Here is a 71482-nt window from a genome sequence, read left to right on the forward strand (position 1 = left end):
CCTTGAAGCCGTTATGCTATTTGATATAAGCCAGACCCAAAAGGGCAAGTGTAATTCCACTTATATGAGTAGGTTAGGTTAGGTTACCGGGGGCTGAAGGAAAGGAGAGATGGGGAGTAATTGTCTAATGGTTATAGAGCTTCTGTTCCGGGTAATAAAAGGTTCTGCAATTTCATTGTGTGTTTTCGGTAGGGGGTGGGTGTCTGAACAAAGAAGGGGTTTTCCAACACCAGCTTGGTGTCCTATAATTCACCTCCATCCTGACACCATTTACCTGGTGGTAGCATCCGTTGCTACAGGTTAAATGTTTAGTCTCACAGGCTGCTTCCCCCCTGCCCACCACCACTTTTTCGGATACCAGTCACAAATGCAGGTTGTCATCAGGGCCACTGACCCCCAGGCTACAGATGGAAGGTTCCAGCAACCATCTCCTCAGGTTCAATTAATCTGCTAGAGCATCCCCCAGAATTCAAGGAAACTCTTCACTTACCAGATTACCAGTTTATTATGAAAGGGTATAACCCAGGAATACCCCAAGCACACACAGGGCACGGGCTGGAGAAAGGGTGAGGAGCTTCCATGCGCTCTGCGAGGTCACCATTCTCCCAAATCTCCACGTGTCCACCAACCCAGAAGCTCTCCCAACCCACCCCCTCCGTCTGGGTTTTCATGGAGATTTTGTTACCTAGGCATGATTGATGAACTCATTGACCACCGGTAACTGATTCAACCTCCAGCCCCCTCTCCTCCCGGGAGGTCAGGAAGTGGAACTAAAATTTTCAACCCTCTAACGATGTGGCCGGTTCCCCTGGCAACCAGCCCTCATCTTTTAAGGTGCAGTCCAAAAGCCACCTCATTAACATAAATCCAGTTGTGGTAAGAAAGATTTTTTATCCACGTGACGCCCGTTTCACTTTTAAGGCTCTGAAGAGACTTTAGGAACTGAAGCTGAGAGATCTTTAGAGCTTGAGAACTTGATCTTTAGACGCCAAATATTATAACAAAAGATACCTCCATTGCTCTACTCACTCAGAAAATTCCGAGGGTGTTGGGAGCTGTGAGCCAGGAACCATGAACAAAGACCAAATATATACAAGAAATGAATGACCCAATACGTATTTCTCACAAATCACAGTATCACAGGTCATGGAAACATTCTGGACCTCAATACAAGCACACCTCAGAGATATTGCAGGAACATCTCCAGAACACCGCAGTGAAGTGAATCTCACAATAAAGCAAACCAAGTGAATTTTTTTGGTTTCCCTGTGCATATAAAAGTTATGTTTACACTATATGGTAGTCTATTAGGTGTGCAATGGCATTTACATCTAGAAACAATACATACCTTCATTTAATAATACTTTATAGCAGGGGGTGGTGGGTGCCTGGGTGGCTCAGTCGGTTAAACGTCCGACTTCAGCTCGGAAGTCATGGCTTGTGGGTTCGTGCCCCGCGTCGGGCTCTGTGCTGGCAGCTCAGGGCCTGGAGCCTGCTTCAGATTCTGTGTCTCCCTCTCTTCTGCCCCTTCCCCTTCTTGAGCTCTGTCTCTCAAAAATAAATAAACATTTAAAAAAATTTTTTAAATAAAAATACTTTATAGCAGGGGAGCCAGCCTGGCTCAGTCAGTAGAGCACTTGACTCTTAAACTCAGGGTCATGAGTTCAAGCCCCACGTTGGGCATGGAGCCTACTTAAAATAAATAAATAAATAAAATATAACAAAATAAAGGACACTTCCAACTTGATACCAAAACCCCCCAATCAACGCAGTTAAAAATTGGGCAGAGAACCCAAATAGACATTTTTCCAAAGAAGACAGACAGATGGGCAATAGACACATGGAAAGATGCTCAACATCACTAATCAACAGAGAAAAGCAAATCGAAACCACAGTAAGATGCCACCTCACACTGGCCTGAGTGGCTAGTGTTAAAAAGATAAGAAATCACAAGCGTTGGCGAGGATGCGAGGAAAAGGGAACCTTCACGCACTGTTGGTGGGAATGCAAACTGGTGCAGCCACTCTGGAGAACAGTATGGGGGTTCCTCAAAAAATTAAGAATAGAACTACCCTATGAGCCAACTATTTCACTTCTGGATATTTACCCAAAGGAAGTATAAACACTAATTTGAAAAAAATATATGTATTTCCATGCTTATTAAGAATTATTCAGGGGCGCCTGGGTGGCTCAGTCGGTTGAGCGTCCGACTTCGGCTCAGGTCATGATCTCATGGTCCGTGAGTTCCAGCCCCGCGTCGGGCTCTGTGCTGATGGCTCAGAGCCTGGAGCCTGTTTCAGATTCTGTGTCTCCCTCTCTCTCTCTGACCCTCCCCCGTTCATGCTCTGTCTCTCTCTGTCTCAAAAATGAATAAACTTTAAAAAACAAAAAAGAATTATTCACAATAGCCAAGATAAAGAATTGAATGCCCACTGATAGACAAATGGATAACGAAGATGTGGCGTGTATACACAAGGAAATATTACTCAGCCATAAAAACGAGTGAAATCTCGCCCTTCGCGACAACAGGGGTGGACCAAGGGGGTATGAGGCTCAGTGAAATAAGTCAGACAGAGAAAGATCAATACCATATGCTTTCACTTGCATGTGAATATAAGCGATTCCACCATATGTGGAATCCAAAAAAACACCGCCAACAAAAACAGACTTATAAATACAGGGAAAAAACTGGTGATGGTCAGTTTGGGAAGGGGCTAGGGACCTGAGTGAAGTAGGTAAAGGGGATCAGGAAGTACAAACTTCCAGTTATAAAATAAACAAGTCACGGGCATGAAAAGTACAGCATAAGGAATACAGTCAAGAAATTGCGATAACCTTGTATGTTGACAGGCAATAACTATACTTATAGTACACCTGAAACGAATGATACTAGCTTTATAGTCAACTGTAGTCGATATCGTCAACTATGCTTCAATTTTTTTTTAAAAAGGGGGGGAAAAAAGAAAGAAAATATCTTGTAGTCCTTACGTCGGGTTACATTGCATTGCATGTATTCATTAACTTCATAAATATTTACTAAGTGCCTGTTGTGTTCCTAGGTGCTGTGTTAGGCTGTGGGTAAGGGTGGTTATCAACACATTCCGTGTCCTCAATTAGATTATAAAGAAATAAAGGAGACAGGCCAGTGGAAACATGCTGAACCATGCAAGAAATGCCAGGATGTGAATAGTAAGAAGTCACTTCACCTGGTTTTCAGGATGCTGGGGGAAGTTTTTCAAGGTAGATGATATCTTCTCTGTGAAATTGTGCTACATGTGCACATGTAGACATGTTTGGTTGTAGACACAACCAAACATACCTCAGTTTCAAGGTGATCATGGTTGGGGTGCGTGGGTGGCTCAGCCGGTCAAGCATCCGACTTCGGCTCAGGTCATGATCTCACAGTTTGTGAGTTCGAGCCTCGCCACAGGCTGTGTGCTGACAGCTCGGAGCCTGGAGCCTGCTTCGGATTCTGGGTCTCCCTCTCTCTGCCCCTGCCCCACTCACACTCTGTCTCTCTCCAATAATAAATAAACATTAAAAAAACATTTTTTTTTTTTTAAAAAAAGGTGATCATGGTTTCGAACAGAAGATAAAAGGCAGGTCAACGAGGTGTTGGATAAAAAGTAGAAATATCCACTAGCATTCAAAGGACAAAGGGAAGCATTTCCGAAAGGAAAGATTTTTTAATTCAAAATTTCCAGAGCTGCAGAGGGCCAACAGCGTCACTTACCAAGTTCTAGGTAAGGGAGGAACAGGGCTACCACGGCTTACTTATATGGGGACTTCAAGAGTCTCTTCCGAATATCAGATACGTGTATACCCAGAGACAAATGACATCGTTCAAGGTGCTCTCTCCCTGTTCCTTGACTCTCATTATCTCTGCTCGTCTGTGGTGACCTAATTCTTTTCTCCAGCAAACACCCCTAAGTCAGCATCTTTAAACCTCAGCCATGCAGATACAAAATCATATCTCTTTATCTCTTAACATGCATATATCAGATATGATAAAAGAGCCTAAAACTGTTTTATTGCTAAAAACTGCCAACCCTCGTCCGAGCTTTCAGCGAGTTGTCATCTTTTTGCTGGAGGGGCGTCTTGCCCCCATGGTGCTGCTGCTGACTGGTGGGGGCGGAGCGGAGGTTACTGAAGGCTGGGCTGGCTGTGGCAATTTCTTAAAATAAGACAACAATGAAGTTTGCCACATGAAATGACACTTCCTTTCAGGAGTGATTTCTCTGCCACGTGCAATGCTGTTTGATAGCATTTTTTTTTTTTTTTAGGTTTTTTTTTTTTTTTTAACATTTGTTTATTTTTGAGAGACGGAGCGAGAGCCGGCGAGGGGCAAAGAGAGAGGGAGACACAGAATCTGAAGCAGGCTCCAGGCTCTGAGCTGTCAGCACTGAGCCCGACGACGCGGGGCTCGAACCCACGAACCAGGAGATAATGACCTGAGCTGAAGTCGGATGCTTAATCGACGGAGCCACCCAGGCGCCCTGCTGTTTGATGGCATTTTACCCGCAGCAGAGCTTCTTTCAAAATTGGAGTCAATTCTCTTCATCCCTGCCGCTGTTTTTTCAACTACGTTGAAGGGACAGTCTCAATCCTTTGTTGTCATTTCAAGGATCTTCACAGCATCGTCCCCAGGAGTAGATTCCATCTCAAAAAAAAAAAATTTTTTTTTTCTTTTTCTCTGCTCCTCCGTGAGAAGCAAACCTTCATCCCTGAAAGTTTTATCCTGAGATTGAAGCCATCCATCCCGTCCAGAGGCTCCGCTTCTGATTTTAGTTCTCTTCCTGTTTCCACCCCATCCGCGGTTACAGCCTCCGCGGAAGTCTTGAACCCTCAGAGTTATCCGTGAAGGGCTGTGATCCGCTCCTTCTGGTTCCTGTGAGTGCTGATGTTTTGACCTCTTCTCACGAACCAGGAACGTTCTGAATGCATCTAGAATGAGGACTCCTTCCCAGAAGGTTTTCAGTTTTGTTTTCAGGTTTGCTTTGTCCAGACCCATCGGCAGAATCATTATCTAGGGCAGCCACGGCCTCACGAAATGCGTTTGTCAAACAATGAGACTCGAAAGTCGAAATGATTCCTTGATGCGTGAGCTGCAGAACGGGTGTTGTGTTCGCAGGCACAACAACACTCGTCTTGTTGTCCATCAGAGCTCTTGGGTGCCCGGGTCATGGTCAAGGAGCAGTAATATCTTGAAAGAAATCTTTTTTTCTGCACAGCAGCTCTCGACAGTGGACTTGATATTTGGTAACCCGTGTTGCAAACAGATGTGCTGTCATCCAGGCTTTGTTGTTCCGTTTCTAGAGCACAGACATGGTAGGCTTAGCGTAATTCTTAAGGGCCCCGGGATTTGGGGAAAGGTCAATGAGTCACCAGCTGCGTTAGCCTCTAACAAGAGAGGTGGCCCATCCTTTGAAGCTGGGGGACCAGGCATTGGCTTCTGTCTAGCCACGAGAGTCCTAGATGGCCTCCCCTTCCAATATGAGACTGTTTTGTCTACACTGAGAATCTGTTGGTGAGCGTGGCCACCTTCTCTTAGCCGGATCTCCCGGAGAACTTGCCACAACTTCTAAAAAAAATTTTTTTTTTAACGTTTTTATTCATTTTTGAGACAGAGAGAGACAGAGCATGAACGGGGGAGGGTCAGAGAGAGGGAGACACAGAATCTGAAACAGGCTCCGGGCTCTGAGCTGTCAGCACAGGGGCCCGATGCGGGGCTCGAACTCACGGACCGCGAGATCGTGACCTGAGCCGAAGTCGGCGCTCAACCGACTGAGCCACCCAGGCGCCCCATTGCCACAACTTCTATATCAGCACTGGCTGCTACTCCCTGAGCTTCGCTGTTCTGGAGGCAGTTTCTTTCTTGAAACGTCACAGACCAGCCTCTGCCAGCTTCTCGCTGTGCCTGCACAGCCGCCTCCCCTCGCGCGGGCTTCGCAGAATGAAGGCAGTCCAGGCCTTGCCCCAGACCAGACTCTGGCTTACGGGGACGTGGCGCATGTGATGCTCCGTCCAGACCACTCAGACTTTCTCCACGTCAGCAGTAAGGCCATTTAGCTTTCTCATCATCTGCGTGTTCCCTGGAATGGCACTTTTCATTTCCTTCAAGAACTGCCCTTTGAGTTCACAACCTGGCCAACCGTCTGGCGCAAGAGACTTAAGCGTTCAGTGTATCTCAGTTTTGGACGCACCCTCCCCCCTGAGCTGAATCACCGCCAGCTTCTGATTTAAAGTGACGGGCGCGAGACTTTGCCTCTCACTTGCACACTTACCGGCCGTTGCAGGGTCCGTGATCCGCCTCATGTCACCGCTGCCCTGTCTCAGGGAACAGGGAGGCCCGAGGAGAGGGAGAGAGACCGGAAACAGCTGTCGGTGAAGCATCGGCACACACACAACATCTAGCAAGTTCGCCGTCTTATAGGGGCACAGCTTGTGGTGCCCCCAAATCATCACAATGCTGACATCAAAAATCACTGATCACAGATCACTGTAAAAATATAAAAATATGGGGCGCCATCGGTTGAGCGTCCGACTTCGGCTCAGGTCATGACCTCACGGTTCGTGGGTTTGAGCCCCGCGTCGGGCTCTGTGCCGACAGCTCGGAGCCTGGCGCCTGCTTCGGATTCCGTGTCTCCCTCTCTCTCTGCCCCTCCCCGGCTCGCGCTCTGTCTCTCTCTGTCTCAAAAATAAATAAACATGAAAAAAAATAAAATAAAATAAAAACAAAAACCGTGACGAAGTTTGAAGGACTGCGAAAATTGCCAAAACGTGTCACGGAGTAAAGAAAAGTTGGAAAATGGCACCAACAGTCTGGCTCGACCCAGGGTGGCCACAAAACCTCAGTTTGTAGAGAAACACGATGTCTGTGAGGCTCAACAAGGCAGAGCACAACAGAACGAGGTAAGCCTGTCGTATTGGCCTCGAATGCCATTCATGCCACTGAATGGGACGGTTACAATAGTGACTCTTGGGTCACAACACCACAACCTGTCATTTGGGCCATTCCGCAACCCCCACCCCCCCCCCCCGCAAAAAAAAAAAAAAAAAAAAAACAGGCAAAAAATGAAAAAAGGAACTAGACAGAAAATGAAAATTGCAATTCACGTCGCACACTTAAGAGCGTTGCACTCCACTCAGAAAAGAGTAAACAGAATAGTAGGCAAATGAGGACTGTCGGTGCACAGGAAGGCTTACCACACCTCCGAGAGGAAGGAGAAGTCTGGGTGAGAACCACTTTCAGTTGATGACAGAAGCGCCCAGGGTGGACACCGGCCGCAGGAGGCCACCGGCTCCCGTCTGGCCCGCCATCATGCTCTGCCTGCTCCTGCCTCTCGCGCTGGTCTCCTGCCTCGGCCCAGGTAAATGCGGGGGGTGGTCGCGCAGCCCCCGAGTGACTCTGGTTGTGTGCAGCTCGCTCCGTCTACACCACGCATGCATAGGTGTCTGTCTGTCCCCCGCGGGGCCGGGTGGGTGTCACCGCCTCTCCACTTGGCACACGAAGCGCTCCCTTGGACTGACAGCTTCCCCTGTGTCTGCATTTATCTGCGGGGCATGGGAGGTGAGCTTGTTCTAAGAGCAGACAGTTTGGAGTTTACAACCAGCATGCTGTGAAATACAGAGTTCTGCCGTTAGGAAAGTGAGTTCTCTCCCCAGATGAGCTACTCTCTTGCTGGGTGACCTCAGGTGGGTTCCTTATGCTTCTTGAGTTTCAGTGTCCGCGTCGAAAATATTGAAAACCCTATGGTTCAGTGTAGCCAAAATTTCTAGGCATAGGGAAAACGCTGGAAATAGCCCTATTTTATTACTGTGATCGCTGGCTCTCCCTTCCTGTGATTCATATCAGAGGCTAAGTAGGCTGCCAGAACTTTATATGGCCACAGAAAGTCCTGGCCCGTCCTGCCTCCCCGTTCCCCACTGACCAGTACATGGAAAACGGGAAGGTTCGTGTCATGTTTGGGGAATCACCGGTGGTTATTGGAACCAAAGTATAGGCTTCAGGGACAGACGGGGCAGGAGACGAGACAGAAAAGCTAGGCCAGATGGGGCACCCGGGTGGCTCAGTCGGTTAAGCGTCCGACTTCAGCTCAGGTCACGGTCTCAGTCCGTGAGTTCAAGCCCCGCATCTGGCCCTGTGCTGACAGCTCAGAGCCTGGAGCCTGCTTCGGATTCTGTGTCTCCCTCTGTCTCTGCCCCTCCCCCGCTCATGCTCTGTTTCTCTCACTCGCAAAAATGAATAAATGTTAAAAAAAAAAAAAAAGTGAAAAAAAAGAAAAGAAAAGCTAGGCCAGGGTAGCGGATGAAAATAGCTAATACTTCCTGACGCCTTCTGTTCAGGGCCCCGGGCCAAGTACTGTGCACGCATTATATACATAAGCCTCAGTACAGGTCTCGGGAGCTTGTGCTATATTGACCCCATTTTACAACGAGAATTTAAATAACTGGCCCAGATTTCGTTAGCCAGCAGGTGGCAAGCTCTTGCAACAGTTCTGAGAAACAGTGACCAGTGCCCAGACACAGCCGCAGTGCAAGAGAAAGGGCCGCGGTGACAGTCACCATGGATGCAGAATTAACAAGACGGACACCAGGAGGGTGGGGGAGGCTCTGCTTGTCTAGCTTCTGGGGACACATCGTGAAGAGAGCGGGTGAAAACTCTTCCCCGTGGAGCTCACATCGGAGCCGAGGAAACAAGTTTCCTAAGTGAAATGGCATAGCGGACAGTGACAAATGATAAGGAGGAAAAAAATCAAGCGGGGAATGGGGATATGAAGGATGGTGGAAGGAAGGGGCAGGGAGATTTCAGACAGAGTCGCCAGAGGTGATAAAGCTGGGGGACGAAGGGAAGGGAGGCGGGGAGTTCAATGTCGGATCTACCGATTTGAAGACATCAGGGTGATATCCGTGAGATTTCCGGGGAGTGGCTGGAAATTGAGGACTAGGGGCTGGAGGCGCGGACATCACGGCAGGGAGACCATCACCGAAGCTAAGAGAAAGTGCAAGGAAAGCAGAGCCGTGGGAGATAACGTGTCCGTCCTGTCCTGTCTTTCTAGAGGTCTCCAGGTACAGGGCGTGGCCTCCATGTGATGTCCCCAGCTCTGTCTATCCCAGACATGACCTTTGATGGGAAAGTCAATCCATTACTGCTTTGTAGCGACCTCAGTAGCCCAAATCAGGGGAATATCCATTTTGATAAGGGCCTTTGTCACCTCATTTGCCATTCCTGCCCCACAGGGAGAGGCCTCAATCCATCTAGTGAACGTAACTACAAATATCCAGTATTTGAAACCCCCAGGGGCTGCTGGCATGACGGTAAAACCCGTTTGCCAGTCTTCCGCAGGCAGTGTCCCCCTAGCCTGACTTGCCTCGGCTAATAATAATAATCTCTTTCATCCCTGGACCGTATATTGTCTCTGTTGACCACAGGCATGAAGCTTCTCTGCCACCGTCAGTTGGATCTTGTGCACTCTTTAAACGCTTGTTTGTAATGTTTATTTATTTTTGAAGGAGAGAGAGGTAGGGACAGAGAGAGAAGGGGCGGGGCAGAGAGAGGAGACCCAGCATCCGAAGCAGGCTCCAGGCTCCGAGCTGTCAGCCCAGAGTCCGACGCGGGGCTGGAACCTGGGAACCGTGAGAGCGTGACCTGAGCCGAAGTCGGATGCTTAAGTGACAGAGCCACCCGGGCGCCCCTAGATCACGTGCACTCTTAAGAAGCCCCCAAGAAGTCTGCTTGGGCACCTGGACTTTCCCACTGCTCTTTGTCATCTGATTATCAGGGCCCATCCTCAGCCCGGTTTTGCTGCCTCCTCTGTCCCCACATGGGGGTAGGTTGGGGCGGACTGATAACGAGGCAAGGAGGTTATCGCTGTGCTGCAAAATCTCCCGTGACCTAGCAGCCCTTCCTGTGGCTGCAGCCGCCAAGCTACTTGCCTGTACGACTTCTGAATTTCCTTTCTGGTGGCACTCGCAATGCACCATGGGCACCTTGCTCGACTTGTGCGCGGTTTCCAGCACCCCGCGGGCCTCTCTGCCAAAGCTGGTTTCTTTACATCCAGGTTTCGTAAGCCTTTCCTTCCATTTGGCTCTATGGACATGGAAGACAGAGAAGGTGTATTTAGAATCTTCTTTGTGGAATAAAGTGCTAATTGGTAGCACTTTATGTCTGCCTTTCGGGCCGAGGGGCCTGGGGTCGGCCTCTTGGCCTCTACAAGAGCATTCAGGGCCACCACGTCCCTGCCTTTCTTGCCCATTTGAAGCTGCCATCTACAAATCGGTCTTCCTCCGCACTGGCCAGGGATCCACTTGGGAGATCTCTGCGACTTGAGACTTGATCGGTTCCTTCTGGGCAACTGTGGGGGGTGGAGGAGCGAGGTCAGGAAGCAGGGTAGCTGGGTTTAAAGTGTGATGCGGCTTCAGCCGTAGCTGAGGGGGATCTGGCAGGTGGCTTGATATTGTCGTGTTCTGTGTTGGGGCAGCCACAGATGTCCTTTGGTTTCTGATAAACCGGAGACCAGGTGCAGGGTCCAGACTGTCCTAGGTTGACCCATACTTTCTTTTTACCTCTTTTATCAGAAGGCACGTGACTGCCCCAGCTCTCGGGCAGGGACACCAACTCCTGGCCACCATGTCCGAAGGTTCAAAGAAATCAGCTACCACGCTCTTATTTAAGGTCCCCAGCATCTGTGTTAACACCCCCACAGCCACGCCTTATCTTTCACGTCCATATAAATCAAATGCTTTTCAAGGTCTGGTAACGCTAAGGTTGGGGCTTCTGAACATATGGGATCTCTTACTTCTCTACAAAATAGTTTCCACTGCAATGTGCTGTTGAGTTTTAAAGTTCCATTTTCTGGGGGCGCCTGGGTGGCTCAGTCGGGTAAGCGTCCGACTTCAGCTCAGGTCACGATCTCGTTGTCCATAAGTTCGAGCCCCGCATCAGGCTCTGTGCTGACAGCCCGGAGTCTGGAGCCTGTTTCAGATTCTGTGTCTCCCTCTCTCTCTCCCCCTCCCCCACTCTTGCTCTGTCTCTCTCTCTCTGTCAAGAATAAATAAACATTTAAAAAAAATTTTTTTAATAAATAAAGTTCCATTTTCTGACCACTTTTCTCCATCCTCTAAAGTCTATTGTGGCCAGGCTGCTGCAAAACAACATCACTCGCTTTCACATCAAAGGGGAGTATCCAAAAGCCTTCCAGTGCTGGAGGCTACAGGCCACAGGCTGTTGTTCAGAATGGAACTTGTCCCATGTTCTGGGAACCTTCCTTAGAGCCTCTGAACTTCCAAAGGTCGCTTACAGTGATTAGGGGTGACACAAATGCCACACGATCTTGCTTACAGAATATTTAAGACTCGAGTGGCTTGTCCTTAAGAAAAAGGCCATGGGTGGCTCCGTCGGTTAAGTGTCCGACTGCGGCTCAGATCATGATCTTGCAGTTCGTGAGTTCGAGCCCCGCCTCGGGCTCTGTGCCGACAGCTCAGAGCCTGGAGCCCGCTTTGGATTCTGTGTCTCCCCCTCTCTCTGGCCCTTCCCCTCTCTCTCTCTCTGTCTCTCTCTCTCAAAAAATAAATAAACATTAAAAAAAATTTTTTTTAATTGTGAAGAAAAAGGCTAGAGAAAGAAAGGTCTTGGGGACTGCCGAGGACTCTGGGCGTCTATCTTAACTGTTAGTAAGCGAAGTCACACCAGAGAACCGGGGGCCCTACTTACAGATCGCCAGTACTGAAAAGAAGGGAAGGACAAGGTACACAACGGCCAGGCACTCAGGGTGGAGATTCAGACAGTCGACAACAGTCAATTGAGTAAAAACATACTCACAGATACTAGACCAGCCGGGACGGAGACGTCCGGCACATCTCCCGGACTCTAAGCACGAGACACCAGCACAACAGGGTCCAGCGTCCCCAGCAAAGAGGCCAAGTTTACCCTCTGACTAGTCTCAAAACGATCGCTCCCGTTTCGCCAGGCTGGAGCATCCAAGCCTCCCGGATAGCCAGGTTGTGCAGTCTTCCTAATGGTCTTTCCCAGTTCACCCAGACTTCGTGAGACACTCTCAATGTACCTCTAAAATCTGTGCCGTAGACCCGGCCTATGCCAGCAGAGAGCCTTCCGAATAAAAACACTCGGTTCAGCCGCTGGATCTCGGGGGAGGTCCCAACACCGGTGGTCGTTACAGGCACCAAGGAGGGGGAAGCCCGCAAGGAATCCTCTTCCAGCCCGGCCCCGGGAGCTTGACTGGGTGGGCCCAGGACGAGAGGACGCTGCCCTCTACTCCATTCACCGGACACCAGGGAATCGGAGGGCAGAGTCGCAGAAGGCCAAGAGTCCCACGTGGGTCACCAACATTTGTTACCGAGCCAATGTGGGTGGGCCCCTCGGTGAGTGACAGAGAGAAGCTACACCGGCTGGAGCTGCCTTACCAAGTCCTCTATTTGCAGCAAATACGGAGAACAAAGCGGTGACTCCCCACACAGGAGTGAGCGGACTCCTTTTTTTCCTTTTTCAAACCACTTTTTTAAAATTCAAGTGTAATTATTTTATTTTATTTTATTTTATTTGTGTTTAATTATTTTCTTCATGAAATTTATTGCCCAATCGGTCTCCATACAACACCCAGGGCTCATGCCCACAGGCGCCCTCCTCCATGCCCCTCCCCCACCCTCCCCTCCCTCCCACCCCCCATCAACCCGCAGTTTGTTCTCAGTTTTTAAGAGCCTCTTATGATTTGGCTCCCTCCCTCTCCAGCTTCTTTTCGAGTGTAGTTACCAAACAGTGTTACATTCGTTTCAGCTGTACGGCGTAGTGATTCAACAATTCAGTACATCACTCAGTGCTCATCACGATACGTGTGCTGTTCGCTCCTTTCGCCTCTTTTCCCTGTAGCCCTACCCGGCCCCAGCTCCCCTTTAGTGACCAGCAGTTCGTTCTCTGTAGTGAAGAATCTGTTTCGTGGCCTGCCTCTTTTTTTCCTTTGTTTTATCCCTTAAATTCCACATAGGAGTGAGACCATACGTATTTGTCTTTCTCTGCCTGACTTACTGATTTCACTTAGCGTTATAGCCTTCGGGTCCATCCATGTTGCTGCAGATGGCAAGATTTCGTTCTTTTTTATGGCTGCATAATATTCCATCGAACGTACATGCCACCTATTCTTGGTCCATTCATCCCTCGATGGACACTTGGGCTGCCTCCATATCTTGGCTATCGTTAACAATGCTGCTGTAAACACAGGGGTGTGTGTATCCCTTTGAATTCGTGTTTGTGTATCTTTTTGGTAAAGACCCCGTAGTGCAACTGCTGGGTCGTAGGGTGGTTCTATTTTTCATTTTTTGGGGAACCTCCCTCCTGTTTTCCACAGTGGCTGCACCAGTTTGCATTCCCACCAGTTGCGCACAGGGTTCCTTTTCCTCCACAACCTCGCCAGCACCTGCTACTTCTTGTGTTTTTTATTTTAGCCACTCTGACGGGTGTGGGGTGACATCTCCTTGTGGTTTTGATTTGCATTTCCCTGATGACGAGTGGTGTTGAGCATCTTGTGTCTGTCGGCCATCTGGATGTCTTCTTTGGACACTGTTCATTTCTTCTGCCCATTTTTTAACTGAATTATTTGGTTTCGGGGTGTTGCGTTGTATAAGTTCTTTATATATTTTGGATACTAACCCTTCACCTGATATGTCATCTGCAAGCATCTTCTCCCATTCAATAGGCTGTCTTTTTATTTTGTCGATGGTTTCCTTCACTGGGAAACAGTTTTTATTTTGGTATAGCCCCAACGGTTTAATTCTGCTTTTGTTTGCCTTGCCAAAGGAGACGTATCTAGAAAAATGTTTCCATGGTTGACGTGTTTTCTTCTAGGAATGTTATGGTTTCAGGTCTCGTATTTAGGTCTTTAATCCATTTTGAGTTTATTTTTGTGTATGGTGTAAGAGAGTGGTCCAGCTTCTTTCGCATGTAGCTGTCCAGTGTTCCCAACACCATTTGTTGACGAGACCTTTTTATTTCCCATGGCATGTTCTTGCCTCCTTTGTCAGAGATTAATTGACCATATAATTGTGGGTTTATTTCTGGGCTCTGGGCTCTGTTCCTTTGATCTGTGTGCCTATTGTGTGCCAGTAACGTGCTGTTTTGATTACTACAGCTTTGTGGTATAACTCAAAATCTAAAATTGTGATACCTCCAGCTTGGTTCTACTTTTTCAAGATTCCTTTGGCCATTCAGGGTCTTTTGTGGTTCCATCCAAATTTTAGGATTGTTTGTTCTGTTCTGTGAAAAATGCTGTTGGTATTTTGACAGAGATTGCATTAGATTGGTAGATAAGCAATTAGAGAAAGACGCTATCACATGACTTCACTCACATGAGGAATTTAAGACACAAAACAGATGACCATCAGGGAAGGGAAATAAAAATAACATAAAAACAGGGAGGGGGACAAAACATAAAAGACTCTTAAATATAGACAACGAACAGGGTTGCTGGATGGGTTGTGGGAGGGGGGATGGTCTAAATGGGTAAAGGTCATTAAGGAACCTACTCCTGAAATCATTGTTGCACCAAGTTAGTTGTAAATTAAACAATAAATAAATTTTTAAAAAGAGAGTAAAAAGGCAATCCACAAAGTGGGAGAAAAAGATTTTCAAAATATATTTTGTATTTAGAATACACCAAGAGCTCCTAAGTAATAAGAAAAAAAACTGAGAATCCATTTAAAAGTGGATCAAAGATTTCAACAGACAAGTGGCTAAAGGAAATATTCAAATGGAAATGGCCAATAAATATATTAAAAGGTATTGAATGTAACTGATCGTAAGGGAAAGGTAAATTAAAACCACCACAAGCTACCAATATATCCACATCAAGCATTGGGAACTTTATAAAAACTGAATCTGGGTAATGGAAAAAAAAATTGTAGATAAGCAGGTTCCTCTTATTGGGGTCTGGGATGGATACTGAGAGGGGGAGGCCTGATCATCACGTGTCATGGGCAGGCATAGACCTTCACATGCACACCCAGAAAACGTGCCTATACATATAGTATACGGTATGCTAATGGGGTTTATGCCCGTCCCAGGGCAGGGATTTTAATATTGTCCTAGAGCTGAGGTACCTGTCCGGCACTTTATGACTCAGCTGCCCAGGCATGTCCTGGGGGGTCCTACTCAAAAGGTTTCTTTTCCTCTTCCAGCAATTCACTAGTTGGTTTCTAAAAGATAAAACCGATAGCTGGGCAGAGGCTTTGAGGAGTTTCCGGAGTGGAGGGGTTCTCCCTGCTGACAGAATCACATCGCCTGGACCCCAAAGCAGCTCTCCTTGTGCCAAAATTCTCACAGAAGGGTTTTTGAACATTTCCTGTAACTTCTGACCTTCCCCTTCCCTGAGCAAAGTGCCCTAAGCCTTTTTCTTCTTCTTAGACCTTCAGGGGACTAATTCTACCTTCCCTTTCTCTACCTTCTTCCCCTTGGTCTCTTTTTCAGCCAGACTCTTTTCTCCTTCCCCTGAACCAAAACAAACTCCCCACAAATATAAGCAGAGGCAAACAGATATTTGAGCCCCTCCTTGAAGGATAAATAGGGACTCAGCAGGTGGAAAAAGCGACAAAGGGCATTCCGGGGCAAAGGGAACAACAGGGGCAAAGAAAGAGCGGGGCACTCTTGGAAGAATCACAAATAGTTGGGCCGTAGGAACCTCTTGTTTTTATTCAGAGCCCTGCTGTGATGTTATCGTCCCTGTGAAGGGTTCCCTGACAACCCCCAGCTCCCCCAGCCCCGGATGCTCATTTATTTGGGCTCCTCTACAGCACGTACCTCTGTTGGGTCAACATTTATTGAGCTAGAGATTGTGTTAAGTGCTAGGAACACAGAGACAACAAGCACAGTCTCTATCCCCAAGATTCTGGAAAAGAGAGGAAAACAGTCTCATAATTACAACAAGAAGAAAGAAGTACTTGGTGTTGAGTGTACCGGGTGCAATTGATGGTCCGTACAAGGTCAATGCAGAAGTCAGCCCCTTCCTAGCTCCAGACCCAGCTCATGGCACTGAAACTACCCGCTTGCCTGTTAGGCTCCTCTTCGACATGGTGAGCCCAGAGGCCCAACATTTCTTATTCATGTTCCCAATCTTCAGCCCAGAAACTGGTCCGTAAAAGGGATCTAGTCCATATGGTCTGAATGCCGTGAGTTCTAAAGCTCTACTCACAGAACTGGCATAGAACTGAGCAAATGGTAGAAAGAATGACTTGGTCAATGAATAGTTGCCATCTATAAAAAAAAAAAAAAAAAAAAAGGAGGCGTCAAGGAATGTGCTAGGCAGGAGGCAACAGCTCCTGGGGAGTCCTTGGGCCCCAGGGTATGCCCAGACTCCTTACAAAAGAGAAACTGCTCCTTAATATCTTGGACAGAAAACCTCCAAGAGAAAGAACGGAGTGTCCAGTCACTCAACAGATACTCACTGGATGAATCCTATGGGCCTATGCTGTGCCAAGCAGTGTTCAAGAGCGATCACAACAATGAAAAAGACAGACGGAAACCTTTGCTCTCAGGGAGCTTACATTCTAGCAGAAGGGAGAGAGAATTTTTTTCTTTCGGGCAAATTATAAAGTAGGCTAGGTGGTATTACGGAGAAAAAGAAGTCCAAAAGCAGCTGAATGTACAGGGGTGAGGGTTGGCGATAAGGGAAGAGGGGTCCTCTCCGAGAGGGAATGTGTGCGTTAAAGACCTTCTAGAGATGAAAGAGTGAGCCACATGCACACCTGAGAGACAACACCCTTCCGGGCGGAGGGAACGGCAGGTGAACCAGCCCTGGCCTGTTCAAGGAATGGCCAGGCCAGCGTAGTTTGAGCAAAGTCAACTGGTCTGGGGAGAGTTATAGAAAAAATAGGTCAAAGACACAAACATGAGCAGATCATTTTGGTCTTTAAAAAAAAAAAGTTTTCTTAATGTTTATTTATTTTTGAGAGACAGAGAGAGAGAGAGAGAGAGAGAGAGAGGAGAGCAGGGGAGGGGCAGAGAGAGAGGGAGACACAGAAACCAAAGCAGGCTCCAGGCTCCGAGCCATCAGCACAGAGCCCGACGCGGGGCTCAAACTCAGAGCTGCGAGGTCATGACCTGAGCCAAAGTCAGACGCTCAACCGACTGAGCCACCCAGGCGCCCCACCTTTTGGTCTTCATAGGTCATTGTAACTGTTTTGGTTTGGTTTCAGTTTTGTCGTCATTCTAACATATTTAACTGAAATATACACATGACGAGAAAACTGTACAAATCCTAAGTGTGAACTCAATGAATTATCACAAAATGAATAAATCCGAGTATCCAGACCCAGGTCAAGAACTAGGACATTCGCAGCACTCCAGAGTCCCCCTTTGTGCTCCCTCCTACCTGCTCTCTCTCGCTCCTCCTCAAAAGTAACCACTGTCCTGACTTCAAGCAACAGATCCATTTTGCCTGTTTTTAAACTTTCAGTAAGTGGGATCAACAACAGAAAAAGGCAAAATACACTTTTTGCTCAAGATTTTGCTTGGGATCGTCCCCCATGCCGTTCCTAGAGGGAAGAGAGGTTAAGATGAGAAATCTTCCCCATCACGTTAAACCCCTGATGGGAAAGATGGGGTGCGGGGCGGAGGGGGGGGGGGTGGGAATGGCCGGCAGCGTTCAGTGCCTGGCTTCTGCACGACCGTCAAGGAAGGAGAGAGCCAGTGTGAGCTCGCCCAAGAGCTGAGCGTCAGGATCCAGAGAGGTAGTTCCTCCCTGCTTAGATCTTCTCCTGAGAAGTAAGAGATCTGGAGAAGGTTGGGGGTCCTGGTCACAGTTACATATTCACCGACTCACTCAAACATTTCCAGATCCTCCTTCATGTTAGACACGGTGCCGAAATAGAAAGATAATCAGGGCACGGCCAGTTAGACAAACAAGCACACACAGGACCACAAAATGGTGTGATGAGTGCTACGTATTTGCAGAGGATGCTCGGGAAGCATCCTCTTTAAGAATCGTTGTGACCGGGGGCGCCTGGGTGGCTCAGTCGGTTAAGCGCCAGACTTCGGCTCAGGTCACGATCTCATGGTTTGTGAGTTTGAGCCCCGCTCTGGCTCTGTGCTCACAGCTCAGAGCCTGGATCCTGCTTCAGATTCCGTGTGTGTGTGTGTGTGTGTGTGTGTCTCTCTCTCTGCCCCTCCCCTGCTTATGCTCTCTTTCTCTCTCTCTCTCTCTGTCAAAAAAGTAAATAAACATTTTAAAAAATTAAAAAAAAAAAAAAAGAATCGTTGCGACCATTTCACCTTTTTTGCTCAAACATGAATGGCTCTGAGATAGGCTCACGAGAACAGGACCACCGTCTATTCCTTTGAAGTTATATTTATCACTTCTGTATTTATCAGTTTTATCTCCTCTACTTGGAGAATAGAAAAGATATTTTCTGGTATCACAAAAAGAGCAAAAAGCAAGTGAGGTCAAAATCATTGGGTCTGAATCCTGACCCTTATTCTGTAGCTGTGTGACCCTGGGGAAAAAAAAAAATGAGTTAAACAATCTGTGCCCCCGCTCTTTTATCTATAAATGGAGATGATAATATCCATCCGATCTGCCTCCCAGAATTGCACCAGCATCGAAGGAAATAATGAATGTAAAGAGCTATAAATTCCTAGTATCAGTCCTCTAACCACCACCCCACCCACCCACAAACCTACTATGTTGGGCACAGCAGATAATCAGTGAGTGTTGAGCTTTCATTAAACTTCATCAGCAAAGACTTGTGATTGTTGGAGTCTATGCTAGGGAGCTGACGCAGTTCCCTCTCTCCCTCCACCTCGGGCCCGGAGAACTCAGAGGCTGGAGTCAGATATTGTGGTCATGACCCAAGAGTGACCAGCCAGGATAGGAGGGTGGACTGGGCCAGAACCATCTGGGCCAACTTCCCATTATCCAAGAACACCAGACATTTTGTTGGGGGTGGGGCCTCTGTGATTGTCCATTTCCACACTTCTCCTAACCCTGTGTCTCTTCATCATGTCTGGGCATCAGTATCAGAAGGCTCTAACAGATGGGCAGAGGTAGGGAAAGGGTGTGGGGAGCAAGGGGTGAGCCGGTTGGGGGGGGGGGGGCGGTTAAAGCAATTTCTCTTCTGTGTTTACAGGGAACACAGCTTCACAAGCCAGCTCAACCCCACTGATGGTGAATGGGACTCTGGGGGAGTCGGTAACTTTTCCCTTGAAACTTCCTGTATCCGAGGATACTCATTCCATCACCTGGCTTTACAACGGAACATCTATAACCTTCATACAACTAAGCGATCCTTCAGATCCACAGATCATACTGACGAATCCAAAATGGAAAGACCGACTGCAATTCACCAGGAACTACTCCTTACAGCTCAGCAACCTGACAATGGCTGACGCAGGATCTTACCATGCCCAGATAACCACACAAACCTCTACAGTGTTTTCCAGTTACAAGCTGAGGATCTTCAGTGAGTGAAAGCATGGGGGTTAATTGTGTATGGACTGAAAGGTAGGACGTATGTCAATCCTATGTGACAGCCAGTGTCCACCATAGCCTGGTGGTAAACAGCGTCGTATTTGGAGTCAGACTGAGGTCCAGCCGTAAACAATCTCAATGGCATTGCTCGGCCAGTGAGTGACAGAGCGGAGAATAGAACCTAAGTCTTGTGGCTCCTGGCCCCCAGTCACATCACTCTCCCTCACCCAATAAAATAGTCCCTCTTGGGGCACCTGAGTGGCTCAGTCAGTGAAGCATCTGACTTTTCATTTTGGCTCAGGTCATGATCTCAGAGTTGTGAGATCGAGTTCCACGTCCAACTCCATTTAGACGTCATGGAGCCTGATCGGGATTCTCTCTCTCTCTCTCTCTCTCTCTCTCTCTGCCCCTCCCCTCACTCACTCTCTCTCTCTCTCTCAAAGTAAATAAATAAACTTAAAAAAAAATAGTCCCTCTTGACCAGAAATGTAATGGAAGTGGGGCACCTGGCTGGTTCAGTCAGAAGGGCATCACTCTTGATCTCGGGGTCACGAGTTCAAGCCCCACATTGGGTGTAGAGATTACTTAAATAAATAAAACTTAAAAAAAAAAAAAAAGAAACGTAATGGAAGTAACAGAAGTGAAATAGCTGTGACTCTGTTACCATGTGCATTACCTGTCTCTGTTGGGTAATCTTCACCAAAGCTCCACGAGGTGGATACGAACCCTTACCCCTGAGGCACAGCATCAGTCACAGCAACCTGCCTACAGTCACAGAGGAGACAGTAAGTGGGAGAGTTTCCCACATGACTAGCTGGCATGACACGTCCCTTTACACAAAGGCTCGTCTGGCTCAGTGGAGAATGATCAGTATACAGAACAGTGGTGTATCTAGAAAGTGCTCTGTAAGGATGAGTTGATAACGAGAAAGATCTTTTCTACAAGGTTATTTAATTTCCAAGAACGTTTTCCCCAGACGGCTCACGTCCTCAACATAAAATTATGGAAACTATGAGACAGCTTGCCAATCAGTATCAGAAAAAAAAAAAAAAGATCCTTCTAGCAATCAGTGGTGTTCGAGATGCCTTGAATGCCTTTAAGACCATCTCTTAGCAGGAATGTTGTATAGGAGATTCAAGCTTGAACTGGCAACTTTGAAGGTCACCGAGATTCCGTACGTCTCATCTACCCGAGAGCCTACAGTGTCTAAAACTCACCCAGAGCCCTTTGGGTTAAGACGTGGAATCCAAAAAAGCACTTCAGTTAAAATAAGATGTCACCACAAATAGGTTACTTGTGAACCTTTATAATCCCCTAAATATTTGGCAGATGTACCGTGTTAGATTGGTCAAAGTCATGTCCCTAAAAGAACAGGACACAGAACAGGGAAATATGATAGGAAAGAGAGGTTGTCTAGAAAAGTCTGCCACAGGAATTCCAACCAAACGGGCAAAATCACCCTGGGACAGGGTATTGATATCTTGACGCTGTTAAACCAATCACCACAAAGTCGGTGGCTAACATCAGAAATTTTATTCTCTCACAATTCTGGAGGCCCAAAGTCCAAAATCAAGGTGTGGGCAGGGCCACTGTCCCTCTGGAGGCCCTCGAGGGCAATCTGTTCTTGGCCTCTTCCAGCTTCTGCTGGAATGCTGCTGGCACTCCTTAATGTTTGTTGGCCTGTGTCTCTGTCACACGAGTCTCTGCCTCCCTGTCACATCGCCTCCTCCTTTCCCTATGTTATCTCCTCTTCTGTCTCAAATATCTCTCTGCTCTCCTCTTGCAAGGACACTTATCACTGGATTTAGGGCCCACCCAGATAATCCAGAATCATCTCTTCATCTCACTTAATTACATCTGCAAAGACCCTTTTCTGAATAAGATTCTGGGAATTAGGACGTGGAGATATCTTTTGGGAGGGTGTCATCATTCAACCCACTACACGCAGAATCACTCTGGGTGACCAGAGGTCATCAAGTCAGTGCTAGGACCCTGGAGAGAAGAGAGACATCCGGTAGAAAGTCTGAGAACAGACCCCGAATCAGTCTCCATCACACTGTTGAGACAATGTTCTTTAGCCACTGGTCAGAAGACAAAGCATGACTTCTGCAATAACCATACTCATGAGGTTCAACACCAAACCCTTCTCAGGACCTTTTGGCATCAGGAGTGACAAGGAACAGAAGTCATTGTTAAATGGAGGGGTCATGGGGTGCCTGAGTGGCTCGGTCAGTTGAGACTCCGACTTTGACTCGGGTCACGATCTCGCGGTTCATGAGTTGGAGCCCCGCGTCGGGCTCTGTGCTAACAGCTCAGAGCCTGGAGTCTGCTTCAGATTCTGTGCCTCCCTCTCTCTGCCCCTCCCCCATTTGCAGTCTGCCTCTCTCTCTCTCTCTCTCTGTCTCAAAAATAAATAAATATTTAAAAAAAATTTTTAAATAAATGGAGTGGTCATAATAGGCTGAGAAGATAGCATTTGAGCCAAGACCTGTTGGAGGTGAGGGAGTGAGCCACGCAGATAGTTGAATGGAGAGGCCTCCCCTGTGCCTGGCAGGCTCAAGGAACGCCAAAGAGGTCAAAGACCAAGGAGCAGAGTGAGGGGAGAGGAACAAGAAACAAGGTCAGTATGGAACCAGAGGCCACATCACGTATGGCTGTGAGAGCCTTCACAGGGACTTTGGTCTCTTCTCTTGGTGAGACTGAGAACCATCAGAGGGTTTTGTGAAGTGCTTGGATTCTGGATATACTTTGGAGGTAAAGCCACCAAGGTATCCTGATGTGGCGGCGTGAGACGAAGAGGTAAGTCAGGGGTGGCTCCAGGGCTTTTGGCCTCAGCGACTGGAAAGGCGTGATTATCAACCAAGGTGTGGGAGGCTCCGGACTGACCAGGTTCGGGAGAGGAAACCAGGAATGCTTTTGAACATGTGCAGTTTGAGAGACACATTATGTCCAAGGGGAAATGTCAGGTAGGCAGTTTTATATTCATTAAGTGGGAAAAGGTAACGAGAGATTTTTGAGGCCAGCCACGGACACAGGTTGAGGGAAATGTGATATTTTACATATGAGGAAACTCATACGTAAGTTTGTGTAAGGCGTGGAGAGATTTAAAAATGTCTCCACGGTCACATAACCAGGAAATGACAAAGCCATAAGTCTGGCCAAGGTCTTCCTAACTCCAAATCCAACACCCTCCATTCCATGAAATTCCTTTCTGTCAGAATATGTCCCACCTCTACTCCTCTAACTAAGCTTAGAGCATTCCTCAATATCTTCCCACCAGACAGTCGGGGTCATTCCGTTCTTTACTGGGTCATCGTTACCTCAGGCCAAGCCCCACTCAGTGGCCTTTTTCTGTACCACTCCCACATCCCTACTGATTCACAGCTACAGACATTTGTTAAAGATATCTTTTAATGTTTATTTATTTTTGAGAAAAAGAGACAGAGCCCAAATCGGGGGGGGCGGGGGCAGAGAGAGAGAGAGAGGGAGACACGGAATGTGAAGCAGGCTCCAGGCTCCGAGCTGTCAGCACAGAGCCCGACGCGGGGCTCGAACTCACGAACCACAGGATCGTGACCTGAGCCGAAGTCCGACTGAACCACCCAGGCACCGCGCTACTGACGTCTCTATAGCCAATATTTTCTGATCTTTGCTCTTAGAAATTTCTCAAATGCCTGGATATATCGTACTTCTTGGTTCTCCAGAATTACTTGCTCGTTCAGTTCCCTCACTTTTTCTTTCTCTAGTTTTTTGGCTCTCTTTCTGTCTCTTTCCCTTTCTGTCTTGCTGACATTCCGCATCAGGATCTCTTTGTCCTCACTGGAGCCAGCATCTGATACAATGAGGACTGGCATTCCTGCAGATTCGTGAGAAGTACAAGTCCCCAAGGACACCGAGCTTTTATCTTCCACCCCAGCTAGGGAACTCTGATGGTGGAGAGAATAGGGCTCTTGAGTCTGGTTTACTGGCTTCTGCCCTGACTACTCAGCTGAACTCCCCAACGTCTTCACACAAGGCCAGTGTACAAGGCTGGAAAGGATGCCAGGCATACACTGGGGCCCAGGAAGTAAATTGAGCAGCCCAGAATCACGCAACTAGTTGGTGATGGCCGTCGGGTGTCCCCACTCACTTCTCCCCCTGGCTGCTCTGTCTCATGCTGCTGTCCCTCATCACTGGTCACCCCAGACCCTGACACCATCCTTTAGGCAATACAAGCCAAGTTACTTACAGAGTAGACAGGCCATAGTATACAGTAGAGTGTTGGGAGGAACACAGAAGCATTTGGCGGTGGGAGGGGTATTTTTCACGATGGCCTGAAGACCAAGCCATTTGGTCTCAGGCCGGGCCTTTTCCCTGCGTGCAGGACCACTGAGGAACTTAGAAGTGGCCAACCACACTTGGCGATCCGAGAATGGGACCTGTGAGATCCACCTGGCCTGCTCTGTGGAGAATATGAATGACGACAACCTAGTAGGGTGGGAGGTCGCAGGAAGCATATCTATAAGAGAAGCCAACCTCACTCTGTCCTGGGACCCCAAGAAGCCCAGCGAAGAGAAGTACACCTGCATAGCTGAGAATCCTGTCAGCCAACTGTCCTTCTCTGTTTCCACCCAGAGTCTCTGCAAAGGTAACAGTCGGTCTCAGGTCTCCCCGAGAGCCTTGAGCAGCTGTGGGATGTGGTATGTCCCTCCTGACCAAGGTGACTTCCCAAAACAGGGGCTCAGGGGGAGGCCACCCAACACTGCTGGGATAGGACTAACACCCCCCGCAGCTCCGTACCTCTCATTGCCTCCAGAGGCCTCTCCTCCCTCCCTCCCCCTAGTCCTCTAGCCCACTCAGGGCCCAGGGGCCAAGTCTTTGGGAAGTCAGAACTGCTCCCCACACCGGCTCTACCAGGCTCCTGCCCCGTCCACCACAGGGACTCCCACTCCCAGAAAGGCTGCCCAGAGCCGGAACCCACCCAGCCCCCAAAGGTGGCCTAGAAGAGGCTCAGCAGAGACCCTCAGGAGGGGTCTTTTCAGAAGAAAGACGCTCTTCTTTTTTTCTTTTTTCAGATTTTTTGAATGATGAATCCATTGGTACCCTATGGATTGTACCTGTGACTATTATTTTGATATGTCTAGTCATCGTGTTACTTGTTGTTTGGAGGAAGAAATACTGTTTGTGCAAGAGAGGTAAAGGGAGGGAGGAAGGTCCACTGGGACAGCCCCTGGGATGTGACCACACACGTGCTAATTTTCTCCAGAAAATGCATGACCAAGCCTCAAGGCCTGGCTGCCCTTCCCCTTCAGGTCCCCCTGCACCACATCCTCTAGAGAGACACCTGTGGGCGAAGGGTAGGGTGTGGGGACCTCTCACACTGCACTCACAAATTTCCATTTCCCTGATTTTATTTTCCAGGCATCTTTCATTTCTCTGCTCAGCAAACCCAGACTTCTGGTGAGCTTGTAGACTCTTAGCTCCCAATCCTAAGACAGAGGGGGAGTCCTAGTGAAGGAGGAAAGGGGCCGGTCAGAAGGCTGGGTGATGAGAGAGGAGGGAGTCAGAATACCATTACTCAGGGGGACCAGATGGTGAAAGAGAGGTGACCCGTAACTATGCATGTCTGTCCCTGAAGGATCTCAGGCGTTGGGATGAGGGTGGCTCCCCACCCCTTGATGAGAAACCAGGTACCGGTGGAAGGCTCACTGTCCATTATCAACCAGCAAGTCCAGGGCAGGGACAGGGTTAGAGCATCAAAGGTCCAAAGACAAACTGCCTGACCCTGTCACTCTTTCAGCCGGGGGACTTGAACACTGAGTAGACCCAGTCCAAAAAGAAAAGTGTGATACAGAGACAGGAGCACAGGCTCTGGACTCAGACTGGCTGTGAGTCTCATTTCAGGGGTCAGAGATACACGACATCATGTGTAGAGGACGAACGTGAGGTTCAGAGTCAGAGGGCAGGCATCCGAGTTCCTGTTCCATCACTTCCTCTTTGACTTTGTGCCAAGTTCATTGAACTTCCTGAGCCTCCGGTTTCTCATCAGTGATAATAAATATAATATAATGTAACTATCCATAGTACAACCATCTGTAATAGAATCTGAGAAGTCTCCTAATACTTTATATGTGACATAACCCGGCTCCATTAAAGCTTGCCAATGGCGTTCCCTGGCCCCTGTGGAGGCAGTGCTCTTTGGTCCCGGGAGCTCACTGGTCCACATGTGAATCCAGAGGGAGACGCTGAAGCTTTAGGACACCTCAAGACCACGTCCCCCCCAAGAGATGAGGTCAGAAATAGAGCACACGGCTGAGAAGGTTCTAGTTCAACCCAGAACTTCAAAGAGTGTCAAAAATGAATGAACCCTAAGGAAGGGCATTGCCTCGACCAACCACCTCTTTGGGGCCACAAAGTGCCGTGGAGTGGGACACTGAGAGAGCGGGACACTGACTGTGCCTTCCTGTGTTAACAGCAGAGAACGTGAATAACTTAGAGTATGTCTCCATCTCTTCGGGGAACACCGTGTATGCTCATGTCACTCATCCAAAGAGGGTGAGTCCCTTCAGCTTTATATTCCGTCATTGGCACGGTTTTTAGAGTCTTCGTACGCAAACTTGTCACCACAGTCATCTCTTTAATCCAATGACACCCACTGTGGAGGAGAGGAGAGGCAGTGGCCGCAGCGACGACGTTGCACGGGGGACCTTGCCAGCCCCCAGGGCTCTCGCCCCATGATGTGTTCGCTCACGCCCTACTTTACACGGTCCTCTAACTGCGTGACGCATCAGTAAGTCTTGTCCCTTGGCAGCTTAATTACGAGCTGCCTGGAAATGAAAATGATGTTTTCCTCTCTGTTCCCTGAGCACGGTTCCCAGTAAACACTTGCTGAATAGATCGGAATTCAATGAAATTTGAGAGTTTCCAGAGAGCACAACTGTGTGGCAGGGGGGTTTCTTGCCCTGGATGGAGGAGAAATAGAGGAACTGAGAAACACTCTCTCAAGGGGGGAGGTGGGGCAAGGATTCGCAACAGTAGAAGACGGTAAAGGCATGAGCGGCCTTCAACGCTCCCCTCCCCTCTGCAACGTAGCAGATGGCCTTGGGCAGCCACCAGGAACTCCTTTGCCACACATCAGCAATTTCCCACCACCCCCAAAGTAAAGCACCCGCAGGTGGACCCTTCTAAATAACACCATCCACCTTCTGAAAAGTAAGCCAAGATAACTCAGCACTCACCCACTGATGGAAGCCATGATCCCGCTAGAAATCTTAGGTTCCCCAAGCAAATGTCCCTTCACACAGCTCCTCATGGTATTTCCAAGGTAGGCTCCTCGAAGGGAGGTGACAAGAAGGGTACTCCCCCTGGTCCAAATATCTCTGCTGCCTCTCTCATTCTCTCTTGGGGACAAGATGTATCACCCTCAACAACCCAATAAACGGCTCTCCAGCCAACTTGCTCACTTCTTCAGAAAAAAAAAAAAAAAAAAATCGTACTCTGGAGAGTTTCAGAGGTTTTCTCCATGCCCTAAATATTCCTTAGTTCGTTTTAAATGTCAAAACCCATGAGCACGGGGGACTTCTGCCGAAGGAGCTAAGACAAAAGATACAATACTCCTATACACTCTGGCATAAGGTGGAGGAAAGACAGCAGAGTCCGATGCAGGAAAGAATGCTCCCCTTTCTTCACACACCCGCCAACAAGGTTGCCCTTCTGTCCCTCTCTGGCTCTCGAGCCCACTGGTTTGCCGGGGTGTTGTGCTTCTCGCGTGGGCCTCGGGAAATGTCACTCAACTTTCTCTGGCTTGAGAGCTCGTGGTGTTTGGTCGCCAGCCCCTCTTGCTACACACCCTCTTACCCTTTCCTCCTGGAGGATGTTGACATCGCCCCTCTGTGTTGCGTTGTCTTTCTCTGCACAAATATCTCTTTGTCTGTGAGCCGAATGTCTATGATTATTTTTTTACAGCAAACGAGTAAGCCAACGCCTATGAAAAGCACTGATTCCTCCACGATTTACTCCACGGTTCATCAGTCCAAAGAGGTGAGCCCGTGAGGGTGCCCTGTTCTCACAGCTTACCTCTCTCCTTAGACTTAGAACTTTATAAGGGAAGTAAAAGTAAAGGGGGCCACGGGATAGATGGCACAGACACCGGCGGAATGTAGAAGGTCTCAGGGCATCACCAAAACGTAGAGGTTATCTTGTATGAGGCTCGTCACCCATCACTGAGCTTCCACCCTACCTGAATTCAGTTAAATTGTTTAAATTAAAATTTTAAGTCAGTTTTGCCTTAGCTCCGTATTCCTATCTGTCACTTAGTGCTTCCCAGACCTCCTCTATAGCCACGAGAGACAGCCCGAGACACTGGTCCCCATTAACCTGCTTGATTTTCCTTTTTGCCATTAGAGTAAGCCCATTTCTCCCCGGACGACTGCCCTCGGCAACGTCATCCAAGTGGCTGAGGGGTCTCAGCAGGAATGCAGGAAGGACTTGGCTTCTCCCGATCCCTTGGGAAAGAACAAACACAGCGTGGTTTCTGCCTGGAGAACTTGAATATCTAGGATCATCACTTCCAGTTCTGAGGACCGGAACCTGTTCGCCTACGTCAAATATCGAAGGAATGACATCATTTCCAACATGGGACCCAAATAACATTTTCTAATGTGCTCTGGGTCAAAACACGCCTCGGCGAACAAGCCTGGATATTGACTTTCTCTTTGGCAATGGATGGGGTTGCGGTTGACAGGGAGTGGTAATTCAGAAGACAACGACTTCTCTCCTTGTAGACAGCAGCAGGACTGTGATTCGCTGGGAGAGAGTACTGTGTGTTACGTATGTTGTCTCCGGAATCGGACGGACCCATCCCCAAACCCTCACGCATCATTTACTAGACATACCTCCTGGGACCCGTTACGGAACCTCTTGAGCTCTGGTCTGCTAGACTGAAAAATGGGGATCAGCCCGTTATTCAAACCAGGAACCGGAGTTATCCTTGACTTCAGCTGTTTCGTCACCGGGCCCTTTGGACTCTACCTCCACACATGTATGTCAGATCAACCCGCTTCTCTCCAAACCTGCAACCTCCATCCTGTATTAACCCACCATCATCTCCAACCTGGGCTACAACAGTAAACTCCAAACAAATGTCCCCCAGGTTTGCTCTTATCTCCCTCCGGTCCATTCTCCACAAGACAGCCAGAGAAATATCTTTAATATAAATCAGACCCTTCACTTGTCTGCTTAAGATGAACGCTGCGGGACCTCCCGGTCACTCAGAAAGAAACTGAGTCTCCGTGGCTCTGGATGGCCTGGCGCATCTACAACCTCGGCCGTCACCACTCACCCCTCTCTCTCTGATTTGGCCTCTCTGGTTCTCTTTCAGCTCCTCGGAGGAGTTTGCTCACATCTGCCTCCAGACCCTTCTCTGCCTGCCTCCTTCCTCCTCATTCTATAGGTGTCGGTGCACATATGTCACTCTCCAAGAGAGACCTTCAGACCATTCTATCTGAAGTGCGTCCCCTTGTATTCTGTCACACTTTCCACGTCGTCTATCACATGCCATCGACTATTTATTATATTTAATGTCTCCTTCTCTGACTACTCCATACGCTCTCGGGGAGCAAGGACCGCAATGATTTCATCTCAGTATCCTGACCACCTAGCACAGGATGTAGCGCCTAGAAAATGTTCAGCCGAGCTCCTGGGTGGCTCAGTCGGCTAAGCGACTGACTTCGGTTCAGGTCATGATCTCGCGGCGCGGTCCGTGAGTTCGAGCCCCGCGGCGGGCTCTGCGCGGACAGCTCGGAGCCTGGAGCCTGCTTCGGAGTCTGTGTCTCCCCCTCTCTCTGCACCCCCCCCCACCCCCTGCTCATGCTCTCTCTGTGTCTCTCAAGAATAAACAAACGTTGAAAACAGTGTTCCATGATACTTTTTAAATAGATAAATGAGCATCTAGTGGAGTCCTGGAAGAATTAAAGACAATGTGCCTGCAGCCCTTGGTGTATTCACAGAGCCCGGGAAACACGAGCGTCAGTGTTGCGTTGTTACTATTCCTGTTGTTAAATTGCGACCTCCTGAACTCTTACAGTCTTCTCACAAACCCTCACTACAAGAAAGGAGAAGGGATACATTGCCTGGGGCCCGCTTCCCTACCGGTTTGCCAGTTTGCATCATTCCCTACCAGCCTACTCGGCTCAGATTTTAAAACTTCATTCTTTTATCCCCAGAGCAGAATTCTCTGATGTTTTTGTGGGTTTGAGATCTTCAAGATAAACAATTTTTTGACAACGCCCTATGGAGGTGTGATCGACATACAAGAAGCTGGACGTCCTTCATGGCACACAACTCGAGTCTGGAGAGAAGTATGCATTTGTGAAACTGACCACAGTCGGGACTATAAACATATCTGGCACCATGAGAAGTGTCCTCTAGCCTCTTTTACTTTCAATTTTTAGTTTTTGGTGGGACGCAGACACTTAACATAAGACCTACCCGATTAGAAAAATGTTAAGTACGATATTGTTAATTATAGGCCCTAGGATGTACGGTGAATCTCTCTAGGACTCATTCCTCGCGCTTAACTGAAATTTTATCCCCTTTCTCCCAACTCTGCGGAGCCACGCCAAGTGCCGAGGCACCGGGTCTATCTTCCCCAGAGCAGCACACAGATGTGCCAGGATAACGGGTGCCAACTCCTACCTCTCCTTCCCTGGTGAAGGAGCAGTCGGGGGTGAGGTGCTTTCTCCCCCTCCTGTAGAGCCAAAGCCAACTGCTGGGATCCAGGCTGGCTGCCGAGCTGTGCGTGCGAGCCGTGTGGCTCCCCCCCTATGGGGGACGGCCTGCAGGGGTGGATGCGGGCCTGCTGTGGGGGTCCACTGGTGGACCAGCTCACTGGCAGGGCCCCTAGGCTGGTTTCTGAGATCCACACGTCCGTTGCCGTGGGCCCCAGCCCCCTTGCTTTGTTCTTAGCTGCCCCCCAATGAGACAGAAATGCAACGTCCCTATGCGTTCCGGGGGACAGAAGCAAGCCTCCCGGGCCCATTGCGAAAGGCTGGGGAAGGAGGACGCTCATTTCACGGGGTCTCCTGTGGGAGGAACCAGACTGAGGGAGTCTCTCTAAGCACTGAGCTGTGCCAGCTTGGGGTGATGTGAGTAAAGTGAAATTGTTCTCACCCTTTGCAGTGTGTCTGCTCTCGGATTCTGTGCTCCACTCGGGCGCTAGGACCTCTCCACGGGACCCCGGGGCTCTCGTAAAAGTGTATTTGTCCAGGAACGGCTGCTAAATCAGGGTTCCCCTGGGAGGAACTCTAATGTGCTGATGTCACTCTAACACACCATTTTTCAACGTGTCTCTTTCTGATCACAAAAATAATAAATACATGCTCATTATAAATGATTCAAACATTCCATAAACAGAAATTCCATACAATCCCCAACATAACTACCACAAATCGTTCCCTATCAAAGGCATAAGCTTTTTACCAAAATGAAATATTTTTTACAATTTTTCTGCTTAAGAATATCTCTTCAGGGGTCCCTGGCTGGCTCAGGTGTTAGAGCATGAAACTCTTTTATTTATTTATTTGTTTTTTTGTTTGTTTGTTTGCTTACTTTGAGAAAGAGAGAAAGAGAGAGAGAGAGGAGTGAAAGAATCCTAAGCAGGCTCTACGCTGACAGTGCACAGAGACAAAGCCCCAGGTGGGGCTCGATCTCACAAACTCTGAGATCATGACCTGAGCCAAAATCAAGAGTCAGACGCTTACCCTACTGAGCCACCCAGGCACTCCTAGCGTGCAGCTCTTGATCTTGGGGTTGTGGGTTCGAGCCCCACACTGGGTGTAAAGATTACTTAAAAAATAAAAATAAACAGTTTTTAAAGAAAGAATATCTCTTAACTCTCCAATGTCAGAACATGTAGTTGTGCTACATTTTTTTTTGCTTTTGATTAATTTTTATTAGTTTTATCTACAAATAGTTCAAATAGTGCTTTAAAATGCATATAACAACTGGGGTGGCTGGGTGGTGCAGTCCGTTAAGTGTCCGACTCTTTTTTTTTTTTTTAATTTTTTTTTTTAACGTTTTATTTATTTTTGGGACAGAGAGAGACAGAGCATGAACGGGGGAGGGGCAGAGAGAGAGGGAGACACAGAATCGGAAACAGGCTCCAGGCTCCGAGCCATCAGCCCAGAGCCCCACGCGGGGCTCGAACTCACGGACCGCGAGATCGTGACCTGAGCCGAAGTTGGACGCTTAACCGACTGAGCCACGCAGGCGCCCCAAGCGTCCGACTCTTGACCTCAGCTCAGATCATGATCTCACAGGTGGTGAGTTCGAGCCCAACATCGGGCTCTGTGCTGATGGCATAGACTCTGCTTGGGATCTTGTCTCTCCTTCTCTCTGCCCCTCCCCTGCTTGTGCGCTCTCTCTCTCACGCACGCACTCTCTCTCTCTCAAAATAAATAAATAAACGTAAAAAATTTTTTAAATGCATGTGACAACTAACTACAGTCTCTCGCTTTATATCTGCCTCTCCCATACTGTCCTTTCTACACACACACACACACACACACACACACATGCCCCACATTATCTACTGACATCTTATCTGTTTAGATTCATTCTTTCCTTAATCCATCCTCCTAATATGAAGACATCTCAATTTTGGCTAAACACATATTCAGATGCTTTCATCATTATGACTGTAAAATACTGTTGATTACTGAGCCAAGAAGTGACTATGATTACATTTCCCTTCTTGCACAATATTTAGTTTTTCTTAGAGTTAATTTCCTCATTTTCCTCTTTGCTTTGTTTTCATTGAACATCTATATTCCCATGCCCTCCATTATCTCTGTCAATGTGATTCTCAATATAATTTTCCACTTAGTTAAATCTGTTAAATAATTTATCGGCTTTACATTCTTCTAGAGGCGTGCCTGTTGGAGCATCTGACCCCATATTCCACCCTGAGCTGGTTATTTTCTATGCCTGACACAGAGCAATTGTCCTGGGACTCCCTCACTGTCACCTTTGACAACCCTTTACCTGTCTCCTCTGTGAGATGGTCCAGCTTTTGTACCCTATAATTTCCTTTATGCATTTCTGAATTATTTAAGTAGCAACAGGAATAGTGTATTGTTTTGTAATTTTAAACCAATTCAATTCTTCTAAAATTTTCAATCCATTTTTAAAGTTAAATGCAAAATTTGGGGGCACCTGGGTGGCTCAGTCGGTTGAGCATCCGACTTTGGCTCAGGTCATGATTGCACGGTTCATGAGTTCGAGCCCCGCGTCGGGCTCTGTGCTGACAGCTCAGAGCCTGGAGCCTGCTTCAGATTCTGTGTCTCCCTCTCTCTCTGCCCCTCAGCTCCCTCACTCTGTTTCTCTCTCTCTCTCTCTCTCTCTCTCTCTCAACAATAAGTAAACATTTAAAAAATTGATTAAATTTAAAGTTATATGCAAAATTTTAAACAGACCAGGACTGTTGGAGAGAGCCCATGTGCTAGAAACTATGTAATGGAGACCAGCTTTTAAGACCTCAAGATTCAGTGGGGATGGGTGGGGGAGTCCAAATGGGGAATTACAGAGATGATGGCTGCAAACAATAGATGAGCCAAGCAAAATTCATCAAAGTTAAACTAATCTCACATAGTGGCTATCAATTACATTAACAGTGGAATAGGACAGGACTGGAGAAAACATTTGATCAGGAAGAAGGAAGAACTTCTAGGAACAGAGTTGTGGAGGCATGAAAGCAAAGAGAAGAGGGTTACTACCATGCCCATGCAAGATGGCCTCAAGCTCAGAGGAAATCTCTTTGGGCACCAAAGGGTATCAATCAAAAAAAGCAAGACTTCTAAGGGCCTTCGGAGGGGAAGAAGGAATAATCTGTGACGTCAGGGCAGGTAGAGAAATGTTTTTCAACATCTAGGATGCCAAAACCCAGTCAGAAAATTAGAGATCGTGTCATGGCAGGGATGCTAATCCATCCAGAGCAGAAAATCTACAAGAATCTACCTTGAGTCGGGACAGCACTGAGGAGGGTCACCTACCAAAACAAGAATTAGAAATGTGTCCACGAATATCTGACAGGTGAGTGAGAAAAGAGCTTATAAGAAAAATTAAGCTGGGGCACCCGGGTGGCTGGGTTGGTTAAGCGTCTGACTTCAGCGCAGGTCATGATCTCACAGTTCGTGGGTTCGAGCCCCACGTCGGGCTCTGTGCTGACAGCTCGGAGCCTGGAGCCCACTTGGGATTCTGTGTCTCCCTCTCTCTCTGCCCCTCCCCTACTTGCACTGTCTCCTCTCTCTTAAAGCAAAAATTTTTTAAAAATTGAGAAAAATTAAGCTTACATTTCACTATAGACCAGGTAATAAAATATAGACTTCTTGATTCTTATGTTTCCTTAAACCTTTTAAACATCCTCCATATTTATTATCGGTGCCACCCTCTCTTCTCTTGGCTTCTGTGACACCACGTTCCGCCTAGTTTTCCTCCTTCTTTACCAGCTGCTTCTCAGTTTCCTTCTGAACCTCCTTCTCCTCTGTGGGACCAGTAAACACTGGAGCTGAGGCTCAGACCTGGGCCCCTTTCACTCTTCCGTCGACATGTTCTTGTACAATGTCAACCAAGCCCATTGTCTTAATACTATTTATACGCCAGCGGTTCCCCAATTTCTATCTCTAGCCCTGGCCTGCGGGCTTGTATCACTAACTGCCTACTTGGCATCTCCCCTTAGACGTGCACCACACATATCACGTTCAGGATGCCAAAAAGCAAAGAAAAAGAAAAGCATCGGATTTCCTTCTCCAAGGCTTTTCTTCCACCACTCTTTCCCATATCAGCAAATGGCACCATTGTTGTGGGACACGATCAGGTCTCCTCTACAGGCCCGGAGACCACCCAGCGCTCACCCTATAATTAATCATTTTTTTTTCCTTTCTGGTGGGAAACAAAAAGAATTAGCCAACTGTAAGTAATCCATTGTTATGAAGGTAAACACATTAAGACCTGGATGCCCCATTCCCAAGGGATAGAAAACGCATTTTGCAGCGGGGGGGGGGGGGGGGGGGGGGGGAACCAGGCAATGCCTGCATGATTCCTACAAAAGGAAAACAAACATCTTTCTTTGTCCAGAAAGTAAGCTTGTTCCTCAATGTTTTCATTGTAGAATGGAGGAAAGGGCACCGCAGTTCAACTGCTTTCGCTGAGGGAAGAAGTCTGTGATTGGCTGTCCCGGGAAGATAACGGAAGGGGAGAGAAACACTCCCCCCTTTTGAGCAGCCCCCCCCCCCCCAGTCACACCCACCGACAGTCCCACACCTTTGGCGTGACCTGCGAGAGCCCTACTTACCTCTCCACCCTTTCACAGCATCTCAGCCACACTGGTTTTCATCCGCTCCTGGACTAACGCCAACCCTCCTTCTTGCCTCTGTGCCTTTGCACATTCAGTTCCCTCTACTAGTCTACGAACGCACGCAGGCGCACGCACACACACAAGCCAGCTCCTAGGCATCCTTCAGGACTCCGCTTCTACATCATGTCTCCAGAGAAGCCTTCTCTGACATATTCTCCGTCGCTATTCCCGCGATGTGGTCTCAGAGCCCCGTGTGTTTCTCCAACCGTTGGTACAAATTCAAATTTTATGAGCATTTGCGTGATTTTGTGTTTGACGCATCTAATATATCTCATTGCGTTCAAAGTTCCAAGAGAATAGTGACTGGGTCCCAGGAACCTCACATGGTCCCGAATCTATCGAAGTAGACATTCACTAAATAGTTGTTGAATAAACAAGCAAACAATAGATCGGAAGTAATATGGTGGCTGGGGGTGGAGGAGGGAATTTAAAGGCTAGAGGAAGGAGGGGCACCTACCTGGGTGACTCAGTCAGTTGAGTGTCTGACTCTTGATTTCAGCTCAGGTCATGATCTCACGGTTCATGGGTTCGAGTCCCGCATCAGGCTCTGTGTTGGCAATGTGAAGCCTGCTTGGGATTCTCTCTTTCCCTCTCTCTCTGCCTGTCCCTCACTTACGCATTCTCCCTCCCTCTCTCTCTCTCTCTCTCTCCCTCTCAAAATAAATAAATAAACATTTAAAAAAAAGACTAGAGGAAGGACCAGGGTACAGAATGAATGACAGTAAGATTGTTAGAATACAGGGCAATTCTGATACTGGGTAAATCAGTCAGTTATAACTGTAAGCCTCTTGATTTCAGCTCAGATCATGATCTCACCGTTCGTGGGTTTGAGCCCCACATCGGGTTCCATGCTGGCAGCGTGGAGCCTGCTTTAGGTTCTCTGTCTCTCTTTCTGCCCCTCCCCAGCTTGCACTCTTTCTCAAAATAAATAAACTTCAAAAAATTGTTAGAATACAACCAGTTTAGGTGAATGCTGGAAACACCAGAGGGGGTTCCTTGTATACAGAGGGACAGCTCTCCATTCAAGTCACGCCAGGATGACAAACCCCAATGTCTCTCGTCGCAATGCCCTGATCTGCCTCTGAGATCTGAAATTTGAAATCACCACTCTTCCTTGTCCTTATATTTCCCCTACACTCACTCGTGTTTCCTCCCCGCTTCACTCATTGTGAGTCTCCAAGACCCTTGGTCCCTATCTGAATAGCCTTCATTCCCCGTCCACAGATCAATAAAGTCATCGTCAACACTCTATGTGTTCTCTTCCTTAGCTTTCCATATTGCTGGGCCAGCATCCAATCCAAAGGATCGCCTGTCCTCCATCTTGATTCCCCGGTGCAACCCGCAAAGTCCATAGGAGAAAGCCCATGAACCGTGCAGCACATCACAAATCCACACAATTTCTCTTTGGACCTTGGCTCTACTCAGTGACGCTTTTGCTCCCCCAGAGAATCCAAACTCTCCCAACCTTCAGTATTCACCTATCCAGTGGTTAGGTGCTTAGGTGAATATTTTCAGTATTCACCCATCCGGTGGTTCTTAACCCTTGACCGCTCGCTAGAACCTCATGAGGAGCTTTTAAAACCACCAGTGCAGGAACATCCAGAGATACTGATCTAATTATTCTAGACTGGGATGCAGGTAAGCAGTTTGTTTGTTTGTTTTTTAACTCTCTGGGTGACTCCAGTCTACTTAATAGCAGAAACATTTTCCTGTGCATGGAGACTACATGGGGCTGTCTTTGAGAGGAGAGTGATCCTCCTGGGGAGGTAACGTGTTGATCTTCAGGTATTTTAAGAGAACGCCAAAGGCATGCTTGTGGACTTGAGAGACTGAGCTAGAGGTCCATAGGCCACTGCCCACTTGCTCTCTCCCTCAGAGCCAGCACAACAGAGAGGAGGAGAAAACAATCTCAGTCAGTGAAGGGTTGAGGAAAGTGAGCACGGGAACCATGACGGGGGGTGTTGGGGGCTGGGGAGGAGTCAGTAATGGAGCAAGGAAGGAGGAAAGTAGACCTTGGCATATTTTCTTAAGTCCTACACCAGAAATCACCAACTGGCTGCTGGAGACCAGGATCCTATCTGCAGATATTTGGCCCCACAATGCTCTAATTTTGTGGTCGTTGTTATTGCCGTGCTGTGCTCACCACAAGGGTAGCCACCATTTGTCATCGTAGAGCGCCATTACAGCACAATTGACCATATGCTCTATGCCACCCCCTTCATCCCCATGACGTAGTCATTCCACAGCTGGAGGCCTGTATCTCCCACTCCCCTCCACCTTAATTTTAAAATTAGTAACATGAAAAATTGAGGCAATTTACCTGGAGATCCTCATTTCTCACTCTTCCTTAAAAATGTTTTCCAGATACCTGACTACATTGGGACCACATGCCTACAGGGCAACAATATCCGGTGCTGAGGGACATTTGTCCTGTTCTAAACGGGGCCCACACTCTACACTTCATCCTTGGCCTGGCCTGCCTACCTCAGTCGTTTATTTGATCTGCCTGATATCTAGAAACATCTAAGCTTTCAAACGCTGGCCTAAGCCATGAAGCTTTGCCCCATTCCATATTGGTCAAAGAAGCAAATCAACAAGTCAGGCAACGTCATAATGCCTGATCTCCCTTGTCCACTCCCATCCCCCCCAAACCAATAGTTGGACCCTGTGCGGCTTTTCTAAACGTTTTTCTAAAGCTCTTAGTAAAGAACCACTGAACGTCCACCAGGGTCTAGTGTATCTGTCGATAGGAGGAAGATCGTCACAGATGGACGCAGAACAGAGAGAAGGTAACTTTGTTCCAGAGTCTCAAGGCAGACATCTCATTCTAAACTTCACAGTGATGAGGGGCACCTGGGTGGCTCTGTCAGTTAAGCGTCCAACTTCGGCTCAGGTCCTGAGCTCATAGCTCATGGGTTCGAGCCCCGCGTCGGGCTCTGTGCTGACGGCTCAGAGCCTGGAACCTGCTTCGGATTCTGTGTCTCCCTGTCTCTCTGCCCCTCCCCTGCTCACACTCTGTCTCTCTCTCCTTCAAAATAAATAAATATTTCAAAAAATTTTAAATTTCACAGTGATGAGAATGAGCTGAGAAGTGACTTCTCAACTAGAGAGAGAGAGAGGAAGTCTGAACCCCTGTTTCCCCTCTTCCCAGAGATTATCTAAAGATACTTCCTGTGGGGAAGAAGGAAGGGGACATTGTTACTGACCTCTGACCACCAGACCATAGCATAAGTGACTATGCCCAAAGCTTTCACTTCCTCCTACTTGGTCCAACACTCTTCTGAAGTTTCCCTCTTAAAAGCACCAATGTCCAAGTGCATGCTGGTGCCCCCTGTGGCATTTGACATCACAGAGTCCCCTCCACCCCTAAAGTTTCTCTCTTTGGCTCTCAGTATATCTTGCCATGCTAGCCCTGTCCTCTGTCTTTCTGGCTCCTTCTCACCTCTCCTTGGCTTGGCTTCCCTTACAATTCTTGTCTCATAAATAAATTTGTTTCCCTAGATCCTACTGACTGGATACTTCCTGGATGTCCAATAATCACCTTAAATTCTGCTTCTCTCCCTCCCTTTGTTTCCATAGACTATATATCATAAATATTCTTGGTAACTCCAAGAAAGGAGAAAATCCCTATCAAAGCCCCTCTCGGGATCTGATAACAATCCCAATCATAGGATGAGTTCATGGCCATCTAAAACAGAGGGGAAGGTACGTTAAATGTTGAAGCTCTCACAACAGAGATTGTTGAGAGAAGAAGCATGCAGGAAAGGAGCCTGCTTCTGACAGAGGGCAGAACATGCTAGTTTGAAAAGATGTAGTCAGTATTACACTCAGGGTTTACATTCCGAAAACAAAATGCACCTCTTCAACAGCTAATCCTATAGATGATCATATTTACTAAGCAGTTGTTACCTAGTTATTCATTCATTCAGTAAACATCCCTCTTCCCTGTGGGCTAGGTACTAGGTGCTAACCTTTAACAAGACGGGGCCTCAGTCCTCAGGAATCACGGGGATAACAGGCGCTAAACAAATGTATAGTAGATCCAGGTAGATAAACACAAATACACGATTACCTCCACGGTAAGTGCTATAAACAAGTCCTTCAGAGGTACTGGCGGTATCGTTGAGCCCACCAGGCTCTACCGCCTCAGGGCCTTTACACCTGCTACTCTCTCCATGCACGTCTTCATCCCCAGGTCCTGGCGTGGCCAGCCCTTTCTCACTATTCATTACAAGGAGGCTTTCTCTGATTTTCCTACCTGTGCTATAGAAAGGGAACCTCTAACCAACTAGATGTTCTACACTTCCATGAAGCTGGGAAGTGCCTTTCTGTTTTTCTTCACCAACTTTTCGTTGCACAGATATAGGTTTGAAGGAGGCAAAGAGTCAGACTCAATCAGGGTTGACAAATCAGATTTAGAACTCAGAGTTCAGAAATAGAATTCACAGAATTGGTGACTTGCCTGTATATGGGAGACGAGGAAGAGAAACATGACCGTGATGAGTCAAATACATCAGTGATTGATTGAAATTCAAAAACAAAGAGAAGGAAGTTTGGAGAAGATGATTAATTTAGTCTTGGATGAATTTAAGCTGTCTGAAGGACATCCGAAGTCTCTTCAGTGAACAGTCAGAAATCAAGGACTAGAACAAGAGAGCACAGTCAGGGCTGGAGCTACAGATCCAGAAGCCTTTGGGTGGCGGCCAAAGCCATGGGATTGGGGGGTGGGGGGCCACCCAGGAAATGTATGTACAGTGAGAACAGAGGAGGACACACTGGGAGCCCTGAGTAACTGAGACGGAAAATCCAAGAGATGACAGCGGAAGGAATTGACAGAGAGACGGGAGAACCAAGAGATCTCAGAGTCACAACAGTTCAAGATAAAAGAAGTTCAAAAAAGTGGAAGCGATGACAAATTCTGCAGAAAACTTAAGATAAAAGTTGGGTAAACAGGAGATCACGCATGACCGGACAATGAGTAATTTTAGCTTCGAATCTAATGTTGTAAGACTGGAACGCTGTCATCCTTCCTATTAGAGTCACCTGCTATCCTCGGGTCACTGCCCCCCAACTTCTTGAAGAGTTCAGCTCCTGGCTGACTTGTACGCTCTCCAACCCTACTCCCCTTGAACTTCTATCCATGTACATGGTCCTTCCATTAGCCTCACTCTTCGGGTCTCTGACCTCTTCACCTCCAACGAGCTTGTCTTCCACTCCTTTCAGTCCATTAGCCTTTTGGTTGCCCCATCTTGGTTTTCTCCTCTGTCTTCCTGGCTCCCTTTTACCCCTCCTTGGCTTGGTTCCTCTTGTGTGCGATTCCTGCCCCTCAGGCTGATTTGTTTCTCTAGACATAGCTGATTAGACATCTCCTATAGTCATGCTCTAATGCCAAAATCTACACTCTTTCCGTAATCTTAGTTTTAAGCATCCCACTCTCTCTAATCGCCATCTTCTATCTTTCCATTTCACTCCTTCTTTTACCCCAACTCCAACAATCCCTTCACCTCCGTGCCCCAACCAAGAGTCCATTGATCCAACTACCTCTCGCTATCTCTCCTGACCCTTGTGGCAACACTCTTCTCCTTACCCAGTTTAATGTCTGTGGTGAGTCATTACCACCACTCCCTCCGATACGCCCTCACCTCCCTTGTTCCATTTCGAATTGTACTGCCCGGCCAAAAGCCAATTTAAAAAATCAATACGGCTTAGTTCCAACTGGGGCTCATTTGTACCTGAATTTGTACCACGAGCTGGAAAAAAGCATGCAACCATGCTATGACTAGCCTCACTTAAATGTAGGATCCTTAACTCCAATGCTGCCAGGCAATTATAACTTTATTTCTCTCGTTCATTCTCTTACTCTCCTGAACGACCAGGAGGTGAGAGCAGACCAGCTGCAGAGAGCATCGCCTTCCAATACTTCTTCCACTGTCCTCACTCTCAGTTTCCTCACTGAAAAGACAGATGCCATCTGAAAAGTATTTCCTCATGCTTCCATTGTAACATCTATCCACCCCCCTTCCTTTGTGTCCTGCTCTGTCTTCTCTTCCTCTCTGCATCTTTCTCCATTCTCCCGTTACTCTGGATGAATTGAACTGTGTCAAGTAAGGGACAGCTTCTCTACTTATGCGCTAGGACCTAGCTCCGCTCACCTGCTCGAGGGCATTGCCCCAGTAATTCTTCCCGTTTACACTTGACCTCAGCCGAAAGGCCAAGAAGCAATGCAGTTCTTCCCTTTTAAATCTGCTTTCGCAAATTCCCTCTCTGCCAGATCATCCCCATCAGATTACAAACATGTTATTTCTCCCGACTGATAAAACAAAACAAAACTCTTCTGATCCTACTTCTCTCCCTAGCTACTACTGTTCTATTTCTCTCTTCATTTATAGCAAAATTCATTCTTTTCTCCTCCCACTCTCTTGACCCATTGAAATATTCCGTCCTCAAAGTACGTGACCTATCAGCATCATTCGATTTGGTCCATCCCTCTCTCCTTCTTGACACATTTCTTAAGTCATCTCCCGGGACACCACGCTCTCCTGATTTTCTTCCCACTTCCTTCCCACTCTCCCAGCTCCCTCACCGGTTCATGCTCATCTTCCCGGCCCATTAGCATTAAATTGCTCCAAGGCTCAGCTCTTAGAACACTTCTCTTTTCTATTTAATCTCATTCCAATGATGATCTCATCCATCCTCATAAGTTTATATCCACCCGCAGGATGTTGACTCCCAAATGCCTATCTCCAGTCCCCTCGACAGCTAAACTCCCTCCTTTATCCAGTTCCCTCAAGACTTCATCTACAACTGAATGTCTTCTAATCACCATCTTATATTTCGTTGGTACAAACCCTATCTCTCTTTCTTTGTGTGTGTGTGTGTGTGTGTGTGTGTGTTTTTGCAGCTTTATACTTTTGTTTGACAGTCAGCAATTAGTTCTCGTCCACATTAACAGCCTGTAGATTTTGAAAGTGGTGACAGGTACATAGATAACCAAGGTATAGAGTTTATTTGATGAATCTCCATCCTCATGACATTCTCTGGACAACCACACATGGATATGGTATGGAACATTCCTTATTCCTTTGGCCCAGACAGCTTTTTTTAAAAATTTTTTTGATGTTTATTTATTTTGGAGAGAGAGAGAGAGAGAGAGAGAGCGTGAAACGGCAGAGAAAGAAGGAGACACAGAATCTGAAGCAGGCTCCAGGCTCTGAGCCATCAGCACGGAGCCTGATGTGGGGCTCGAACCCACGAATCATGAGCTGAGATCATGAGATCATGAGATCATGAGCTGAGCCGAAGTCAGATGCTCTGCCCACTGAGCCACCCAGGCACCCCAAGGGCCCAGACAGCTTTGTTGAGCCTGGGGTCGAGGCGCACATTTGGAGTTCCCATCTCCTTCAGAACAAATTTCCGGATCTCTCTGAGTGCCCGAGGGGCACGCTTCTTGAAACCCACTCCATGGATGCACTTGTGAAGGCTGATGGTGAGTTCTCGGGTCACTACCTCGTGGATGGCAGAACGGCCCTTCTTCTTCTTGCCACCCTTCTTTGCGGGAGCCATTCTGCCAGGCCCAGGTTGGAGAGAAGTGAGCCAAACCCTCTCTCTTAATCTCTCCCCCCCAACCTACTTTTCCCACGGTACTCCCCAGCTCGGTAAACTGCAGCTCCGTCCTTCGGTTCCTCAGGACAAAAATCTCTGCGTCCTTATTTCTCAGACCCCACATCCCACCTCTTATCATGGGTTATCGGTTCTTCCTTCAAAATAGATCCATAACAGGCACGTCACTGCTACCTCCCTGATCTAGGTCACCATCATCTATCATCTGAATTATTGCAACAGCTTCCTAACTAGGCAGGCCCTGCTTCCTTTCTTGCTCTTTTCAATCTATTCTCAACACAGGGGGATCCTTCTCATCTTATTTTTGAACCCATTTCATTTATTTTCGACAGAGACAGAGACAGAATCTGAAGCAGGTTCCGGGCGCTGAGCTGTCAGCACAGAGCCTGACACGGGGCTCAAACCGACAAGCCCTGAGATCGTGACCTGAACCGAAGTTGGAGGCTTAACGGACTGAGCCACCCAGGGGCCCCCAGAGTGATCCTTTTAAAATTTCAGACAGAACGTATCACTCCTCTGCTCAAACCCCTCCAACAGTTTTTCAGTTTACTCACAGAAGTTGGGGCCATTAAGATGGTCTAAAAGGCTTGACGTGACTTGACCCTCCTCCCCTCCATTACTTCTCTGACCTCAACTCCTGCTAATCTTTCCCCTCACTCTCAGCTCCAGCCACACTGGCTTTCTGGCCATTCTGAAAACATACCAAACACTCCTACTTGGGGCCTTTACACTTGGCTATTTCCACTAGAATGAGTGTGGTAAGAAATCATCAGGGACCTTAGCAGGGACAGTTTCCTTGACACGATGGGTTGAAACGAGTGAGAAAGTAGCTGAGACATGTTTGGAAAATGTGGAAATAGAGACAGAGATTGGTGGTTACTATTTCAAGAAGCTCGACTCAGTAGAGAAAGAGAGAAATCAGATGGTAGCTAGGGGGTAGATGCAGGGACATGAGAAGGAAGATTTTTGTTCTTCTGGGATTTCTGTGTCGATAGGTGGGGGTGGGGAGCTTGAATTTGTTCATAGGCTAAAAGGAGGTAGTAGAGGGAGAAGTGAAAGATCCGGTAACCGCCCTGCAAAGAAGATTCGATAGCATCCAACAAATACTAAATGATGCTGTGTTAAGATATGATAATGCATGAAATCAACATCAAGTGGCCCAAATGGATGTGAGCAAGGTTAAAACCGCAACTGTAGATTCTGGTTGTAAAGCTGAAAGGAACAAAGAAAGGAGGAAAGGATTGCTTATAGGAAGTTGAGAAACTTCATTATTTTTACAGCCTCTCTTTTCTCAGCATGCAAGAGACTGCAGTCTGTTGTCAGCGAGGGGAAGGGGAGAACGGGGCTTAAAGAAGGTATTTCAGGTCAAAGATCCGCGATAATAATTAAAGGGAATAGGAGAGGAAGCTAATGAAACCAGAAGGAAAAGAAAGATCAAGCAGCTCCGAATGCCTACATGAAACTGACTGCCATTAACTCGTAGAGGATCCATTGTCTCCAACCGTGTCATTTTTATCCACTAACCCTCAGCACTCAAGTACGGAATGGCTTGTAGAACCAGCAGGTGGTTGGTGGCTTCCGGGGCAGGGAAAGAGGTCAGGGGTAGTGCTAAGATCCCGGAAACAGCCAGCTGAGTTGTGTATTTCCAACCCATCTGCCTCTAATAGAGAGACAGTAAATGCCAAACACTTAATGCCCCAGCTCCCCTACAGCTAGGGGAAGCCATGCGTCGATGAGACATGGCAGAAGTCTACAAACGATGCCCTCCTGTTTTCCTTTCTAGTGTCACCAGCACAGTCATGAGGCCTAGAGAGGCAGCGGCCATTTGGTGACCTTGAGGCCACAAGAAGGCACATAAATCCAGCATAGTAAGGACATCAGGGCAGAGAGGGGAAAGGAACATGGGTTCCCGATGGCGTTCAGGGCTGCTGTTAGCTCTGTTGCCTATGCGGAACAAATAAACCCTTATTTACGTAGGACATGGGTGGTATGTTTTCTGGTCGTTTGCAACCCAATGGGTTCATAACGGAAGGTTAGGTAAGTACCAGGCTAGGTAAGTACCAGGCTAGGTAAGTGTGTTAGTCACGATGCTTTTGGTTATAAAAAACATTAGGCAAATGTGGAAGCTTCTTTCGTATCCCAGGTGTGGGATACAAAACAGACCAAGCTGCAATTCAGTATTGACTGGAGAGAGCCGCTACGTCAATGATGTCTGTCTCAAGATGGCTCCAAATGATTTCCGTACTGCAAAATGAAGCCAAACTCGGGATGGGGGTGGGGGTAGGGAAGGATATTATAAAATAATATAAGGGGAAAGAAGTGGGAGAGGATTTAATGAGTCATATGGCTGCAACAGCCAAGAGATAGAATTGGCTTCAGGTCCAGGAGGGTCCATAGCTCAAATAATATCATGAGAAAAATTGTCTCCCTTCATCTCTCAGCTCTGCTTGCCTCTGTTTGACTCGATTCGTTCCCAAATCTCTCCGAGTATGCACGACAACTTCCAGCAGCTCTGTTTTTACACATTCCTTAGAGCTCATGACCCCATAAGCTCATGACCCCGACCCTTTCTCTGACAGTGTCCGTATCAATCCCCAACAAGCATTGCTTGGACGGCCTGGGTCAGGGGCCCACGTCTATATGGTGGAGGTGGTTAGGCTACATGACCAACAGCCCCACCAGTACCACGTGGAATGGAAGAAGGGTTCCCAAAAGATACAGGTGTTCAGCATACTAAGAAGCAATGGGCCAACTATGGCGGAAAAACAAAGTGAGGCCGGGAAGGAGACGAATAAACTGGGGGAAAAAATGAGTGGGTTATTGGACTAGAGCGATTGACGAGGCTTCTAATTTGTATGGAGAAATGACACAGGAGTTGGAACGATAAAAACTTGTGGTCACACAGTAAGATACAGACGTTCAGTATTTCAGACAGAACAGTCCTAGATGATAATTGGCAAGGTGTGCATAGTAGAAAGTAGAAGATGGTGATAGAAATAAAGATCTGAGTCGGAAAAAAAAAAAAAAAGAGATCTGAGTCGACGAAATTAAGGTACTAGATCAAGAATCAAGATTATCAAGGATAGATTTATATCTTAAGGCCTTAAACTAGTTAAATATTTACGGTACTTGTGTTAATTACATATTCTTATGCAACAGAGTCCCCCTGGGCTCAACCCCGTTGTAGCTTATGACAGAATTTCCTACCTTGTTAAGGCTGCACATCCACTGAGTTTTTAATTTCGGTGATCGTATGCCTCGTGCCTGGAAATTAAATTTTATGAAATCTTGCCTTTTGTTTTACTTTATGTTTTTAATGATTTACGTATAAATATTTTACGATCTGTTATAGGATGTCAACCTATTATTTTAAGTGCTTGAGGGTTCAAATTTTCCCGTTTTAAGTATGCTGAATTTTACTCGTAATGAATTGCTCCCTTGTGTGCTTTGAATTTCCCATCAGAGGAAACATGGGAAGTTGTTTGTCAATGAGTATAGTTTCAATTTTGCAAGATGAAATAGGTCTAGAGATCTGTTATACAACAATGTGTATATAGTGAACACTCCTGGAGTGTATACTTTAAAAGGGTTAAGAGGGTACATTTTATATTATGTATTTTTATTACAATTTAAAATTTTATTTAAAAAAAAAAAACTAGCCATGGAGCGCCTGGGTGGCTCAGTTGGTTAAGCATCTGACTTTGGCTCAGGTCATGATCTCACGGTTCGTGAGTTTGAGCCCCGCATCAGGCTCTGTGCTGACAGCTCGGAGCCTGGAGCCTGCTTTGGATTCTGTGTCTCCCTCTCTCTCTGCTCCTCTCCCGCTCATGCTCTGTCTCTCTCTCTCAAAAATGAATAAACTTAAAAAAATAAAAAAAAAAAAACAACTTCAGGTGCTCCTGGGTGGCTCAGTTGGTTGAGAGTCTGACTTTTTTTTTTAATTTCTTTTAAACGTTTATTCATTTTTTGAGAGACAGAGAGAGACAGAGCATGAGTGGGGAGGGGCAGAGAGAGAGGGAGACACAGAATCCGAAGCAGGCTCCAGGCTCCGAGCTGTCAGCACAGACCCCGACATGGGGCTCGAACTCATGGGCTGCAAGATCATGACCTGAGCTGAAGTCAGACACTTAACTGACTGAGACACCCAGGCGCCCCTGAGCATCCGAGTCTTGATATCAGCTCAAGTCATGATCCCTCAGTTCACGGGATCCAGCCCCCTGTCAAGCTCTGTTCTGACCGTGTGGAGCCTGCTTTGGATTCTTTTCTCCCTCTCTCTCTCCCTCCCCTGCTCAGGCATGCTCTTTCTCTCTCTCTTTCTCTCTCTCTCTCTCTCTCAAAATTAAAAAAAAAAGTGTTCTTTTCCTGATTTGAAGATATTTTATTTATCTTTTTAGGCACTATTGTTGTTTACCCTTTACAGATGAAGAAACTGAAGCTTAGGAACTAAATTTCTTGCTCAAGGTCCCACAAAAGAGAGAGGTAGAGTTGGGCCTAAAATCCGAGACGAAAGCAAATCCCATGCTTTCCATCAGTACGTAGCAGAAAGCAGTGGGTTTCAAAAGCCTCAGGCGACGACAGTGTATGGGATAGTCTGGAGAAAGAGTCAGGACGCCAGAAATCGTTACGGCGAGAGAGCTAAGGAATATCTTCGGTGTAAGAGGATCGGGGCTGGGGCGCCTGGGTGGCGCAGTCGGTTAAGCGTCCGACTTCAGCTCAGGTCACGATCTCGCGGTCCATGAGTTCGAGCCCCGCGTCAGGCTCTGGGCTGATGGCTCGGAGCCTGGAGCCTGTTTCCGATTCTGTGTCTCCCTCTCTCTCTGCCCCTCCCCCGTTCATGCTCTGTCTCTCTCTGTCCCAAAAATAAATAAAAAACGTTGAAAAAAAAATTAAAAAAAAAAAAAAAAAGAGGATCGGGGCTAACCAGGAGGGTAAAAATGGGAGTCCCACAATTCAATTCGGTCCTGGCACTACCTGAAGTTCGTGTCACATCCCACAGGGTAAGGGCTCAGTCCCACAGAACTGTCCCCACCCCAGCTCCAGATGGCAATTGAAAGCCCCAGCTTGTCACCCGTACTTCTGACCAATTGACTATCAGTTGAGGTGCCCACGCCGCCCTCACTGAGTTTAATAATTTGCTAAAATGGCTCACAGAACTCAGAGAAACTTAGTTACATTTGCTGGCTTATTATAACAATATATTACTTATTATAGGAATACAGATGGACTTCCAGACAGGGGAGATACATGAGGGCAAGGAGATGTGGCGGAAAGGACATGAAGGTTCCATGCCCTCACCTTGTGCGCTGTCTTCCCAGCACTCCACGTGTTCAGCGGCACGAAAGCTCTCCAAACCCCATACTCGGGAGGTTTCTATGGAAACGTCACTACATAGGAATGATAGGTCATGAATTCACTCTCCAGCCCCTGCCCCGCTCTTGGAGGTTGGTGGTGGGGCTGAAAATTCCAAGTTTCTAATCAAGGCTTGGTCTTTCTGGTGACCATCCCCCATCCTGAAGCTGTCCAGAAGCCCACCCAGAGTAATTAGGACCAAACACCAACCCTATCACCCAGGAAATTCCAGGACTTAGGAGCCCTCTGTCAGGAACTGGGATCAAAGCCCAAATATGACAGCAAAAGATGTTCTCAGTGCTCTCCACACTTAGGAAACCACACGGATTTAGGAACTCTGTGTCAGGAACTGAGGAAAGAGACACATATATGTATATATTTTCTGCCATCTCACAGGAGAATCTATGAGTTTGGTTGTAGATAAGTTGAGAATTAGATGAAAGCAGAGCATTCAGTGAAAAAGAGTAGCCAGAGGCATAATTAACTTGTTAATATTCAAACACACAACTCTGACAAATGAGGACAGTGGTTACAGATGGGTTTTTATTAACTAAAAATGAGATAGTAAATCCTAACTTAAGGAACAAAGTGATTTGCATCAATGCATTTTTTTTCCAGATAACTGAAGTTCACATCGTCAGCTAACTTTTTTGTTATAAACATTTTTTACAGAAATAAGTCTAGAATATTTCATTGGCGCCCTTCCTCTTAAATAGACGATAGTAACTATCATCTCACCGCCTCTTGATTAATCATGTTTGTCATTATAGCTATGACTTACAGTAGTCTCTTCGGTTCTTCTATAATCTCCCAACCTCCGGGAGGAACAGTAGTTACTTCTTGTGTCGTAGAGCCTGTCTCTTATCAACCAGTCCCTTCTAATCTGTTGTTGCATTTTTGCTGTGGTCTGAGAAATACAATTACCATCAGTTCATATGAATTAAGAGTTGGTGGCTCTGATGGTTGACCTCCCGTCCTGGGCTTGGGGACAAAGACATGGGGGCCGCCATTTTGATGGGTTAGCTCCTCTCTGCCTCCAGTTTCTCCTGGCCTGGTAATCGGTTGTTGAAAGTTTCTGGGAAGCTGGCAATCTTCCATAATACTTTTTGCTGGCATAACTTTGGGAACTTGCTTTTAGCACTGTCACATGACAAAACTAAAACTAAAAACGGGTTGGATGTCCTTTGTTCAAAGGCAAGTGGTCCAGGGATGGGGGAGCAGTTGGAGACTCTTCCTGAGGGATTTTGGCCAGAGCGAGCTTTATAGAGCGTTAGAAAAGGCAACGTGGAAACAGGCACGATTGGCTAGGAGGTCTGAGACTTCCCAATGAGGCTAATGGTCCTCTTTTCTAGAGTCAGGTAAGCTAGCCAAAGCTGAATTAGAGGATCTCGATTGGTGTATGTGAGGTTTCCTTGACAGGTGTTTCCCGAAGGCTCAGGCTGACTTGGGTTTAGATTTGTGACGTGGGCCAGGCCACTGGGAAGGGCGCGGGGGGCACTCATTTTGTGGGTCCCGCCACACAAACTTCATCAGTACACATTGTTGGGCATCCCTGTTGTCGAGAGAGAAATGAGGATCAGAGTGGCCCCTCTAAATTGGAATAGCTCTTCATGTATCTAGTCTCCAAAGAAAATCATCAAGCTTCATTCTTCTCTTTGTGTCATGCTGATTCATTTAAACCATTTTTACAATGAAGTGTTTTTTAAATGCCTTAACCAAATGTCTCTAAGTCCTGTAGCCTCCTAGGGTCACCCTTTCATTTACTGTCGAAACAGGACAAGCCCATCCTACCCTCTGCAGACTACCCCTCTTTGTGAGGAGGGCGGGGAGGCAGGGAGCCCCTGATGGGCTGGGAGGGGCTTGGAGCTGGGGCTTTGGAGTCCCCACCCCTAGTGTCACCTCCCCTCCAATTGCTGTGTCCCTCTCCCCGCCACTTGGTCACCAGCGTGGCCCCTGACCCTCGAAGCACCACCAAACACGAGTCTGTGTGACTATCACTCCCTCGCATGTTGGAATAACCGTCGAGGCCTGAGGCAGCCGCCCTGCTGCCCACCCCCACCCCCGCACCACATCGGCCAGCCGAAGGGGACGAGGCTCACGTCCCTGGAAATGCTCCACAGCATGTCCAGTCACCCGAGCCCCATCCCCAGGCCAACCCTGGGCTCTGTGCCAGGGTTTTATCCTATAAAGGCATCCTGCCTCCCACCCCATTTTGCAGGGCTCCGAACGGAGACTGCCCGCTTCATCAAGTGTTAGATAACGTTTGTTTGTCTCATCTAAATGGTCTTTTTAACCGTTTTTTAAAACACTTAATGATTTGGGGCTCCTGGGTGGCTCATTGGGTTAAGCAGCCTGACTCTTGGTTTCAGCTCAGGTCATGATCTCACGGTTTGTGGGACTGAGCCCCGCATCTGGCTCTGCCCTGACAGGACAGAGCCTGCGTAGGATTCTCTCTCCCTGTCTCTCTGCCCCTCCACCACTAGTGCTCTCTTGCTCTCTCTGTCAAAATAAATAAGCCTTAAAAAAATAAAAAATAAAAAATAAAACACTTAAAGATTTGAGGGAAAGGGCCGGAATCCGCAGAACAGCACAGAATAAGAAACAAATTAAAACTGAGCCCTTCGGGGCGCCTGGGTGGCTCAGTCGGTTAAGCGTCCGACTTCGGCACAGGTCACGATCTCACGGTCTGTGAGTTCGAGCCCCGCATCGGGCTCTGGGCTGATGGCTCAGAGCCTGGAGCCTGCTTCTGACTCTGTGTCTCCCTCTCTCTCTGCCCCTCCCCCGTTCATGCTCTGTCTCTCTCTGTCTCAAAAATAAATAAACGTTTAAAAAAATAAATAAATAATAAATAAAACTGAGTCCTTCAACCTTAGCTTGTACTACAAAGCTGTGATCATCAAGACAGTAAAAGACACGTAGACACGTAGACCAAAGGAATAGAACAGAGAACCCGGAATCGGACCCACAAATCTATGGCCAACTAATCTTTGACAAAGCAAGGGAGAGCGTCCAATGGAAAAAAGACAGTCTCTCTAGCAAATGGTGCTGGGAGAACTGGACAGCAACATGCAGAAAGATGAAACTGGGCCACTTTCTTACACCAGACACAAAAATAAACTCAAACTGGGTGAAAGACCTAAATGTGAGACAGGAAACCATCAAAACCCTCGAGGAGAAAGCAGGCAACAACCTCTTTGACCTCAGCCGCAGCAACTTCTTGCTCGACGTGTCTCAAAGGCAAGGGAATTAAAAGCAAAAATGAACTGTTGGGACCTCATCAAGATAAAAGGCTGCTGCACAGCAAAGGAAACAATCGACAAAACTAAAAGGCAACCGACAGAGCGGGAAAAGATATTTGCAAATGACATATCGGATAAAGGGTTAGTATCCAAAATCTATAAAGAACTTCTCAAACTCAACACCTGAGAAGCAGATAATCCAGGGAAGAAATGGGCAGAAGACATGAATAGATACTTTCCCCAAGATGACATCCAGATGGCCAACAGATACGTGAAAAGATGCTCAACCTCACTCCTCATCAGGGAAATACAAATCAAAACCACACTCAGATATCACCTCACGCCAGTCAGAGTGGCCAAAATGAACAAGTCAGGAGACTATAGATGCTGGCGAGGATGTGGAGAAACGGGAACCCTCTTGCACTGTTGGTGGGAACGCAAACTGGTGCAGCCGCTCTGGAAAACAGTGTGGAGGTTCCTCAAAAAATGAAAAATAGAACTACCCTACGACCCCCAAGAGCACTGCTAGGAATTCACCCAAGGGGTCCAGGAGTGCTGACGCATAGGGGCACATGCACCCCCATGTTTATAGCAGTGCTTTCAACAATAGCCAAATTATGGAAGGAGCCTAAATGCCCATCAACTGACGAATGGATAAAGAAGATGTGGTTTATACATACAATGGAATACTCGGCGGCGAGAAAGAATGAAGTCCTGCCATTTGCAGCAACGTGGATGGAACTGGAGAGTGTTATGCTAAGTGAAATAAGTCAGTCAGAGAAGGACAGATACCATATGTTTCCACTCGTACGGGGAATTTGAGAAACTTAACAGAAGACCATGGGGGAAGGGAAGGGGGAAAAAATAGTGTCAAACAGAGAGGGAGGGAAGCAAACCATAAGAGACTCTTAATACAGAGAACAAACTGAGGGTTGATGGGGGGGTGGGGGGAGGGGAAATGGGTGATGGGCACTGAGGAGGGCACTTGTCGGGATGAGCACTGGGTGTCGTAGGTAAGCGACGAATCATGGGAATCTACTCCCGAAACCAAGAGCACCCTGTATACACTCTATGTCAGCCAACTTGACAATAAATTATATTTTAAAAAATAATAAATAAAATAAAATAAAATAAAATAAAATAAAATAAAATAAAATAAAATAACACTGAGTCCTTCAAATCACTGCCCTCGGAATCCCTCGGCCACCCGTGGAGACTTTCTCCCTGGTGACCTTCTCCTTAGGCTCTAGTGCCTTCTTGGGAGCTCTGACTTCTTGGGAAGTGGCCTTCTTGGGAGCTCTGCCTCAGTCTCTCCCCGCTCCTCTCGCAAAGTCCCAGAGCCCGCAAGCCAGAAGCTGCTCATACAGGTTCACATAAGTCAACCAGTAAAATTTCGGGAATTTTGCAAACCCGTTGCTCAACACAACCGCTATGAGCGACCGAAAGGTACCGGCTGGCATTTAAATACATTAGTTTTTGAAAAGGTCGTAAGTACTCAAAGGGCATCGCTTCCTAATTAATTTGGCTACACGTTGCCACTCTATGGCCTGGCGCTGACTTACGTCTATGGTACCCGTAGGGTGGAAATAGCGTAGAAAGGTGCCCATGTCTACGCAAAGGCTACCAGGGGCCAGGGCTGGGTGGGGGGTGGTTGTTGTTGTTGTTATTGGACAGGTGGTTGTTAAACTTCCTGGCACCCCCTCCCCTCCTCCCCCCTCCCTGCTCCCTGGAACACACCTGTGATTCCAACTGCGGCCCAGTTTAAGCTCCTCATGACCCAAGTTCCCTTTTCAGAGCAGCCACCAGGGCCCAGAGCTGAACACAGGCGGCCTCCCGAGGAGCTCCGAGGAGCGGGAGGACCTTCCACCTCTCAGATGGATTTTTCCGTCCGTAACGTTTGCACCTGCCACTGAGGGTTGTCTGCGCGGTGCGTTTACGAATCTTTGGTGAATCCTGTCTCCTGGCAGCAAACACAGAACACAAGCATTAGGATTCAAGACGGCTTGCGAGACACGCGTGAGAGAAGACCGCCGGGAAGCGTGTCAGGACTTTGGAAAAACTGAATCTCCCTCACAGGAGGGTGTCGGGAGGGGACTGTGTTGTTGTTGTTGTGGCTGGGGGGGGGGCGGGAAATCCTAAAAGCAAAGCGAATGGAAACACGGCTCTCTGTGAGGGGGAGAGTAAGAGGGAGGGGAGCGCCCCAGTCTATGGTTTATGAGTCATTTCCTGTTTTAATTCTTCCTGTTTGTCCTTGGTTTTTCCGCAAGTAACCGTTGAGGCTTGACCTTGCACCATCACCTCGCCTCCCAGGGCACGATCAACACAGTCCTGGTGATCGGCAAAGAGCTGGGGACTCTGAGGCACTTTGATGTTCAGAGCTACTGGGGGGTGGGGGGGTGGTGCAGAAATGACTTCTCAGTTTGCAAACTTTCCGGTGGCTGTGAGCCTCTATTTGATCGAACATGATCAGCCCCAGCCTGGACACCTTCTCTCTCTCTCTCTCTCTCTCTCTCTCTGTCTCCATCTCCCTCTCTCTCCTTTCTTCCTTCCTTCTCTCTGTCTTCCCCTCTTCCTTTCCCTGCCTCTCCCTCTCCCTTCCTGACCTGTGCCCCTCCCCCCACCGCCTCCTTTCTTCCTTTTTGCTTGGCCATTGCTCTCAGTGCTTCAGATGCACCTTGATGGGGGGGGGGGGGGTGTTCTATCACAAGGAGAGAAAAAAGGAGTCTGAACATGCGATTTTGAGGCTCCTAACTGAACTACTGCTTGTCCTGGGAGGCGTGGGAAAGACACAGATAAGACAAAGGAGAAAAACACTGTTCCTTTGAAAGAGGAAATGTAAAAACGAAACTTACAGCCCTGTTTACCTTTTTCCAAAATAACATCAGAGTACTGGCATCTGAGAAGAATAATAGTTCTGCTGCTGTGTGGCTGCTTTCTTTTGAAGTGTTCTCTGCAGTAGCTGGAAAGAGCTTGGACTTTGTTGTGGGACCGCACTTGGTGGGGGGGGGGGGGGGCGGCCCCCTCGCAGGCTGTGTGACCCGTGTGGCGGTGTGACCCGCGTGGGCTGCCAAGCCGGTGTCCACAAGGCCCCCACAGTCAGGCTGTCAGCGGCCGGCGTGGTCCTGATTGGTGGCTGACTGTGTGGCGTCCCTTGCTGAATGAGTCTAGTCGATCCCGATTCGACAGTGTGCATAAAGGACCGACTGGAGCCGAGTGTGGACGTTCAATAAATTTTAGCTCCGTCGATTCTTTTCCTACCCAGCCACCCCCAAACATTTTCACCAGCACAGTTCTGTTAGGAAGCAGTAAAAAATAATACGTGATATATTACCATGATGTTCCGCAGCCTCCGTAACGGAAAGCAGAGACCCAGAGGTGAGTGGGCTAAGAGCACCAATGGTGACTCAGACACACCGACACCTGGCCACGGCACCTCACACCCAGCTCAGACCATTGATGGCAAGACTCGAGGCCTCCCTGGTAATCAGTTAACAGTTTTAAAGCGGAAAGAGCACAGACTTGGGAGTCAGAAAAATCTGCGCTCAGACTCTATCCCTGTCACTTCCTATCTGTATGGCCGTGAACAAGTCACATAACCTCACTAAACCTGTTTCCCCGCCTGGGCCATGGGACCCATGTGCCTAAATGTTTCAGTGGGATCACGTATGTGTGAAAAGAACTTAAAATGGGGATTCTTTCTTTTTCAATGTGGGCTAAGTCTCCAAGAAGCGTAAATAAAACAGTAGTTGCTAAACTCGGCACACGTTACAAAGCTGGCCCACTTTTTCGGGAACCCACAAAGACGACGCGCGGAGGCTGGCTTCGTGGCCCTTGGCACCTCACTCCTATCGGGAGCCGACACCGAAGAGGAAGAAAAGAAAACTTCTGCAAAGAACCCACGTTCTTCACAGCATGGGACAGACGACGTGCCCTCACCTCAAGCCGGTTGGATGGCCTCCGCTAGAACCATACGTGGCAGATCCTTTAGAGTGACACGTGTCCTCGAGAGTTTGGAGTTTGCAAGGACTGTGAAGAGAGGTTGAGGATAGGTGAGCCTAAGGCCACAGAGCACAGGACTGACCACCTGCAGACGGTGGCACAAACGCAGGAGCGTTTCCTCAGACAAGACATCAGCTTCCGGAGGTGGCGTTGACCTGGAGCCAGCTTGAAAGCTCATCACATTGGGGCACCTGGGTGGCTCTGTTAAGCATCCAACTTCACGGCTCGTGGCTTTGAGCCCTGCGTCGGGCTCTGGGCTGACAGCTCAGAGCCTGGAGCCTGCTTCAGATTCTGTCTCCCTCTCTCTTTCTGCCCCTCCCCTGCTCGCGCTCTGTGTGTGTGTGTGTGTGTGTGTGTGTGTGTGTCTGTCAAAAATAAATAAACATTAAGAAAATAAGAAAGAAAGCTCATCCCTCCGTAGAGGTCCCCCATGACCAACTTTGGGAGGCTCAGCCCTGAGAGTTGAAGTTCAAAGCAGCCAATCAGATAAGAGGCATCACCCACAGCCTCCCAGGAAGTACAGGTAAAAGATTCCCAGCAGGGGAGTCTTGGAAGGCTTTAGAGAATAGTCAGTAATGTCAATCTGCCCCAATCCGGGTCACAGGGATAGAAAGATGGGCTCCAACCTCCATCCTACATCCTTTGTCAATCCAATGCCCTCTTTCACTGCATTGTCCTTGTGGTCACCTTTGGCTCTAAACTCTTGCTTCCGCTAAATGAGTGCACTTTATGAATCATTGGAGCAGCCGTGTGTATTTCCCTATTCCCTACCCCCTTAAACCCAGAAAAGATCCGGATCGTTTCCAGAATTTCTGCCTACAGAGCCCCACTTACACAAAGCTGTTGCATGGATAGAACATTTTCACTGTAAGGAAGGTTTTCGGGGGTGAGGGGCCTGGCTGACTCATTTGGTGGAGCGTGCAACTCTTGATCTCGGGGTTGTAAGTTTGAGCCCCACGTTGGGTGTAGAGATTACTTTAAAAAAATAAATCTTTGGGGCACCTGGTTGGCTCAGTTGGTTAAGCACCAGACTTCAGCTCAGGTCATGATCTCATGGCTAATGAGTTTAAGCCCCGCGTCGGGCTCTGTGCTGACAGCTGAGGGCCTAGAACCTGCTTCAGATCCTCTGTCGTCCTCTCTCTCTGCCCCTTCCCCACTCGTGCTCTGCCTCTCTCTCTCAAAAATAAATACACATTAAATAAATAGATAGATAGATAGATAAAATCTTTTTAAAAAGAAAGGATTTTGGAAGAAAGTTTGGTTTACACTGAAGCAACAGACTCGGCTATTATTTTTGTCTTCCCAGAAAGCATTTCTATCCCCGTTCTTCTGGTAATAGACCCTTCCCCTACCCCAGGCAAAAATGTAGTCACATGACCTGCGTTGGATGATCGGCGCCCTATTCCACTGGTACTGATGACTGGCACAAGGAATGGACATAGAATCCAAACAAGGCTAATTAGAACATGTCTCTGGAATTCTTACATGCATGCTGGGACCCCCTTCCCCACAAAAAGCTCTCTCTTTACGGTTGCTGAGTTGCGTCTGGCAGCAACCAGGCTTCTTGCCACATGGTCAAGTCCTGTCTGCAGTAGGAAAGAAGGAATTCAAAGAGGAAGAGAGTCAAAGAGAGGAGCAAGGCCGGAAAAGAAGGAAGGGGAGAAGGAGAAAAAGAGGGAGAGAGAAAGAGAGAGAAAGATCAGGTACTGTTAACCCAAGACTCTGCTTAATTCTCTGCAGCACTGGTTTCCACCATTGTTCCTTAGTTGCTACAAACCCACCTAGTATCTTTCCAAACTCTGTAACCCACTAAGATCCCTTTTTAAACTTAAGCTTCTTTGAATTGGATTTGTGTCACTTTCAAACATAAGAAGCCTAATGAACACAGCAAAAACCTTCCAATTAGACGCTGGGTATCTCGGGCCTTAAAAAGCCCTTTTCCTACTCCGCCCCCAGAATGTTCACGCCATGCAGGTCTCAGTTTTGTACATTTCTTATCGCTCCACTCCCTTTCCTTGCTCTTCCCCTTCTGCCTTCTCATTTCTGTTGCCTCCTAGAACCAAAAGTAAATTCCTTCCTTTTTGTAGGCCAAACAGCTCGACCACTTTTTTCATTTCATTTCATTCGGTCCTGAAATCCATATCCTCAGATCATATCCTTTACCCTAAATGGTTTATCAAGGTATTTTCCTAAATACAGTTCAACACACACACACACACACACACACACACATACACACACACACACACAGAGTCTTGGGCCATTTGTTGGCTATTAGGAAAAAATCCAAATCAGATATTCCGTAACAACTTTTTGGACGATTGGCCGGGTAAATTACTTATGTCTTCTCATCTACAAAATTACATGTCAGAGCTAAAGAGGCCATACAGTTGAGCTATCCTAACCCCTTTAATAAACTTAGAGAAGTTAAGTAACTCATCCAGTACCAAAAAGGAGTTAGTAGTGTTATCAGGGCTCCTGATTCATTGTCCAGGGCCCCAGGTCACCAGGCAAAAGAACAAGCCCTTATGACTTTGACAAAGATCATAACACAGGCTGGTTTAGGTTTGCACATTCAGTGTTCAGAAGGCACCTCCCAGCTACGGTCCCTCAACTATAAATGACGTAAGACAGACCGCCAGTTCTCAAACACTTTTCAATCTGGAACTTCTTCTTTAAATGAAATCGTATACTGATTGCAAATAAAAGCAAAATATAATCATAATCATAATCATAATCAATACATTAGTTCAAATGCTTCGAGAATCAAGGTGCCAAAGATATACTCTCCAGGCCACGATGCAGATCTGACCCTCGGGAAAAAGAGAAGAAAGGAAGAAGGACTGAGTAGAGTCTCAGACTGCTATACAGTTCTATGAAAGTTCCATCCGGGCTGATGAGTCCTTAAGCCAAAGTCTCCCATCAGAGGTATCTGCACCTCCATTAGCATTCATATCACATTCAGTCCATGGCTAGGGGCAGCCCATCAGCCCATGGAAAGGGGGGCTTTAGGACAAACACAATGTTGTGTTCAGAGCACGCTGCTGGAGTCATCTATCAATTAGGCTTTCTACAACAAAAGATCTGAGTGTGTGCTTCCATGGCGACCTCCAAAGGAAAAAAAAAAAAAAACAGAAGTTGCATTTGGTTCTTTTCTCTATCTTCCACTTCTCTCCTTATTGTATTTACGTGGAAATAAATGGGAGATACAGGAAAGAACCAGATGGGAAGCTATAGAGTTGAAACATACAAGATCTGATCGGACAATTCACTAGCTGGGCCTGACAGGTGTAAAAGAAACGATCAGCAAACTTGGTGGCCTAGTAGGAGAAACCATGCAAACCAAAGAGGAGAGAGAAAAATACTCTTTTAAAAGAAGAGAGGGGCAGGGGGGGTGGGGGGAGAAGGAAGGGCCTCAGTGAAGTGTGGCTGTTAAGCAGCACAGCACGAATGTAATCAGAGACCAGAGAAGGGGATGGCTGAGAAATATTCCAAGGAAAATGATCTAAAATACTCCACATTTGCTACAACTATCAACGCACAGAATCCAAGAAGCTCAATGAACCACAAGCAAGAGAAACATAAAAACCACCCAAGGGATTCCGTAACCAAATTGTTGGAAGCCAGTGATAAAAAGAAAATACAAAATGTAAACAAAGAAAAAGGAACATTACAAACAAGAAAAAAAAGATAAGAATTATCGCAGTCTTCCAGTAAAAAAAAAAAAAATTTTGAAGTGCAAGCCAGCAAACAACATCTTTAAAGTGTCCCAAAACAAAACAAAACAAAAGCACTAAATCTAGACCTCTATCCTGAGAAAAATACAGTTCAGAAAAGAAAGCAAAATATAGACTTTTTAGGAAGAATAAAAAGGTTAGAAGAATTCATGGCTGGAAGAACTAAACAACAAGAAATGTCTTTTTTTTTATTTTAAATGTTTATTTATTTTTGAGAGAGAGACAGAGACAGAGCATGAGCAGGGGAGGGGCAGAGAGAGAGGGAGACACAGAATCGAAAGCAGGCTCCAGGCTCTGAGCTGTCAGCACAGAGCCCGACACAGGGCCCGAACCCATGAACCACGAGATCATGACCTGAGCTGAAGTCAGATGCTTAACTGAGTGAGCCACGCGGGTACCCCAACAACAAGAAATATTAAAAGAAGTTCTTGGGGCACCTGGATGGCTCAGTCAGTTGAGTGTCCAACTCTTCATTTCAGATCAAGTCATGATCCTAGGGTCACATGGGGGTTGAGCCCCGTTTTGGGCTCTGTGCACGGAGCCTGCTTGAGATTCTCTCTCCCTCTGCCCCTCTTCCCTGCTCATGCTCCCTCTCGCTCTCTCTCTAAAATAAAATAAATAACAAATCTAAAAAGACATTCTTAAGGCTAAATACAAAGATTCCAGATGGAGACTTGGATACACACAAAGGAATAAAGAAGAATGGCTCTCACCTCACCTAACAAAACTTGAAAGCATGCCTCAAAACATCAAGCAATTCCCAAGTAAATTAACTTCACACACAACTCAAAATTATTTAAAAGAATTCAAAGAATTCCAATAACCTAAAATTCACTGTATCTGGAACCCAATAAAAAATTACCAGATACTGCAAAGAGCGTGGAAACTGTGACCCATAATGAAGACAAAAGCAAATGAAATATAAATAGAATTTTTAAATGATCCAGATGACAGAACTGGTAGAAAAAGACATTTAAACAGTGGTTGGGGGTAGGAGGATGCCTGGCTGGCTCAGTCAGTAGAACATCCAACTCTTGATTCCTGGGTAGTGAGTTCAAGCCCCATGTTGGATATAGAGCCTACTTAACCAGTGATTATAAACACATTCTGTATGTTCAAGAAGCTAGAAGAAAACACAAGTATATTAAGGAGAAGCATGGAAAATATAAAACAACCCAAACTGAACTTCTAGAGATAAAAAATATAATGTCTGGCATCAAAAAATACACTTGGTAGAATTAAGAACTGATTAAACACTGTAGAGTTTTAAAAAAAAAAAAAGTTTAAAAAAAAAAAAGACATGAACTGGAAGACACAGCACTAAAAACCGTCCAAAATGACACATAAAGAAAAACTGGGAAAAAAATAACTAGGAATCACTTACTTTCAGGGCAAGTTCACATGGACCAATATACATGTAACTGGAGTCCAGAAAAAGGGAGGAGAGGGGCAAAAGGTTTGAAACACTAATGGTCAAATTTTCCAAGTTTAATGAAATTATAAAAGGCAGATCCAAGAAGCTCCATAAATCCCAGCCACAAGAAACTTGAGAAAATGACGCCGAGATCCATCATAACCAAGTTGCTTAAAACCAGTGATAAAGAGAAGAGCTTAAAGGCAGTCAGAGAGGGTGCCCGGGTGCCTCAGTCAGTTAAGCAGCTGACTCTTGATTTCGGCTCAGGCCGTGATCTCACGGTTTGTGGGTTCAAGCCCCAAGTAGGAGCCTGCTTGGGATTCTCTCTCTCTCCCCCTTTCTGTGCCCCTCCCCCACTTGTGCTCCCTCTCGCTCTCTCTTTCTCTCTCTCTCAAAATAAATAAACATTTTTTTAAGTAGCCAGAGATAAAAAACACATTATATACAGAGGAATAAAAATAAAATGATAACAGGCTTCTCAGTGGAGACCGTGCCAGCCAGCAGACAATGCCACGACATCTTGAGAGTGAGGAACAAAAACCGTCAACCTGGGATTCTATACCTAGTGAAAATAGCCTTCAAAAACAAAGCTGACATGAAGAATTTATCAGACATGCAAAAGCTGAGCAGACCATCACTGTAAGAAACGTTAAAGAAAGCCCTTCAAGTAGAATGATAATGATAGACTTTACCCCTTATCGCTCTACTGAGATGCCCCAGCTGGGGACTCTGGAGATGACTCAGAACCACCTCCAATGATTTCTAAGAGCCCTTCCAGTTCTCACCTTTTAAAATGACTTGATTCTGGATTGTGTGTCCTGCTGGGTACTTCCCCTAATAGCAGAAGGAACAGCCATCAGATAAATGTTAGTGAGTGTGTCATAGTTTTGTGATGCAAAGAGTCAGAAATGAACTTAATGAGGTGATTATCCAAAAACATCCTTTCTTCTGATATTAGTGATATATACTGGTATTATTTTGATCATCAGCCATCAGGGGTGTGGCAAAGAGGCAGGGTCTGTGCTAGAACTGACAGTCAGACAAAGCCAACAAAAGCAGGCACAGTACAGAGGAACTGCAAACACCCTGAGGCTGACTCCTAAGAAACTGAGTGCTAGGTCCATAGAGCAGGTGGTTAGTTACACAGACTCGAGACCCACTCTTCCCTTCGCGACCTCATTTTCTTCCTATCTACAATTAAGATTTTGGTTAAGTGACCCAGAAGTTCCTTCCGGTTCTAACTGCCTGGGAGCCGATACGTGTGGCTGAACTCAGACAAGTCTCATCCTGTCTGTGACTGCCTGGCCCTTCTCAATCTGACTCGTTATCAGCAGGGAAATTCCTGCCACCCCGAAGTGGGCATTATTTTTATAATTCAAAAATCTAAACCCCACAACGCGGATGGACTTTGAGGGAATATGCTCAGCAAAATAAGTGGGACAGAGAAAGACAAATACAGTCTGATTTCACTTAAATGTGAAATCTAAACAAAACGAAACAAAACAGACAAGCCGATGGATAGAGAGAGCAGATCGGTGGTTGCCAGAGACGAGGGTGGGCAAAATGGGTGAAGGGGCCCAAAGGTCAAAACGCTGCTATCAAATAAATAAGTTACGGGGGTGGGCTGTGCAGCATGGTGACAACGGTTAATTGTATTTTTGAAAGTTGCTTAAGAGAGTGGATCTTAAAAGTGTTCATCCTGAGGGGAAAAAAAATTGTATCTATCTATCTATCTATCTATCATCTATTAGATAGATATAGGTATGACTGTGAAGTGATAGATGTTATCAACACACTGAGGTGATCATTTCACAATACATGCAAATATCAGACCATTATGTTGTACACCTGAAACTAATATGATGTGATCTGTCAATCATATCCCAACTTTACAAAGTAAAGTGGATAATGGTTACGTTGGAAAATCTTTCCAAAATTTATATATCATATAATGTCCTTGCAAAGGCACGGAGACCAAGTCAATGATTGCCAAGGTCCGCAGGTGGCGAGAGGAGTTGACTGTACTTGAGCAGCACGGGGGGAGCTGCAGGAGCGACGGAAATGTGTCCTATCTTGATCACAGTGGTGTTTCCATGATTGTATTCATGTGTGAAAACCTACAGAATGATACACCCTCAGAATGAATTTCGCCGTTTGTTCATTTAAAACTAAGTAATTTCTGGGGCCTGGGTGGTTCAGTCAGTTGGGCATCCGACTCTTGATTTGGGCGCAGGTCATGATCTTACGGTTCGTGGGTTTGAGCCCCGCATCAGGCTCCGTGCTGACAGTGCGGGGTGTGCTTGCGATTCTCTTTCTCTCCCTCTCGCTTCGCTCCTCTCGTGCTCTCTCTCTCAAAATAAGTAAATAAACTTTAAATTAAGTGATTTCTAAAAGAATAAGCTATTAGTCCCAAGTTGATTCATGTTGTTTAAAGTTTACATCATTTTAGGGGCGCCTGGGTGGCTCAGTCGGTTAAGCGTCCGACTTCAGGTCAGGTCATGATCTCGCAGTCCGTGGGTTCGAGCCCCGCGTCGGGCTCTGTGCTGACAGCTCAGAGCCTGGAGCCTGTTTCAGATTCTGTGTCTCCCTCTCTCTCTGACCTTCCCTAATTCATGCTCTGTCTCTCTCTGTCTCAAAAATGAATAAATGTTAAAAAATAAATTAATTAAAAATAAATTTTAAAAAAGTTTACATCGTTTTAATAGATACTAAATAATTTTCTAAGCAATTACATTTAACTTCATATTTGAATCCTAAAATCTCTTAAAGTCTCTTCAAACATCCCAATTCTTAGCATATACTTTAAACCATTTAACGTATAATGTAAAATAAATACGTTATTTTTAAAATATGACACTTTGAATAAGAAACTTTGAATAAGAGACTTTGAAGAAACAGATTTATTGAGGTATAATATATACACCATCAATTCATCTATTTTAGGCGTACAGTTCAATGATTTGGGGTAAACTTGCAAAACCGTGCAACCATCACCAATATCCAATTCTAGAACATTCCATCACCCCCAAACGTCCCTTTACACCCATCCACAGTTTAAGAGATTTTCAAACAGTGGTAAAGGAGGAACCAATCTGATCATAATTTGCAAACACAGAATCACCAGATCTCAGAGCCGTAAAGCTCTTGAGACTGACTAGCTCAAACCTGCACCCACGTTCAAATGCCTCTCTAACACGTCTGATGGGTGGTTAGTGAGCCCGGTTAGACAGCATGCAGTGACTGACTTTACAACCCATTTCATCCTTGGCCCATTTCATCCTTCAGCCAGGCCTATTTATTGCAGTCAGTCCTTCCTTCGAAGCCTTGAAGCCTCACAGGCCTCCCCCTGCCACCGCCTGCCGTGTGCCCTAACCTGCGGCTGAATGTTGGGAAACCCCAATTCCAGCCGTCTTAGGAAAGTTTCTCTGTTCTAGGGACAAGCTGGGAATCTTAGGGACTGAGAAATAAATTAGTATCCAAGGAAGGTACCAGGAAGAGTCTAAAGGAATGGTTCTTAAGCGCTCAAGGTCCAAACTGTGGTGGGCAGGGAGAAGGGATGGGCGCACAGGATGCGGCCCGCAGAGCGAGAAGTCAGCTCACACCCATGGCCCCAGGGACTGTTCAGAACCATTCGAGGCAGAAATTTGAAGTCGGTCAAGTCGAGAGGACCCATCAGGAAAGTAGACCAAAAACATGACTATCCAATTAAAAATGAAACTAAAACAAAGATCATTTATATTTTGGTATGTTGCCCCATTCCACGAGCTCCCTGCTTCCTGAGTGGGTAAAGCCTGCATGACGGGTCCCCGTGGATTGCGCTGGACGAGTAAAAAGAACAATGGGGAGGTCACAATCCTACAGACCTCCATGGAATGCCAGGAGAGCAGGTGTGCTGGCAGCCTGGGAAATCACAAAACCACCAGGGCTTGGCTCCGTGGGCTGGGAATCTGTGCCATCACACAAGGCCACGCACCCAGATGGTCCCTGAACTTGGTTCCATGCTCTGATGTTGCCCTCTTCAAATTTTTTTTTTAATGTTTACTTATTCTGGGGAGAGAGAGAGAGAGGATGAGTGGTGGAGGGGCAGAGAGAGGGGGACAGAGGAACCGAAGCAGGCTCCAGGCTCTGAGCCGTCAGCACAGAGCCCGACGTGGGGCTCGAACTCACAGACTGCGAGATCATGACTTGAGCCAAAGTTGGACGCTCAACCAACTGAGCCACCCAGGCGCCTCCCCTCTCGCGATTCTTAATTTTTTAACAGGGGGCCCAGGTTTCATCTTGCGACGGGCCGCATAAACTACACAGCTTGTCCTGAAACCCACTCACCCCAGGAGTGGGGTCAGAGGAGACATAATAGGCACACGTCACAGTCACGCGGCCCCTTAGGATTTCCAAGGCCTCCTGCACATCCGGCTTGACCGTGACAATGAGTCTTTCAAGGAGGCAAAAAAGATGAGGTCATTAGTTAGTTGTAGTCTGTCCGAGGGCACAGAACTGGGGACTTTCAGAAGAGATCTTATCTGCTGTGTAATTTATCTTTCCGCACCTCCTTCCACAAATAAAAAGCTCGGGCTCAGAGGAGTTACGGGACTTGTCCAAAGTCACACAAGTGGACTTACCGGGAAGCGGGCTTCGAGCCGTTGTCTCTGGAAGTTCTGGACCGTGAGCTCTGTGAGGACGGGTGCTGATTACGTGTTCCTTGTTCGCAGGCTCAGAGTAGGTACCCAGTGAATGCACATCTAACTGCTTCCGCCTTTAAAATACTTTATTATTTCTATTTCATTTGACCTTCCCAACACGTCTAGAAAGTAAGTGAGGTAGGTACTGTATCCTCGTTCGCAAGTGAAGGAAACCATTTCGAAGCGGCACAGGTATCCTTACAGAGCTGTAGAGTGACGGGGACGGGGAGGGGCGTGCGCAGACTGGATGGGCCTTCACCCCTCCTCATCACCTTTTCACCAACTCTCCCCACATGGGAGACCTTCTTTCCAGTTCCTCCTCCAGGGTAAGAAATCAGTTGTCTATTAAGCACTGCGTCCGTCCAAATGGGCACTGAAAGAAACCTTGGACCCAGAGGAAAAGAGACTAAAACCCACGTATGTGTGATACGTATGGTCACATAGAAAGATGGCGGTGGAGTCCCACTGAATTCTAGCAGACGATGCCCATAGTCCCACAAATCAGAACACAAGTCAGCCTGGGGTCCCCCAGGACGCAGTTACAGAAAAGACTTGGGCCTTCTTGCTTCTGGGTAGAGCTCCTATGGTTCATTCTCCATGACTTGAATTATCCTTCTGTTCCCTCAAAGTATCAAAACCTTGAGAGGCAAGTATTGGGGGCGGTCACCCACAGGTGGCCCTGAACTGTGTGACTTGAGCAAGGCAGCAGCTGGGGCCACGGCATCCCAGGGAAATTACAAGGCACGAATGTGGCAGTCTGCCTAGGACTGAATCAAGGAATCCTCGATACTGATTGTACTTTAGTATTTTCATAATACCACAAGGTAGAATAACCACATGGAAACCATCAATGGGAAGAGGAAAGAATGGCTGTCCGGAGTCAACAATTCCATTGTTCTCAGGGGCACCCGGGTGGCTCAGTCGGTTGAGCATCCGACTTCGGCTCAGGTCATGATCTCACAGCTCGTGAGTTCGAGCCCCATGTTGGGTTTTGTGCCGATTCTCTGTCTCCCTCTCTCTCTGCCCCTCCTCCACTTGTTTTCTCTCTGTCTCTCTCTCTCTCTCTCTCTCTCTCTCTCAAAAGTAAAAATAAACATAAAAAATAAATAATAAAAACAACCAACAATAAAATAAAATAAATCACAATGGAGCAACCACACCCCCACTACCTGACCCTGTAAACAAAACTCAGTTCCTTGATTATTAAAGACCCGGATGCAAGAGGCAAAAATATAAAGATCTTATAAGACAATGTAGTAGAAAACCTTCGTGATCTCGGTGTAGGAAAGGACACGAAAAGCATGAACAGTACTCATATGTTACACATTTTTAAGTCTGTTCACCTAAAGACATTATAAAGAAAGTGAAAGGCCAAGCCACGAACTAACACCCATATATATGGGATGCATAACTGACAAAAGAATAATATCCAGAAACATTTCATGAATTCCTGTGAACACATATGCACAAAAGAGAGATGGAAAAAAATAAAATAAAATAAAATAAAATAAAATAGTGGCAAAGACATGAAGAGGCATTTCCCAAAGGGCAAAGGGGAAATCCACATAGTCAATAAAGACATGTGAAATTGCTCAACCTCTTTAATAACCAGAGAAATGCACATTAAAACCACAAGGACGTACCATTGCACGCCCTCAGATAACAAAGATAAAAGAGATAACAAAAATGCAAGAGAGAATGTGGAGCAAAGGAAATTCAATATAAGTTATGCTTGCTGAGTGCAGAGTCGTTTGGCGAGTTGGTCTTTTCTTGCACTCAGCCATTCCACCCATAGGTGCATACCCTACACTTGAAGGGGTTCCAGTCAAGTGCGCCAGGAGACAGGCAAGAACGTTCACAGAAACCCCGCGCGTCTTAGCTCAAACCCAGGAAGAGCCCGAATGCTCTTCAATAGTAGAATGGATAAATAAACAGTGATTTCTTCAAATCGTGTACTATTATACAACACCCCCCCCCCCAAAACTGTAACTGGGAGGTCAATCTAGCTCAATCGCACCAACATAGTAATGAATAAGAAAAGCAAGTCACCAAAGAACAGGTGCGGGGTGATCCATGTATATAAAGACACAAACGAGCAAAAATAAGCTCTATCCTTTAGGGATGCCAACATAAGGAAAAGGAATGAGTACCACAGAACTCAGGGTGGTGTTACCCAGAGGGGCAGGAGGGACATGTCACGGGGAGGGGCGTGGGGAGGCCATACTCTGTTCTTTGACCTGGCGGGTGTTCACGCTAGCGTTTGCCTTAACTTCACCAGTTCGTTGAACAGCACGTGGCATGGGAAATCAGGAAACCGTCGTTTCTATGTGTCAAATCTGAGCAAATACTGACAACTTCAAATGGTTTGATATAAAATATATGTGGGGCGCCTGGGTGGCTCAGTCGGTTGGGCGGCCGACTTCGGCTCAGGTCATGATCTCGCGGTCCGTGAGTTCGAGCCCCGCGTCGGGCTCTGTGCTGACAGCTCAGAGCCTGGAGCCTGTTTCAGATTCTGTGTCTCCCTCTCTCTGACCCTCCCCTGTTCATGCTCTGTCTCTCCCTGTCTCAAAAATAAATAAACGTTAAAAAAAAAATTTTTTTAAATATATGTGTGTGTTGACACAATATGATCTGTGCATGCTACACTTCCCAATTAAAAAAAAAAAATGAAAAGAAGAAGGAAAGAAGGATTGAATAGGAATCAGGAAACCTAGGTTTCTAAGGTGACTAACTGGGTTCCAAACTGCGTTCTAAGACCACACAGAGCTCTTTACCTGTTTCTTTTTTTTTTTTTTTAATTTTTTTTTTTTTAACGTTTATTTACTTTTGAGACGGAGCATGAATGGGGGAGGGTCAGAGAGAGAGAGGGAGACACAGAATCTGAAACAGGCTCCAGGCTCTGAGCTGTCAGCACAGAGCCCGACGCGGGGCTCGAACTCACGAGCCGTGAGATCATGACCTGAGCCGAAGTCGGACGCTTAACCGACTGAGCCACCCAGGCGCCCCACAAAACTGATTCTTGAACTCCGGAATACAACTTAGGTCCAAGGAGATGAAGACAGAAGCAAGACTTTCTTGTAAACAAACGGGCGGGGTGAGTACCGCCCCGCCGGAAGTTGCCTTCGCCAGGGGTCCCAGCACGGAACTTCCCTGCAGCGGGTCTGGGAAGTGTTTGGATTCTATAGTCAGGATTACCGTAGAGGGTCTCCCAGCCATCCTGAGGCCTCAGGAGACCATTCCAGCTTTGTGTAAGTTGCCCATGAGCCTGAACCCCAGGGAAGGGGCGGGCTGGTTGTTAAGTCTCAATGTCTAAGGAAAAACGGAGATTAATAACAAGTGGTCGCTCAGACGGGTAGGGATGATATATTGCCTTACCATGACACGCACGGATCTGACACAGAGGCCTGGTGAACAGCTTGACTTGGTTAGACCCCTCTCCGCAAGGCTCAAGCAATGTCGTCCGGGAACCCACCTTGATGTGAACGCACTGAATCACGGTTTCCTGACCCTGTGGATGAATTGCCTTTAACACTTACAATAAGTTACCACAAACGTTATCCACCCCGTGGATGCTTCACCAGTACCTGGGCGTTAGTGACCAGACCTCTCAAGAGCCTACCGATTCATAGTTCATGTGGGAAGAGTCCTTGCGTTCTGTTTGCTCTAACGCTCGTGTTCATTACAATGAAGGACAGCACATCTGGCCACTGTAGTTTGGATAAATAGACTGGCATAACCCTCGGCCAACTTGGTTTCTTCAAAGTCTATGTGGGTGTTTTATCGCCTCCCTTTAAGAAATGGACAGGGAAAGGGGCGCCTGGGTGGCTCAGTCGGTTGGGCGTCCGACTTCGGCTCAGGTCACGATCTCACGGTCCGTGAGTTCGAGCCTCGCGTCGGGCTCTGGGCTGATGGCTCAGAGCCTGGAGCCTGCTTCCGATTCTGTGTCTCCCTCTCTCTCTGCCCCTCCCCCGTTCATGCTCTGTCTCTCTCTGTCCCAAAAATAAATAAACGTTAAAAAAAAAAATTAAAAAAAAAAAAAGATTAAACGTAAAAAAGAAATGGACAGGGAAAGCATTGAATCCCGAGGCAGTGAAGGCATAGCGAGGTTTGCAAATTTTATAACCTCTCTCGTAAAATATGTGCCTTGATTACTGCTCATAGACAAAGATATTGCAAACGAAGAGATAATGTCTTTCAGAAGTCATTTGCCGACCGTCACCGGTCATAAGCAGTTACTTATGAACTCGCCAGAAAGATGTAAGCGTTTACACGGTCACTAAAGCGCAAGCAGGTAAACAACACTTTGCTTGTATAAAATCAACCCAAGTATTTAGCAAAGCCCCCACGAGGAAAGGCTGTGCCTTCTTAACCCTCTCCTGATAGCAGAGAAGTGCATACCGTCGCATCAAACAACTCTGGACACACGGAGAAAACCAGCCAGCCCTAATAATTCGTGGAACCCTCTGTTCACGGATGCGATAAGCTACCCAAGCTTGGTGTCACCCACAGCCACCAAGGTGCCTCAAAGAAAACAAACAAAGAAAACAAACAAAGAAAACAAAACAGCACGTTAGCCTCCAAGAACTCTGAGGCTTGGCGGGATTTGATTTTGGAGAAGAGCAGTAAGTGACAGAATGGCCAGGGGAATAGAGTGAGATGTTAATGTAAGAGTGAAGAGAACTGTTTACAGAAATGGCCACAGCCCCGGAGGTGTCATGGACCAAGCTAACCGTTTTTATAACAACCAAAACAGAAAGTAAGAAAAGAACCTGGGAAATGCTCATCGGTTCAGAAGTGAGAAACTCTTGTTTTTAGAATTCAGGAGGTACCCCAAACCATGGCTGGAGTCAGTCTCAAGAGCTCCGGCTCTGATGAGGAGGTGTTGTTGCTCCCCGGGCAGAATACGCAGAAACAAACCAACAAAAAGACTCTTAACCGCCGCACGGTGAGCATAGACTGCCAGCCAGAGGCGAATTTTCACTTCCTCGTCCTCTAGTTCTCTCCGATCAATTCTACACATTAAAAAAAGGGTGGGGGCCTGGGTGGCTCAGTGAGTTAAGCGTCTGACTTCAGCTCAGGTCACGATCTCATGGTCTGCGAGTTCGAGCCCCGCGTCAGGCTCTGTGCTCGGGGCTCAGGGCCTGCTTTGGATCCGCTCTCTGCCCCTCCCCGACTCATTCTCATTCTCTCTCTCTCAAAAATAAGTGAAAACATGGGGCGCCTGTGTGGCGCAGTCGGTTAAGCGTCCGACTTCAGCCAGGTCACGATCTCGCGGTCCGTGAGTTCGAGCCCCGCGTCAGGCTCTGGGCTGATGGCTCGGAGCCTGGAGCCTGTTTCCAATTCTGTGTCTCCCTCTCTCTCTGCCCCTCCCCCGTTCATGCTCTGTCTCTCTCTGTCCCAAAAATAAATAAAAAACGTTGAAAAAAAAATTAAAAAAAAAATAAATAAGTGAAAACATTTTTTAATTAACATTAAGATTAAACAAGTGGGGGTCGGGGTGCCTGGGTGGCTGTTGGTTAAGCCTCTAGCTCTTGATTTCCACTTGGGTTGTGATCTCACGGTTCATGGGTTCAAGCCCCATGTGGGGCTCTGTGCTGACAGCGCTGAGCCCACTTGGGACTCTCTCTCTCTCCCTCTTTTTCTCCCTCTCTCTCTGCCCCTCCCTTGCTCTCTTTCTCTCTCTCTCTCTCAAAATAAATAAACTTAAAAAAAATTCAATGTACTTTGTAAAGGAAAAACCCACTCCTACCATCTGTGTTACTCACATGACCACCACACTCCACGAGACTTCCCTTCTGACACCAGTTGTGTGGGTTTTCCACCCGTCGAGCAATCCTCTGAGACATCAGCTGTTCAAAACAACCCACCAGTTCAGGACCGACACGAACCTGGGGTTAGCAGTGGATTCTGCATGTTAGGGGCTGAGTGCCCAAGATTCCCTCACATCAGGCACCAATCACAAGCCCACGTTTGCACCTGTGCTTCCGGCCAATCACCTAGAAATCAGGGTTCCCATGACTCCTTCTTTGGGTTTAGTGATTTGCTCTATAGAAAGGCACACAGGACTCAGAGCAACACTTGATTACGTTTACCAGTTTATTATGGAATATAGGATACCGTAAAGGATACAGATGAGCAGCCCGATGAAGAGATATATGGGGGCGAGGTCTGGGAGGGTCCTGAGCACAAGAGCTCTTGTCCCCGCAGAGTTGGGGTGCACCATGAATGGGTTCACGAACCCAGAAGCTCTGTGAACCCTGTACTTTGGGGATTTTTATAGAGGCTTCATCACGTAGGCATGATCAGTCATTAACTCCATTTCCAGCCCCTCCTCCCTTTCTAGAGAATGGGGATGGTGCTGAAATTCCAAGCTCCTAATCAGGGCTCTGTCTTTCTGGTGACCGGCCCCCATCCAGGAGCCCACCCAGAGTCACCTCATTAGAACAAAAGGCACTGCTGTCACCCAGGACACTCCAGGGGACTTGGGAGCCCTGTGCCAGGAACCAGAGTCAAAGAGCAAATATCAGAAGAAGGCAGGCCCCTGGTGTTCTTACTACTTAAGAAATTACGAGGAATTTCAGGAAC

At 47.1% G+C, this 71482-nt stretch overlaps 1 protein-coding gene and 1 long non-coding RNA gene across 5 annotated transcripts; one reads left to right on the plus strand and one right to left on the minus strand.

The window, feature by feature from the left end:
- Positions 1–7145: 7145 nt before the first annotated feature.
- On the plus strand, positions 7146–34443 carry SLAMF6 (SLAM family member 6). 4 transcript variants are annotated; one of them, XM_060644532.3, is made up of 8 exons: positions 7150–7370; positions 19129–19461; positions 23833–24096; positions 24524–24643; positions 24870–24908; positions 25924–26003; positions 27414–27488; positions 27852–34443. In XM_060644532.3, exons 1-8 carry the CDS (start codon positions 7256–7258, stop codon positions 27996–27998), a joined length of 1173 nt encoding a protein of 390 aa, XP_060500515.3. In that variant the 5' UTR covers positions 7150–7255; the 3' UTR covers positions 27999–34443. The 4 variants fall into 4 exon arrangements, 2 of the variants coding, with proteins under 2 accessions (XP_060500515.3, XP_060500516.3); XR_009613822.3 differs by lacking the exon at positions 27852–34443 and having other exon boundaries at positions 7147–7370; positions 25924–26238; XM_060644533.3 differs by lacking the exon at positions 24870–24908.
- On the minus strand, positions 26057–27386 carry LOC132686657 (uncharacterized). The gene is made up of 2 exons (XR_009613826.3): positions 26687–27386; positions 26057–26410 (listed from the first exon to the last, which is right to left on the minus strand). It is a non-coding gene; the product is annotated as an uncharacterized LOC132686657 (long non-coding RNA).
- Positions 34444–71482: the final 37039 nt, after the last annotated feature.

Source organism: Panthera onca, chromosome F1 (genome assembly GCF_046562875.1).
Source record: "Panthera onca isolate mPanOnc1 chromosome F1, mPanOnc1 haplotype 2, whole genome shotgun sequence".
Classification (NCBI taxonomy): Eukaryota; Metazoa; Chordata; class Mammalia; order Carnivora; family Felidae; genus Panthera; species Panthera onca.

Coding starts and splice junctions, on each gene's coding strand:
- SLAMF6 (XM_060644532.3), top strand. CDS start 7,256: ATGACAGAAGCGCCCAGGGTGGACACCGGCCGCAGGAGGCCACCGGCT. Junction 7,371..19,128: donor GGTCTCCTGCCTCGGCCCAG/GTAAATGCGGGG, acceptor CTGTGTTTACAG/GGAACACAGCTTCACAAGCC. Junction 19,462..23,832: donor TTACAAGCTGAGGATCTTCA/GTGAGTGAAAGC, acceptor CCCTGCGTGCAG/GACCACTGAGGAACTTAGAA.